Consider the following 60,948-nt stretch of genomic DNA (forward strand, 5'->3'; position numbering starts at 1 on the left):
AAAACCGTAAGTGAGCATTAACATCATTAATCCAAGCAATAAAAACGACGTCAGACATTAACATTTTTACACTCATTTAAGAAAGTATGTAGCTATAATCATATTTACTGGTTGTGGTTAGGAGACGCATGTTGTTCCAAATAAAGTGGGTACTGAACCATCTTTCATTTCCAAACGTCTAGTAAATCCCTCTGTTAAAAATTAATTTTAACCACTGATTCTTCACAGCCAAACGTTTAGTTTATCCCTCCTTGAAAAAGTAATTTTAACCACAGATTCTTCATATATCTTCATCCTTTGGTAGTGAAAACAACACAAACTGAAAAAACAGTGTGATACGATGTTTACACACTAACTAGCTGTGGGCAGGTTATAGTTTTCGTTTCTCCCGCGGGCAAGGCTGTGGGCGGAGATTATTACGCAAAGTGTTGTAAAGTGTGACGTGGATAAAGTCAATCCATATGACGACTCGTATAAGCAATTCAGAGTCGACTCCCTACTTTAAAAGCCAATAACTTTATTAATCGTGCACTTTTTGGTTCAACTACTTTGCACATTGTTTATATTGATGGACGGCTACATGACACACTGTAATACAGGTCAGTTTCTATTTTGGATCTGTGTGACTCTTTAACAAAAGCAAAAGTTGGTATGTATGGTTATGTTCTCAATGAATACAGGTGTTTAATTGATTTAACACTCAAGCATTCAGCTAAGTAGGTTTTGTTAATGCAAATAATAATTAAGTGTAGTTATAACTTATTAGCATATACAAAACAACAGATGTCTGTAGCATAGATATCTTTTCCATGCTTCAAAACGAAAAGCAGCACAATTTCATTTAAACAACTGAAGTTACATGATATAAATCGATATTTAAATTACGCAGATGAGTTAGTTGTGTCAGCAGCCAGCTATACATTTACACAGGCTTGTGAACTGACCTGAAAGTGATGCACACGTTTTATTTCGTACTTTTCCATTTGAAGACAGAATGCTTCCCACGGGTTATGAGACGACCTGCGCGTCACTAGTTTGGATAATTTTCAGCATTGTTTAAGTTTTATCTTTATACTTCGATGTAGCAGCAGTGCAGTAGTTGTTTTGTGTGTATGGTATGGGTCATAAATCACACACTCCTAACTAACCTACCCGACTCTTCAGCCAGGCACAATGCCTCAAAAGGCATAAAACATCAAATATTCCTGTAACGTCAGCCAGAGAAGCACTTAGGATGTGTTTGTCTTCCACAGCTGCATTTCCTTTTAAAGACATCCACCGAATCCAAACACAAGCACTGTCTGTACTTCAGAGACCACTTGACCTCACTCTCAGCTCATGCTAAAGATTTATAGACACTGGCCGTTTGGGATATTCATAAACATTTGCACTCATAATGAGACAAATTCATTTTAAAATTTCAGTTTGTTTCTACCACATATTTGTCGTGATTGTAACCATAAGAAAGTTTCAAAGCAACCGTTTGACAGTAATGGCAGGCTGCGTTTTCTGTTATACCATGCTGACATGCGATTTGTTTCCTCGCAGGTCGCTGGTAATGCTGTGAAGAGAGCGTCAGATAATCTGGTGAAGGCAGCACAGAAGGCTGCGTTTGACGCTCAGGACGATCAGACCGTAATGGTGAAGAGTAAGATGGTGGGCGGCATCGCTCAGGTAAACAAAACACGCATGCAGTATGAATTTCAATGGATCCTGTACGTGTCTTACGTGTGTTCACCTGCATGTGTGTGTCCGCTCAGATCATTGCAGCCCAGGAGGAGATGCTCAGGAAGGAGAAAGAGCTGGAAGAGGCCAGAAAGAAGCTGGCCATGATCCGACAGCAGCAGTACAAATTCATGCCGTCAGAGCTCCGAGAGGACGGACATGAGCAGTGAGACGCAACAGAGACTAAAACATTATTTCTTCTAGCTAGATAGATAACATTATGAGCTTGAGCAAAGTAATCAAAGATATGCAATGAGTATAAAGTGAAATCTTATCAGGATGTCTATTTTAAGTGTTTGTTAATTTTTTTTTGTCACTTAAGAGCATTGCCACCTTTTAAATTAGCTTTATTTTTTGGGTTTTGTTATAATGTGCCACATATGCAAGTCACGTTTAATTGCTTCTAATATATCTGTATTATTTTTGTCTGGACTAGATTAGATTAGATTAGAAGCATTGTGTGTTTCAAAGCGCACTCGCTCACGGCCGGGGCCAAATAGTGTTTGTGATGAATGATAAGCTTTCCAAAAGCGACATGATTTATATTTGTTGAGGATGTATAGGCCATCGATCTGCTCTTCTGATAGACATGGACTTTCTGTGGCAATCTGAGGCAGTTGGTGCAATGATTCATTCTGGCGTTGAAGCAATTCATTGAGAGTAAACATATCATTTTTTTTAAAGAAAAGAATAATAAAGCTATTGTTACAGATGGTATTTCATATTAAATGTGTTATTACAGTGTTTGTCAAATTTTGTGCTAACGTTTTGGTCTACTGGCATTTCTGTCAAAATTTTATATTTTATAAAGCATAAAAGCCATATTTCCATACTGTTTTTTTTTTCTCTTTTTTGTTGCAATTTACTGTAATATAATATAATTCCCATCAAGCTGTAGAAGATATTAGATTTCAGCAAACAAATATCTGTAAGTGCAGAATTGGCTACTTAATAATATAAGAATAATAGATTATTGAGAGACTGTTATTTGTGATTCAAACACATACAGTTTTTGAGGTTTTATTCATAACAGTGCTCTTTCTAAAAATGTCCCATTATATTTTATGATTGTGTATTTAACATTTAACAATTTTTTCACATTAAATATGCAAGCACACTTTGTCATATGTTTAACAAATCTTATAAATTCACTGTTTTCCAAAGATTTTCTGTATCTGTGGTTTATTTATGATAAAACACATATATAACTTGTGTACCCAATGATTCTGTGTATCACTGCACAGCACCCTTAGCAATATAAACATGCGTGACACCTTCTGTTACTGTTCACAGTCGATCAGGGACTATTTTATCTAGTGGAAGGACGTGATTTTACTTTATGAAAGTTCCTTTAAAGTATTTTGTTTTATTTTTATGCACAGTCTTGAGTACCTTATTGCCTATTTTCCTCATAGATTAATATAATTACTATTTTTAGTAATGTAATATTAATAATAATTTGTTACATTTATATAGCGCTTTACATATGAATGGGGGAATCTTCTCAATCACCATCAATGTGCAGCAGCCACCTGGATGATGTGATAATAATAATAATAATTCCTTACATTTATATAGCTCTTTTTTCAGTACTTAAACCGCTTCACATATGAACGGGGGATCTCCTCAACCACCACCAATGTGCAGCATCCACCTGGATGATGCGACGGCAGCCATATTGCGACAGGGTGATATGTCTGCTAGCAATATGGCTGCTAGTGATGTCAGCCATATTGCGCCAACGCCCACCACACACCAGCTTATTAGTGTACTTAGTTATATTAATTTCCGTAATATAACAAAAATCCTTTCATCTGCACTTTCTGTTTTTTTATGTCCAGCCTGTTCTATCTCATGACTTATTTGCTTTCTCCCCATGCTTGCTTATATTTAAATTTTAATTTTATGTTTATTTTAGTAAATGTGTGTGTGTGCTTTGCACTTCTGAGATTGTGGGTTGTTTGTGCCACAGTATTGTTACATTGGTCCATAAGAGGTAAATATTCAGTAAAGTTGATCAATTGTCAGTTTTGTGACCTCTGTGCAGTTGTGAATCTCAGTGAAAGAGGTGCATGAATTTCCTTATTCTCTGTACTGCTTGCAGAGGCAGACACTACTTAAGTATTTTTATTTTTTACATAAAAGTAAATTTTCAAGTATTTGTATTTTATCAGTGTTTTTCTTTGGAAAACATACATTCCAAAGCATATTATCATAATTTTAACTCCACTACATTTCATAATTTCAAGTTTTTGGTTTATATTTAATATTTAAGTACATTAAACATCTAGTACCTTTTTACTTAAGTAAAAAGTACTTTCATACTTTTACTCAAGGAAAGTACACAATTTTTATGTAAGTAGGTATTAAATCAATTTTATTATGCAATAAAAAAGGAATACACAGTGTGATTCTCTAGAATGTAGTGAACATTTTTTTGTCAAGTAAATGTTTTCCAAAGACAAAGCACAGATGCTTGTAAAATGTAACTAAAATACTCAAGTAGTGTTCACCTCTGACTGCTTGTTTACTGTATGGCCTTTTTCCTAAACCCTAAATGTAGTTTTAGTTCATCCATCTATTAAGAACTTTTGACACTCACTGGACTTCTGTTTTTTTTAAACAATGAGTTTGCTTTGTGTCAATTCTTTAACCCATCGTGTATATGAGCTCTTTCTGTGTGACCAGTCCTTGGGGCAGAAGAAATACCTGCTTGAAACAAAAAGTATTGTCCTTAAAATGAAATGCTTGTATTTATTTGTACTGTAAAATTATTTATGCAGCTGTTTGCCAGTAACTTACTGTAGATTGTAATTTATGTTATTTACTGGCAACAGTTTGTTCAAAGTTAAGTGAACAGTAAACAATAACAAGTCTTTGTCTTAACAGAATAAAAGTCTAAAATTATAGATAAATCCCCATTAACTTTTATCTTTATATTTCCGATTTTGTTTCCCAGAATGCTTTGCATGAGGCTGCTATTTTAGTTTTATTTTGTGAAGATAAAGACTTGTAAATGTTTAATGTTCTTTTGACTTTGAACAAACTGTTTCCAGTAAATAACATAAATTTAAATCTACAGTAAGTTACTGGCAAATGAATGCCAGTAATACTGTAAATTCTACAGACATTTTTAACAGTGTAGCACTTTTTTACAATGTTTCATTACTTCAAAGCAACTTTACAGGAAAGGTTAAGTAAAAACCTTTATGATTATATAAGTGCCTCTGGACCACAAGGGTAAATTTTTGAAATTTAGTTTTATTCATCTGAAAGTTCCTCCTAAGACCTGGACATCCAATTTTTTTGATGTTTGCACCATAATACCCTATTCTGTGTAACTGGAACCTGTTGTACACAAACATGGAGAAATACACTGCTTCATAGGAAAAAAATGTGGTTATTATATTTATTGATTCTTCCTAACCCCAAAATAGCTGGTAGAAATCTGAAAAAAAGACAAACCAAAACTCGGGTCTTAGGAGGTTAAATAAGCTTTCCGTTGAGTTATGGTTTGTAAAATTTTAAAATAAAACTATTTAAATATCTGGAATTTGAGGGTTCAAAAAAAAGAAAATACTGAGAAAATCACCTTTAAAATTGTCCAAAAGAAGTCATTAGCAAATGCATCCACTCACAAAAAAACTTTGATTTTTAAAGTAGGAAATTTACAAAATATTTTCATGAAACATGATCTTTAATATCCTAATGATTTTTAGCATAAAATAAAAATCAATAACAATGTATTGTTGGCTTTGACAAATATAGCTAACATAGCAAATTTTACTGTCATTATTAATATATTATAATCTAATGTTCCATTGACTAACAAACATGTAGTCAGTTAAAATGAAAGATGTCATATTAAACACAACATGCCTTTCAATCTTATTAATCCCCTAACAGAAGAAATCAATTATAAGAGCAAGAGTTTGAAATTACATAAATGATTTGCAATGTATAAAAAGCGTAGCGAAATTGTATAAACATCATTAAGTGAACCCAAGCATCACACACCTACAAAACTGATACAGTGATGTAAGATGTAGTCAGGCCATTACTGAATTTACAAAACGCTTAGCTAATATCAATAATATTCCTGCCAATTATAGTCCTCATACCATTTTAATGGTAAAATAACATACCGAACTTGTTCACCTCTTTTCAAATTTCAAGTTACTTATCTTAATATGATATTTAAATTATTATCATTGCTTATAACATCTACATTATTACATCTATTATACGTAAGTGAGTTAGTTGTATCGTATGACTGTATAAGCAGTTGTTTCTCTGTCAGTTATAAAGTCATGTGCTGTAAATCACTCATCCACCATCCCTTCACAGTTTAGATGTCTTCTTCATTCAAGCAGCTCATTGGTAGAGACTGCAGGACTTGAACTGTATGTATTTAAATTACAAAATGTGTGGAGCTGTGGGCTACAGAGGAACAGGGCTGAGACGCAACGCTGTAATATTAAACAGGAGAATGAGGAGGAATCACAGCCTTCCAAACATGGACATAATCTCAGGGTCAAACGCTGAGCCAGTATAGCAGGGCGAATCAGAGCAGGGGGACGTCACTACCCGAGACACTTTAGAGAGGTTTCCAAAAAAGACCATAGCTCTTCTAGAGAGGATACCAAGTCTTGTCTCTCTGTCTGTCTGTCCAGTCAGCCTCGCCGTCTGTGTCTCTTTCTGCTCGACCGTCCACAGAAACCAAAGAAACCAACCATGGAGGCCATCAAGAAGAAAATGCAGATGCTGAAACTGGACAAGGAGAATGCCATTGACCGTGCAGAACAGGCAGAGATCGACAAGAAAGGTGCAGAGGACAAATGCAAACAGGTAAAATTGGGAAAACAAACGATCATAAAAATAAGTATGGCTTTCCCTTTTTAGCTTCATGTTGCTTTAAATGCAAAATAGATAGTCAAGTTTGAAGTCGTTTGCATGGTTGTCTCCGTATGATATTATAACAAATCAAATTTTACACCATATTAGCATATAAAGTACATGTTATACTTGAATTCAGCCTGTTAGAGAGTTGCTAGTCTATCAGGTTGGTGAAGTTCACCTAATATGACCTTGCATGTAAAGGAAACTTGAGCATACAGCTGGTCAGTGGCATCAACTTTTAATAAAAGTGATGATTATTCCCATGCAGTTTCAAGTCCAGCATCTCTCATATGTCTTAAGCAGCGATGCTATTATTAGATCCACTTAATCTTTCTCCTAAAGGTCTGCCAATCACACATAACTGAAGTAACAAATGCCAAATATAGAGGTGTAAATATATTGATATACTTGATTACAGCATCTTTAACATAATGGACAGACAGAGTCAGAATTTACAGTGAGAATTTTTTATGTAGACATTGTGACAGTGTTTGTGTAACCGAACAATCTTAACAATTTCTCTGAAAGCTTGATGGGCGTTGGTTTTGTCTATAATGGACACGCAGCTGTCTCTGCACACCGAACATGCTAAACATTATTGTGAGGGCCTGTAATCTGATCCAGTATTCGGACATCACGTTGATTTGATTGATCAACTGAAACGTGATTATTTTAAAATATCTCAGTTATGTGAAACAGAACGGTTCCTTTCGCTTACTTTGTAAAACTAAAAGCCCTTGTTCTGATTGGACAGCTCAATCTATTCTTATTCCAAAACCTTTGTTTTAATAGCCCTGTTGGTCACCATGCCGCCTGTGATCTTTTTTTGTCGGCTCCACCTTTATGGAATTGTTCCACACAATAGGGTCAAGGCCTTGTATCATCTGGAGCCAGTAAAAGATCCAGGCCAAAACCTTGACGTCTCACATAACTTCTGCAGCCTGCTCCGATCCATCAGATGATGAATAAAAAACAGGCACATTCCTCTCAGGCTGCTCATTCTGTCATTCACTGAAGTCTTATTTACTTTTCTTTATATAAACCATCCTGATAGGCCGGCAGTCCGTATGATGGCGTTCACTTCCATATACAGAAGCTGGCTGTCTCTGTGGTACAACGAACGCAATAAATAGAGGCTGGTTTATGTCGTTTAGTTATGTGTTGTGGTCCATGGTTTGGGATTTATTTTAATGTGTGTTAAAAGAGGAGAGTGACTCCCAACAGCTGCAGGCCCAGTAGAAGAGTTACACTAAAGACCATTGCCGTTTATAATAGTGACCTCAACATCTCTGACATTTAAAATCCGCCATGATCCCCAACACATCATCATACCAGCAGTTCAGGGGGGATAAAAATGAATAATCGTGCAAAATATGGGGAAACAACAAAACTATTTCAACTTACCGTTGAATAAAGGAGCACATTCAAGTGGATTAATTTGCTTTTATCAATGTTTAATATGAGTGTGTATGTGTTGTGTGTGTATGTTGTGTAGCTGGAAGAGGAGCTCCTGGCCCTGCAGAAGAAGCTGAAGGGTGTTGAGGATGAGTTGGACAAATACTCGGAGTCTCTGAAGGACGCTCAGGAAAAACTCGAGCAGGCTGAGAAGAAAGCCACAGATGTGAGTGACACAAAGTTAACAACATATTTCATATTTACCTCCATTATACACTGGCCCTATGTATATTACAATTATATTATATAATAAATAACAAGACATTGAGAATGTAGATAGATAGATAGATAGATAGATAGATAGATAGATAGATAGATAGATAGATAGATAGATCGATAGATCGATAGATCGATAGATAGATAGATAGATAGATAGATAGATAGATAGATAGATAACATACATTAGATACATGCTTATATTATTGTATTCAATAACATAGTATATTTAGTTGCACATGAGAAAAGATTATAAATTGAGCTGTGGGTAGCGTGCGACCTCGTGTTGCTGAAGTATAGTATAGTATAGTATAGTATAGTATAGTATAGTATAGTATAGTATAGTATAGTATAGTATAGTAAAGTATAGTATAGTATAGTATAGTATAGTAAAGTATAGTATAGTATGTAAAGTGACGCATGTGTCAGCTGTAAACTGAACTGATCTGTTGACAGCTGCACCCCCACCCCATCACATTCAGTAAACATTTCATAAATACTGTCAACATCTCATATAGTGAACAGTGTGTGTCTGTGTGTGACTTCATCAATGTCAGTTTGTGCGTTTGGGGTATTTTTAATTCACTTTCTGTCTACAGTGTCTGTATGGGTGAATGAGGTCATCATACATAGAGACACACAGAAAATAAAATCCATTGGATGGTAAAGTGACACTGAGATGAGATCACATCTCTTTTATCTCTCAAGCAGCAGTTACATACTTGTAAACACCTGTCAGTATGATTCTAGGACTTGACCTCAGATCATACACTTTAAAAAGCTTCTTGTTGCACTTAATTTTTTTATTTAATCGACTTGCATTTAAAATGTATTTATTTATTTTTTTTCAAATAAATTTTATTCAGTTATCAAAAAACCTTACAATAATCACATGGTTCAGGATTAATTTTCTAATATGCACAAAAAAGGAGAGAAAAAAATTAAAATATAAATAAAATATATATATATATATATAACACCCCCTCCTCAGCCTGTTAATATACAATACAGTGACATTCAATATAACTTTAAGTTACAATGGATGAAGGAATATAATTACTTTTGAGGTAACAGAAGAAAGGGTCCCAAATCCGTTAAAAGATAAATGCCATAGTTTGATCAAGGGAGGATGAACCTTTTTCCAGAACAATAATAACAATTTCTTGGCTGTTATGAAACAATATGTAAGAAATTTCTGTTGAGCACTGTTCAATGAACATGTATAGTATAAAATTTATTTTAAATGTATTACATTTGAGGAGTTGATATTGATATTTTGATAAAAAAGTTGAAATAGCTTAAGTTTTTTAGAGTTTATTGCAACTCCTCACTTGTCACGATAGTTTAAATTAATTGTAAATTCAAGTTGATTAAACTTAAAAACTGTCCTACTGTGTCATTTGTGACAAAATAATAAAGACCATAATGACTACTGTATGTACACTATCACATCCCTTTATAAGTTTCAGTTGTTTCAAAGCATCTCATTTCACTCCAGAACCTTTTTAATATTGTTCATACTGACACAATATTGTTTCCATGATATACATGACTGACAAAAGTCTCTAGTACTCAATTTACCGAATGACAGCTACAAACATCACACATCTCTGGTGAAAACCCAGCAAAAGTCATTTTTTGTGATTACATAAAATCATCGTACATAATAATGTAATAATTGATTTCAATGTGAAATCAATGAGTGAAATCAAACTCTGATGCTCTCAAACTCATCATTAGATTATGAAACTTATAGAAATATTAGGCATACTAGAACAAAATCACCACAGTGTTAAAAGAAACATGCAAAAGGTACTCTTTAAATGCCATGTAGTATTTGTGCTTTGGTCAGCAGCTACTCAAAATACTTTTTTTGACTTTCAGTTTTATTAACGTTTAAGATTTAGAAAAAACATAAAACCACTTACATTGACAAACATAATAGACACATTTATTTACTGTTTTATGTAAATTAACACTAGTTAAACATTAATAACGTTTACGATCTTTCAAAGAAATCATAAGACATACATTATTAATAATGAACTACTTTCCACCTTACTTTCATCTATGACTTTGTGCATGTGATTATGAGTCAAGAAGAAGATTACAGATTAATTATTAGACATGATGAAAGAAATAATTTCATTCAGACAACTAACGATTTAATTACTATGCATGGAAGAACCACTGTTGCTTTTCAATAGTAAATACCAGCATAGATTTAACTAAAGTATATGAATCAATTAAATGAGAGAAATATGATTTCTGTTCAGTCTGTATGTTTATGATATAAAAGATTTGTTCTGATGGTAGCAACCGTGGGATATAGTTTCCCTTGGGCATTTTTACAGTGATGTGTGGAGGTAGAGACGCTGTGTGTAGACATGGCCAAAGAAGGGAAAACATCAGAAGAATGCAGTCATTTGTTTACAGTGAGGTGAAGTCATGTTTTCCAGTGTTGCTTTTAGTGGACAGTTAGATGATGATCAGTAAATGATTGACTGTATTTATCTTCACTAGAGATTAGTTGTTATAATTTATAAAATATAGTTGAAATATGTCAACTTAATTTTATAAGTTGTAACCACTCTCATCTCATCTCTTGTCATGTCTTGTTTATTTCTTCATTGATGAATGTGATGTTGGTCAGTTACTGCCTTTTAGAAAACCTAATTTAGTGGTAAAGGTCAGGGCAGGGGAAAAGGCGTATGTATGAGTGGGTTGGGTCTTGATATTAGCTGGTTAGTATTGGGTTGGTAGGCTGCAGGTTCGCACTGGTTTATTATGAACCTATAGCGTGGGTTCTAGTAAACTGGAAAGTTTTTTTCCCTTGGGGTGACTGACAAAAAGTTTACCTTCATGTGTAGGCCTAATATTAATAAATTACATGACTAATAAGTGAAATAACATTCTGAAAATTGTATTCTGAAAATAATCTGGCAGGGGTGGGTAATGGGTTTTAAACAACAGACTGCTAGGCCTAACCCTTTTGACCATTAAACATGGTTTTACTACAGTAACCATAGTTATATAGTTAATATAAAAAATACAAAAACTTGTTGTTAAACTGTGTTAGTAGTAACCAATCTGAAAAAAACCTAACCTTTTACTATTATAAAACCATAGTTTATTTTTCTAAGGCAGGTCAAGGGGCGTGTCCTGTTACTTATGGCGTCATTACGGGGCCGAGATAAGAGAAATGGGGCTACATGAGGGGCGTGTTCCGTTACCAATGGCGTCATTACAAGACCGACTGAAGAGGGGCGGAGCTACAAGTACCATAGTTACGGCGAACTTCACTGATAAACGAAGACTTCGGTGTCCTGGAATGTGGATAAAAGTTCATGAACAAGAGAACTGGAGTCGCGCATGCGAATACTGCTAATCGAATGACATTTTTACTGCTGACATTCACTGCGATATATACAAATATCCGTAGATCCCGCGGCGTCGCGTGTCATTAGATTGAGGGATTAAGGAAAAATGTCAGGAATAACATCCATAGAAGCGGTAAAGAGGAAGATCCAAGGTCTGCAGCAGCAGGCTGATGATGCAGAAGATCGAGCAGAAATCATGCAGAGAGAGCTCGACTCAGAGAGTCAGGCCAGAGAGAGAGTGAGTTACACTTAACAAGGGTTTCTGGGAAATATGGTAATGTTGTCGAGAAGAGACGTCTGTAAAACTATCGGTTAAGTCGAAATGAAAGATGTTTTATTGTACTGAAACTAATACACTTCAAAGACAATGGGCGTGTTCGACTTCATGAGGCGCTGCGCAGAGTTTTCGGAGCAACAAACGCAAGTATCGCGAGACAGATGAGAGAACTTATGGAGCATGTATGGGGCAGTTCGGTCTCGCGGTACTTTTATGTCACCGATCGGTCTTCGCAGCACTCTGTAAAGTCAAACACGCCTCTTTACTGCTGTTTTAATGTAGATAAAAAATACAGTGTCTGTTTCACACAGTTGTTTATTAATAAAAAACACTATATTGATTTATATTTTAATGTTCGCCTGGATGTAGACGACACATTTGTTATGTTTTATATGGTGAGGAAGTGGCTTGTGACTTTTTGCCTGAGTCCTTTTTTGTATTTCTTATTTCTGATAAAACTTACATATACTGCAAGTTCACCTCAGTAACATATTTAACAGATAAATATGTCACATAAAAATCAGACTGAAAGTGTAATTAAGATAAGTGAACACAGTTTTACTACAAATATCATGGTTAAGCTGTAGCTACTCTGTTACTATTGTACAATTACAATGGTTAATTTGATGTTACGGTGGTTTGACTACAAACAAAACCGAAACAACATGGTTACTGTAAGTACTGTAAGTAAACCATAGTTTCTACATTTTTGAGCACTAGCAGTTAAATTCAAGTTAATTATTATCTGTAATTCATGAAGATCAGATTAAAGTTGGTGTTCAGGATCTTATAAAGTGAATTATCAGATATTTCTGCAATACTCTTCTCTTCTGACATGTGACTGGATCCTGAATGTTAAGACATGGTCAGGTATATAAAGGGATTAGTCAGGTTTAGTCTATCTGAAGGTGGACCTTTGAGTCAGTCTGGCTCTGAGCCCAGAACAGGTTAAGCATTAACTATCTGTTTGCTGTCCTCACTGTCCACTGTGATTCAAAAGTAAAGTTCAGTTTAATTCATTTTTATGAATCATTTATGTCTGTCTATATATATCGGTTGATCTTTCTGAGCCACCATACATCAAAAATCATAAATAATCCTGAAAGTGGAGTTATGTGAATGAATTCAAAGCTACTCTGATTGTGAACATTAAGCTTGGATTGGTTGGGTTGTGGATCCTTTGGTTTTTCTGGAATGGCTGTCCTTCTCAGCAGGAAATATGTTTTTCCTGTGTTCTCTTAGGGATATAAGGATATACTTACACCTTTGGAAGGTGGGACTCTGGTGGTGCTCTTATGCACATGAAGTATAAGATTTTCTGAATTAGTACTTTACCTATACCAACTAAATGTTGTTTTAGTAGATAAACTTTAGACGAGTTTAACAAGCCCAGCGAACTATATGATGTAAAGGTCTTGGCGCTGTTGCATTTTAATGTGTATTCAGTCCTGGACAAACACGGTTATCTGAGACCCATTCACCAGATTTGACATAAGGGAAGGTTACATTCCTTAGCTCTGATGGCGAGATGTGGACAGCACTGATAGGCTCATGTTCAGTTAGCAGTACAGCCTATTGAAAACCAACTTTATTAGATTTGCATATGCCATAATAATGTAAATAATGTCAATACTCATCAAACTTAGGTTTATGTGATTGAATCTGAATTTTTACAAGATGTAACATATGTCTCAGGTGTGCCTAAAATGTGTCTGTAAAGTGTCAGCTCCAAATACACGACCCAAATCATATAGATCATTTAGTTATATCCAAAATAATCCTATTTGGGTGGAAGTAAAAAAGCGCTGTTTTCATGTGTGTACCTTTATAAGTGTGTCTAATGAGACCGCAGTCCAATTTTCACTGATCTTTAACATATAAGAGGTCAATTAACTGCCTGTCTGGCGGGCCCTGAGATGATGCCAGGGGGCCCCAGTTTAATGACATTTTATAAAATACATTTATTTATCATAAAGACTGTGTAATTGAACCTAAGAAAAATAAGTTTTAAATTTGAAGTTTTGGAATATTTTTTGTAATAAATTTTCCTTGGGGGGCCATGAATGAATGCACCATACACAAAGGGGGACGCACGCCGAAAAAGTTTAAGAACCACTGCCTTAGGGGGCACAGCCATTACTATACCTCCAGAATATAACTTCAGTAATTGTTATTTACCTAACAATAAGACTAAGATGTCTGGATATTCTTGTCTTGGCCCTGCTTGAGCTAACTATTTGTGTTTGTGTGTTATTGTAGGCTGAGGCTGAGGTGGCATCTCTGAACAGACGTATCCAGCTGGTTGAGGAAGAGTTGGATCGCGCACAGGAAAGACTCGCCACTGCTCTACAGAAACTGGAGGAGGCAGAGAAAGCTGCAGATGAGAGCGAGAGGTAAACATTTTTACCACGACTAACATCACTTTTGCATATTACTCTTAACTTATACACCCTTGTGTAGAAGGTATGCAAATAACATACAAAATATGATTTAAAACACAATGCCTTGGCCAAACTGTTATTTTAGACCCCGTTTTTTACTTTTCATGGCATTTAGTGTGATCATGTATTTGTTCTGTACAGAGGAATGAAGGTTATTGAAAACAGAGCAACAAAAGATGAAGAGAAGATGGAGATCCAGGAGATGCAACTGAAGGAGGCCAAACACATCGCTGAGGAGGCGGACCGCAAATATGAGGAGGTGTGTATGTCAATTCTCCTTAAATCACTGGAATTCCTCTGAACCTGGATCATCCAGTTTGTTTTTTGTGGAATTGACTTCAACACATTCGCATGTGAATATGATTTATGTATGACATGTTCCTGGATTAACATCATTTTGGTCCTGGAACAACATTTCTATTGACCAATCAGATTGGATGATTTGGTTTTAAGTCAGTGTTAAGTGTAGGACTGGGTTAAGGGCTTGTATAACATACTTTACGTACTTTTCAACCGTGTACTTCCCTGTAACTTTAGGGATAGGCTATGTTTAGGGTTTAGATGAGGATTATTTTGATTGAGAAATACATTGTTTGTACAGCACTGGATAGTGGAAGGCGTTAGTGACCCTCATAATCTGTAGGATTATACACCGAGATCACTGGATGTTCCTTATCGAACACAACATTACACGACAAAGTAGTTTTATTTTTAAATTGTGACTTGAAACAACCTGCCCTTTTAAACTTTCTATGCCATAAATGTGACGGTCTGCACGCCTTACTCGTGCACCCAAAATCCTGCCCCTTCTGTGGACACGGCGCTTCACATCAGGCGCCGGGCCATTGAAGATAAACATATTTGCATTAAATGCTACACAAAACGCTTCCACTACACAAGAAAAGATAGACCCGCGCTGCCATTTCACAGCATGTCGTGTATCACGTAAAACGCCAATTAGGAGAAAGTGGGGAAGGACACTTAGCATAATTTTTTTTTCCAAAAAGTGTTACCCACCACTGTTTTTGAAGTTAGGGAATGGTCACATTTTCACAAGCTTACAGTTTCAAACTATTGGTATTTGACTAAGTTAACATTTGTATCGGACGTATCTGTGTGTTTGATGGCAGGTGGCACGTAAACTGGTGATTCTTGAGGGTGAACTGGAGCGCTCTGAGGAACGAGCTGAAGTGGCTGAGGCGTAAGTACTAAATAACAAATAACATGGCTGATATTGTGTTGTGTTGTCTTCCATAAATACATCAGTAACCTTCTTTGTAAATTGTTTGTTTTGTATTGACGTAGAATAGTTGTGTTGATCGCATGCTCATAATTGCCCACATTTTAAGAATAAAATTTTTTAAGGTACATGTATGGTTGCATGTATTGACCCAGTATGATGCATGTCTGTGATACCTGAAACCACTTAAAGCAAAGCTTAAAATACCTGTACTATTGCACAGTACATATAACTAGTGATTTTGCTGTTAATGGTCAACAACAAGTAAGGTAATTTATACAAAAGCAAGGTTTCTGGTTGTCCTCTTATCCCTGTTTTCCATTGTACTTACCCTGGAATATGTCATTCCTATGATATCCCCCATTAACCCCTTGAACTGGTGTGGACTAACACAGTCGAGTCAGGCAGGTGGAGGAAGAACTTAAACTCATGGACCAGAATTTGAAATCCATGATGGCTGTAGAGGATGAGGTACTATCGAGTTTTGCTGCCCATGCTACTAATGCCTTGTCTTTTTTCCTCTTTTGCGTTTTCTGACCTCTGCTGCATTTCTTGGCTGTGTCTCTCTCTGTGCACATGAAACTCATTCTGTAAAGCAAAAGGGGCCTCAACTAGAGCTTTGTGGAACACCACAATTTAAATACTGCTCTTGAAAGCAAACACCCTGAAAAAATGACTTTTTCATTGTGTATTTAAGCGCTAATAAAACTTGACCTCAGGTCTTTTATTTACCATTCTGTTTAGCAATAAATCAGTTACTTTTTTACAAAAACTGATTCTGTGGGTATTGACGATAAAAAACAATTACGATTCAGTCAAAAGGAGAATTACCTTCTTTCATTGTTCATGTTGGGGTCTCTTTAGCTACAAATGCTATCCCTCCTGTCTTCCTTAAATGCTATTTCTCTCCTTCCCCTTCTCTCTTTTTTCACCTTTCTTGCTGTGGTTCAGCAAATCGGGCGACCTTGAGGAAGAGTTGAAAAATGTTACCAACAACTTGAAGTCCTTGGAGGCACAGGCAGAGAAGGTAGGATGACTAGTGACAAGTCAGAAAATGTCCTGCTCGTAACAACCAAACCAGACTGCCCTCACTGACTCTCACAGGGTTCATATGTGTATGGGCTTACCATAGACATAAAAAATAATGGTACACCAGTAATAACTGCTTCTGCACTACTGAAGATTTACATATGAAGTGTGGTTTAGCACAGTAAGATTATAAATCGTTTCTAGCTTGGATTTTTTCCTATAATTGGCTAACCATTGTCAACCATGCTGGAGAAATGCCTATCACTTGTTAGTTGCCAGGTCAACTCTGTTAAAATATATTAAAATAACAGGACTTTCGTAGAAAAGTAGAAAAAAGCCTATAGGGATATTTGTTCATATTGATATTTGTGATCCTGGACCATAAAAACCAGTCATAAGCCGCACAGGCATATTTTTAGCAATAGCCAAAAATAATGTTGTGTATGGGTCAAAATTATAGGTTTTTATGTCAAAAATCTTTAGGATATTAAGTAAAGATCATGTTCCATGAAGATATTTTGTCAATTGCCTACCGTAAATATATAAAAATGTATTTATCATTAGTAATATGTGTTGCTAAAGACTACATTTGTACAACTTTAAAGGCAATTTTCTCAATATTTTGATTTTTGCACCCTCAAAATCCAGATTTTCAAATAGTTGGATCTTGGCCAAATATTGTCCTATCCTAGCAAACCATACATCAATGGAAAGCTTATTTATGACCATGGTTTTGTGATCCAGGGTCACGTTTGTCCATATTTAGGAGGAGCTTGATCAGGTACAGGAAAGACCCATCACTGATCTATATTTAAGCTAGCGGTCTAATACTTCATCTAATATCAGTTAGAGATGCAGCCATAATGATAGTGTGCCAGGAACATGATGTTCTTTGGCCTACAAATGATATTATAAAGTTATCCAAAGTTTATACCAGATAAAACAGAAGAGATAGCAATTATTCTGTTATATTGTTGGTGAGCAATTCAGGGCTACCATAGAAGTTGTTTTACTGTAAAGGTAACAAATGAAAGCCAATAAAAAATATATATTTTGGTAGACTTTAAAAGCTCAGTAGAGCTTTCTCATGCTCGCTTTATCTTTCTGTCAGCACAATGCAATATTCTTCTGCTCAATTCACATTTAGCAGTGTATTTTTAGTATTGCATGGTTATTTCAGTGCATCAATCTAATACTTTTTTATATGAATGATTTATTCACCAGTACTCCACAAAAGAAGACAAATATGAGGAGGAGATCAGAGTACTCACAGACAAACTCAAAGAGGTGAGTTTCAGTACAACTCAAGTTGGCTCATGTGTCTGTTTGTCCAAAGCTATTATTCTTGGTACCACTCTTTATAAGTTTCCATTGGTTAATGAAAATATGTATTTTTTTTGTCTAGGCTGAGACTCGTGCTGAGTTTGCTGAGAGGTCTGTGGCCAAGCTTGAGAAGACCATTGATGACTTAGAAGGTACGATCTCAACATGCTGTTTAATTTGATGCTTGTAAATAATCCACTAATGACAGAATAGCCGGGTGTGTTCCTGTAACATCAAGTGTTGCGGTCTCACTTGTGTGTCATTCTAACTTTTCTCCATTCATTTTTGGTACGGCTGAATGAGTAATAGGAACCTGAAAAGCTGTTAAGCATGAACACATACAGTCGGTTGTCCATAACACTAACAGTTCCCTGAAGTGACACATGTGTGTTTAGTTGATGGATCGTTTGGCTTCTGAGATGTGATGGAGTAAAACTGCATGTCATGTTTTGCTGAGGTGACGGATTAGATGTTTAATAATTGTGTAGTTTGGATCTGTATTGATTTGGTTTCATTACAGAGGTGATCTAACCCATTGTCCTTTGCGTGCCACATAGTTTTTCCATAAATTACTTGATGGTTGGTTATGTACAATGTCAGAATTCTCCATCTAATAGAGTATTATTTTGTCTTTTTTTCCTGCTTATTGTTTTGTACCGTCCAATCTCGTCTGTCTGTCTGTCTCTCTGTTGTCTTCTGGGATGATGTTCAGATGAGGTCTATGCCCAGAAATTGAAGGGTAAAGCCCTCAGCGAGGAACTGGACTTGGCTCTGAACGACATGACAACCCTCTAGACGCTCCCTTGGTCTTCTCCTTTATCCTTCCTTTTCTCTCCCTGTATCGTTTCTGATTTGGCACACCTTGGCTTTATTGCCGAAGGTGTCCTGTCTGTGTTTATCTCTCCATTCAGCGTATGAAACCGAGATCAGGCAGGAATGAGCTCAATAAATGTCTGGTGTCTTTCTCTCTTGATCTTTAATGGAGCTGTGTGAATATATTGTCATGTTCTCATGACTGTTTAAAGGCATGAGATCAGCTCAGTGTTTAGCTGTGCGGTTCCCGTGATCTTAACTCTTCTTCTACAGTCTCTGTGTTGAGACCGTGCTGGCATATTTTCCCCTTTGACCTGCTCTCCCTTTTCATTTTTATGTGCTGTAATAAATGTCTCTTGCTTCAGCTTTTATCTGTTCTCACTTCTTTTACGTCATCAACAAACATTTTAGATTTTGGTTTATCCTTTCCAGATTGGAAGAAAGAACTTTTTTTAGTTCAGGGTTAGTCTATTTGTGTGTCTTTGCTTTAAAAGGCACATATTAGGCACTTTTTACTAGATTTACTAGTATGTGTCTGTAAAGATTCAGCCCAAAATATCCCCCAGATCATTTGTTATAGCATGTCTAAAATGCCACTAGTTTTTTGGAGCAAAATAGCACAGTTTTTGTGTATGTACCTTTAAATGCAAATGAGCTTCAGCTCCTCAATTCCTTGCCAACAGACAGTGAGCGCTTTTGGTTAAAAATAGATTTGATTCCTGTGAATACAGTCTGAGACAATAGTATCTTTAGCTGCATTAGAGCTACAATGTGCTAACAAACATTTAGAAAAGATTTATGTTAAACATTTCTGTTTTCATTTAGTCAAAACAAACACTGAAAATATTTATGTTTAACATAAATCACATTAATGATGTCTGCTTGATGTTATTCATTCTTTTTCTAAGATATACTTGTGATGACGATAAATGATGAAATATTAGGTAAATGAGGAGTGAGCAGTATCATTATTGTTTTTTATCTTATGTTTAAATCTTAACAGACTAAATAAAACCTAAAAGCCCTGTAACATCCAGTTATCCAAAGGTGCAAAATATAATAATGCATAATAAAGATATAATATAACCAGAATACCAACTTAAAATGGTCATGTCAGGGAAAGTTGTCAAATTTGTTTTTACATTTTAGAATTTATTAATTACAATATTTATTGGCAAAAACAGTGGTTGGATATTTTTTTAAATATTCGTCTTAACATTTTGTTATTTATGCTTTAAATTGTGCTAAAGATCCTACAATGAGTTATGTAATAACAGGTTTCATTGTGACAGCCATAAATATATGTTCTGCTTTTATTTCTTGGGCAATAACAATATAAAAGTTTAAAGTTGTATGTAACCATAGATTATAGGCTATCTTATAAACTCACTGTTCAGTGAAATGTGCAGTGGTTTGACATTTAGTCCTGTATTAAACTTTTAATTGCAAAAATCCCTACCATCATTTTTAAAACCATAACTTATTTGACAAGTAGTTTAGTCATTTATTTAGTTCTTATAATGCTTAAAAATGTCTCAGACAGTAAAGCACTTTTGGCATTTTTACGTCTCATGTACTGCATTCCAATGATTCCAGGTTTTAAACTTTCAGTATTTTCTTCATTTATCTCTCTGTTTCTTTCTCAGTATGTTTGGATTATCTGTTTGTGTTTACCGATGCAATCAAGGTCAGAGATTTCCATAACATGATCTGAATGAAACAAAAGCTTATTGTCAGTAAAAGTCACAACAGCTTGAATTAATAACCACTCATCTGAATTCAGCGGCTTTATTTAATGTTAAATTCTACCAAACTGCTAAGAAATGTGGATAATCCTACAAACAAAGCTGCTTCTTTCGTAGCAAAACCTGGAGTTTACTTTATACTGTGAACTGGAAAGATATGTTTCCCCTGGGATATTTGTTTGTTATCCATTATTTAGCTCAAACAAACTCCAGGAAATTTCTATATTAAATGATTATTGATGTAGATTAGTAAAGTATTACTAAGGTGAAGTCCACAGAAATGAAGTCCAAAACGTTTGAAACCATAAATAAGGGATTTTTTTCAAAACTTTCATCAGTAATCGTTTCGTTGGAAAGTATTGGACTGGAATAGCGAGATATCTGTGGCCAGTTGCATACATTTCTAAGAGTAGTCTTAAAAATTGAAAAACTGATCATAACTGTTTTAAGCATGTTATATAAAAGGTAGATTGGTCTAATTTAAATCCAAATAGTAAGACTGAGCATCCACAGTCAGACCTCTACTGATGATCCAGAATGCATTCTGATGCCCTGATGCGGCGGAGCAGAATGTTTAAATAACACATGAGCTGGTGGCCAAAAACAGACAACCCGGTGTTGAAATTCTAAATACTTAAATTAGTCTGTGATCTGAATTGCTAAAACAGTCATAAATGAAGAGTTTGGTTCCAAATATACCCTAATTTGGGTAAAAATGTGTTTTCTATACTAAGAAAGTGACAAGATGAAAATCACTATTTTCTGTTACAAACTTTCACATAGCATCTTTAGGTTGTAATAACATTAAAAATAATTTTATTTTTAAAGATTTTTTACAAAAACTGATTTTTTTTGCTGCTTTTTTAAATGCTATAAATCTATTAAATCAATATATAATTGTGCATTCATCTTTGCCATGTAATATTCCTTTAGTTGACTAGTGGTGTACACTGTGTGATTAAAAAAATAAACATTAATGGCATTAATCAAAACACTTACTTTGTCATATTAAGAACATTGCCATTGCTGCTGTCATACTTGGGACGTGGTCGCTGAACTTTTTTGACAGCAACCAATCAGCAGTAAAATTTTTGGTCCTGTTTGATTTTCATTGACTGTGAGTAAAATAATGGAAAGTTTTTCATAAGATCCCCTGGAGTCAATGTGTTAGCATGACAGAAGCTTGATGCTGTCGTGTGAGAACAATCAACAGCGGGCTATTTTCCTTCGCCCGAGTGCCTCTTAAGTAAATTATTTGATTTTGATGGCTTACGTTTCTACCCCTCCACAAAAAAAACACCACAGGTTTATCAATACAATCAAAAGTATTATTTTGTTTATGTTTGTTTTTTGATCATGAAGTACAAAGCAGATGAGGAAATCTAGGATTCTGTGTGTATTTAAAGCTCCACCATTATTGTTTACAATGCGTGGAATGGTGTGCTGTGATTTGTTTAGCAGACTTATTGCATTCTGTAGAGAAGGAGGACTGGCGTTTTGGCAGTTTGTAAAAAAGGTAGAAAAGATGACAGGACAACACAGCAGATATCGGATTTCGCATAAAATGAAGAATTGACTTTTTAATACTGACCTGATACAATACTGATTTTGGCGGTGATTTTTTTTTTTTAATCACGTTTTGGAATCAAATACTTCAAATACTGAGTTTGGGCAACTCTTACAATTTCCATGATTTTCATTTATAAGTATTTGGGTGCTAAGATCAGCATTTCATTTTGATCTATCAAATAACTAAAGAAACCGTAATGTCTCAGTAGTAAAATTGGGTTTTTTGAATTAACAGAAAATGTGCAATATGCATCTAAATGAAATTTTTTGAATACCTGTAACTACTTAGCAATGATTCATTGGAACACACAAATGCCGTTTTTCTCAATGTCAAGAAAGGATCCTCGGAAGCCAGAATTTCGAAGATGCAACGTCATCAACATCCGTCGAAGGAGTGTTCCAATGTTGAGAATCCTCGGAATTTCAACCAAGGACTGAGTCCTTTGTTCGAAAAATATCCCATATACAGGAAAGGATGCATATGTGTAGCCTTCGTGCTCTTTGTGCTCTGAAATCACACCCACAATCCTATGCGTGCAGCGCCGAAAGCACAACTTTTCACTGCCTGTTCCATTCTATAAAAGTATTTAAGGGCTCGTTATAGTCGTGCGTAGGTCCTACGGCGTAGCCGCGACAGCGTAGGTTCCGCGTCGGTTTTCATTTATACTTTTGCGTCGTTGTCCGCGTCAATGTGCAAACACAGGTGCAGACCGTTGGTAGGCAGTAACCATGTGTGTAACCTCAAAGAAGAAGAAGCTTAGCAAGTTAACCCACAAACGAAGAAGAAACAGCAACTTGTTGTGTATAATTTGAGAAGACCAGCAATGATGGAAGTAAATAAACAGCGACTTTTGATGCAGTTTGAGTTAAATCAATCTTCAACTTGGCTCCTCTTTGTTTTCACCGTCACAAGCGGAAATACCTATGATGCAGTTTTTTTTACCTGACGGGGGGGGGGGGGGTTCTGGTGGACCAAACACAGCGCTTGCGGTCCGCGTAGATCTGACGCGCTGTTAAAATTTTTGTGAGGGGCGCGTCAGGCTACGCAGAGCTACGCAGAGGCTATGGCATAGAACCTAAATTTAAATATGTCTAGTCCGTTTCTGGTTACCTGTTAGTGTTTTATGGAGCGCTGCATTTAAAAATCTGTCATTCCAAAGCGAGATCTCAGTGTGTATTATTGATGTTATAAAGTTAAGCCCCCTCAACAATTTCACATGCCCCCTCAGTCATTTCATCCTGCAGCCGGGCCTGATGAATTTCCTCCTTCAGAAATACGTAACAAGTTCTGATTGTGTAGTATGTTTAGTTTGTTGTGATTCGACAGCAGCTTAGCTTAGCCTAGCCGTTTGAGCTTAGCTGGCGACTGACGTATTCCTGTGGGCGGAGTTTATGGTGCGTTCCAGGCAGGTTTTTAAACCCGTGAGTTACGACTTCAAAACCACGACTCACGACCCTCTGCGTTCCAGGCAGCCTGTAACTTGTGTTTTTACAACCTTCTACCAGTGAAAGTGCACTGGAACGGCAGTCAAACCCGTGACTTCCCACCCGTGAACTCGTACTAGATCGATGTACTCCCAGTTCAGAGTCGTGAATCGTGGTTTTGAAGTCGTGAGTTACGGGTTACAGGTTGCCTGGAACGCAGCATTAGTCAAACACTCTTGCTTTGACGTCATTCATTCGGGAAGTAGAGGGCTGTTGTCCAAACCAGCCGCTCGCTGTATGCTTTGAAAGGGGACTTCTGTTAAAAATATATATTGCCTGGCTGTGAATTTTGAGCTTTATCATTTTGCGCGGATTATTTGTGCTCTAACAGCAACATTACACAATAAAGTTTGAAAAATATTCAAATTATTATTGAAGATTAAATATTCGACCATTCGTGCACATCCCTACCGGCCATTGTTGAGATGTCCATGTGAATCAGCCCTTAATGAGCTAATGTACCTAATTCTTTAAACAAGAATGGATTAAGAGTTAATAGAATCTACTCTGCTGTTTGTAATATATATCTGTTTTCTGAAAGAATTGTTTACCATCTTTTCATTCCTATCATTTTTATGGTTTGCGTTATAATGGTCAAGATTAAATCATGTCTGTTTTAAATTTTAAGAGTTCAATTCAACTTAATACTGAGGCTTTGTTTTAGACTCTCACGTTGTTTCTTTTTGTTCTCAAACCACCAGAGCAATTATCTCAGGCTAAAGAGGAGAACCTAAACATGCACCAGGTGCTCGACCAAACCCTCCTGGAGCTCAACAATTTATAAAGGTGGATCTGTGCAACACAAACAAGAGTCTTACACCACACCGAGCTTTCCAGCGGGTCTCAATGCACCTGCTACTCAGCTGTAGACACACAGGGCATCACACAATTAATTCACTTTAATTGATGATTGACCAACAGTCACACACTTGCCATTTTAAGTCCATACTACCTAATGCAAACAGTGTCTTTATTATTATCAAATCAAAATATCTTTATTAGTAATAAATCAAAATATTAGGATCTATAATTATTCTTGTATATCTATTGTAAGAGTGTGATTTTATTTTGTGTATTTAAAACATTTTAGGGCGGTTTTCAGGAACAGGGTTTAGATTAATCCAGGACTAAGCCTTAGATATATAAGGACATTTTAGTAGTTTTTACAATCTTGAGACAAAACAATGGCACTGTAGACTGTTAAGATATGTCAGTGCAGATGTTTTTTTTAATTAAGGCACCTTAAACATGCATTTTAGTCTGGGACTAGGATAAACCCTGTCCAGGTAAACGCCCCTTTGTGTTTTGTCGTTTCAAATTTATTTTCTTCAAAAGTGATCTAGTATCATTTGGACCAGAATTGAAAACTACGCTAGTTTAATACATTTTATACCATTTTGGATTTTAAACATACCAGTAATTTACTGTAAAGTTTTTGCATTGTCATCACAATTCATTTCTACATAAATATGTTTGTAATTGTCCCATAACACTACTAAAGTTGCTTTCTCAAATACAAATCATTGTTTATTAAAATCTTAAAACTGAAACCTTATTCAGTTGTTCTTTGGTATATTAAAGGGGTGTAATAAAACATCACTTTATTCTGGCATATAAACGTTTTTTAATGTCATTTTTAATGCATCACCCAAATGTATCCTATGCAGTTTTGTAAGCTCTTTGTTTTGTTAAAAATTAAAAATTGAACTATTGAAACAATTTCAGCATTGTCCTTTTGATTATATGTATTATTTTATATTTTTAAAGGGGTCATTTTATGAAGTCTTGATTTTGTTTTGAGGGGTCTGCTAGAAGCAGCTCAACAAGGCCTCATCTTTCTTTTTGTGCATGCCTACACTGTAAAAAAAATAGCAACATGAAGTTAAAACAACGTCAATTCAACATACTGTTTTAAGTTTTGACTAACTTATTTACTCATTAAATTTTTTTAGGTTAAAGTAGCATAAAATATATGTTGATTATTTAAAAAAGTAAAATTCGGATGTCAGTATCAGTGTTGTATTCGAGACCAGCTCATTCGAGTCCGAGTCAAGACCGAGTCCAGAGAGGGTTGAGTCCGAGTCAAGACCAAGTCCAGAGAGGGTTGAGTCCGAGTCAAGACCGAGACAAGAGAAGGTCGAGTCCGAGTCAAGACAGAGTCCACATAAAGTTGGGTCTGAGAACAGACCTAAGGTCATAGTCTGTGCTATGGCATTTCTGATCTCACTCAATTCATGTTTTGATAAAAATGTCAACAAAATATACAGGTCCACTGTAACACAAACCACAGCATACCAATTTACAAAATAAATGTATTATTTACGAAACAAAATAATAATTTAGTTAAATAAAGATAATTGCTAATAGCTTAAGCTACAGTACTGTGCAAAAATATATGCCGCCACCACCAGACTTGTTGTTTTAGAAGTTTTAATGTCCATCTATATTTATTTTTCAATCTATTTTAAGATACAAACAGAAAATACAGGAAATATGTACAAAAAAATCAGACTAAATGTCTTCTTTAGGCATCGTCTGTGTTAAGTGTGACCTCTCTTGGCACCAAACACATCTTGAGCGTTTTTGAATTCGTTCTTTAAGATTAGAAATTAGGATTTAATTTTATTTAGGTTTAAGAGATCCTGCAGTTTCCTGCTATTGCTCAAGTGGAAGGGGACCCTAAAAACTTAACACTTCAGTTTTTTATTTTTATACAGTTTTTAATACTATATACATTTCCTGTATTTTCTGGATGTATTCTATTTAAGAGACGAGAGACAATTATATATGATCACTATAACATTGCAAAAACAACAAATATAATTCTGGCATGGTGGCCTAAGACTTTTGCACATTTCTGTATATTTGAAAATGTAAAATAAATAAATGTTATATATGGTATGGTATTATCACCAACCACATAATCATTTCTCTTTTAAGATATAAATCTAGAATAAAATATAAATAATATAGAAATATATGTAGACTAAATTTCCAATATTGTGCTGACCCGTTTACTGCTGGAATTATGTGTAGTCCCACTCTGTGTTTTAGCGCCACTGTCTTATTATTTTGGGTAACAGTGGCTTATCTATTGCTTAAATCTCACTGGACGGGTGTGTTTTATTAAACTGCCATAAGGTAAGTCATGGCAGTGCAAAAACGTCCTCAGGTCTGACCGTCTGACCTCACACCAGTCTGATGCCCGCAAAAAATCACCAATCACTGTTCATGTCAATCTTACATCAGTTTAATGAAACAGCAATATATACCTAAACGGGACTCGGGTGGACTCGGGAATAAGTCCGATTCCAAATGTATTCGAGTACGAGTCGAGACTGAGTCATAATGCTCACGAGTCCATGACAAGACCAAGACCATTAAAATATGGTCTCGAGACCGATGCTTTTCCGAGTCTCGAGTATTACAACACTCGTCAGTATACAGAAAAGTATGATGTAGCAAATATATTGGACATAACAAGATTAAGCACTGCTATTACTGTACTATGAATAAGGGTACAATGCAATGCTCAATATTGCTGCATTGGCGATGTGAAGTCCCGCCTTTTGGGACTGCACAAAGCTGAAACTACTTCAAATTAAGATTGTTTTTAGCTTAAGAAATAAAAGTTATGGTACAGTTGATGTCAGGTTTTATTGTTGGTCAGACATGTGGTTTAAGTGTGATTTATCTGTCTTTTTTCATTCTAGGAGATAGGTTGCAAACATCTCTCGAATATATCTTTTGGAGATTGAACTTTGTAATTTTCTCATCTTTTTATGCTCAAACAGCAATTTTACACACTTACATTCAAAAAGTGAAAAAACTGATTTAACCGATTTAGGGCCAGATTTACTAAATGGGGCAAATGAGCATGAGAGCGCAATTCAAAAAAACGGTGATGGGAGTGGTAATATCTACAGGTTATTTACAAAAAAAGACAAATGAAATAACACAGGCACAACAGCTGATTTCCATAATGAAATCAAGCCCAAATAAGTTCAGGATTGCAAATTAGCAATGAAGGAATCTCATAGGGTAAATGTTGGGATTTTCACATGGGTCGTCTTCAGGGAGCAGTCTTATAATGTGTGGCCCACAGTTAAGCACTTTAGCCGAGGGGACTTATTGTAGGATTAATCACGAATCGCTGGCATTAAAGAAACTTTGGAATCAGTTTTCAAGCTGGCTAAGTGAATGATCACTTACAGTAAGCACAGGCTACATGAATGTTGTCGTTGCTGTTTCAGGATATCTGAGCCGAGAAGCAGCAGCATCAAGGAAACCTGAGCAGCTCCTATTTCATATTGAAGTGTGTTGGCTCTCCAGAGTTCGGCTTTTATATCACTTTATGAATTTCATTCAGAGGCGAAGACAATTTCTTATTGATGTGATGTCCCGGACAATCGTCTGGGTTCATTACAGATTTTAGTAAGTAGTTAGGATACATATACATGAAAATGATTGTATTAAAAACTGAAAAGTTTTTCTTTGTGTTTTTGTAAACACATAAGCATACAACAACATTGTCAAAATAAGCCCAGTTTACATGGAAATGCAAAAATGATTAAAAACTGCAGTCAACAGAAAAGCAAAACTAAGTGAGCAAAGAATGAAAAATAGTTGGATATTCCAGAAGATGGAAAGAAGGAGGTTTTGTGTATACACAATCTGTGTATCAAGATGAAAAAACAAACAACAAGAACAAGCAGAGACAAACAGAAGACATATTAATAGTGTTTACAGCTACAGTAACATGATTATAAATACCGCTCTGAAATTTAAAAAGCTACAATATAAATAATATTGAATGATTTGATATTTTATACATAGCTATTCCAGTACATCTTTACTATGTAGGCTACACAGTAACTGCAGTTCACTTCCTGGAGTCACAGTAGTGATGATCCAGGCTGCGTGTAGTTTCTCTTCCAGCAGATATTTTATTTCTTCTCTTAAGTTCACTCCTGGAACGGTCAACTGAAGAGGTGCTATCATGATCAACCTCACACACGTGTGGGCCTTCTGGAGTTCATGGACATGTATTGATCCAAGCTGAAGACAGCACAGATGGATTGTGTTTCATTTTATTTAATGACTTTGTGAATGCCGATGCTGCTTCTCGCAACTCTATATGAGCGAGCACCATAACAGACAACTGTTGCCACATGGCATTCAGCTCAACTCACTAAATTCAACGCATGAAAAAAATACATTTCCATTAATACCATAGTATAGGATAATTTTTTAGTAAGGATTTTATAACTTTAATGCATCAATCAAATTATCTTTTTCAATTAAGCTTCTTTTAATTCTTCCTCTTTGACATTATCACTTGTACCCATACGGCGAAAAAATTTAATTTTACTTATATAATATTTTAAATGTATGCTAAATATATTTTGTGGTAATGCTCAATTGAATATAATTTTGGAAATATATTTAGTTTTAACCTTCATTTATCAACATATATTTCAAAATGTATTTCAAGGGCAAGGAAATAGATTTCTAATTTTACAATATGACAAAAAAGTATTCTTTGCCAAAATATATTTTAGATATACTGTATGCCAATGTTAATTTTATAAAGTATATTTTTGAAGTTGAAAATATATTTAATTTTAATCTTTTTAAAATTGTTATGTTTACAGGTTCGCAACATAAACAAAGTAGATATAGTAGGCTAGATATATATTTTTAATGCTTTAAAATGCTTTTTTTGCCGTATGACGTGGTCTCTTCTTTATGTGTTTCTGGACATTTATTGTGATAAGAATGTATAGGAAACACTTTGTTATAGACACAAAACTCAGGAATAATTTGCACATAAGGAATAATTCTTAATGTGAACGTAAACAACAGATTTCTTTACTCATACATTGCTTTCCACATTTCATCCAATTAAGTAAATTTCTCATTAAATTTAAAAGAATTAGCCTAACATGATCACTTACAATGAGTTATTCACAAATGTTACTGACAAGACTTTTAACCTCTCTGACTGCGACAAGGCTTTAGGTTGCAAGTTCAGCTCCTATTGATATAAAGAACTTTTTACAGTTTAGTTAAATTAGGAAATAATCAACAAAATTATCTAAACACATTTTCTAATTTTCTCCCTTTTCTGTAAAGAAATATTATTTTTTTTAAATCTGATCACAGACATCTAGAATGGATTACAGGTGGATAAAGAATTTTCTTAAAAATAACAAGTCATGAATCTGTTTCTGACATTGATTCCCAAACTTCGAACCTTCATGAATCTTAAAATTTGAAACAATGCTTTGGAGTACACAAATATTCCTAACAATTTTTGGTTCCTAAAAACATTAGCTATTATCTGGATCTCAAAAAGTAACAGGAACCACAGACTGATGTTAGGATAACATGCTGTGTTTGTTGGGATGTAAGCATATGAGCACCACTATCATGAAACACAACAATGGATCAAAATAATTTGAATAAATAGATTAATCAAATTGTATATACCTTCTCTTCGATTAAAAAAAAAAGTCATTTAAAATTATAGACAGGCGTCATATTAAGCTAGATATGCCTTTCCATCTTACATAAAATGTCCATTAAAAGAAGGTAAACGTAGTCTAGTTTAATAAAGCTCATATCTGGGTGTTCAGAATGTTATACCTTGCTTTTGTATCCCTGCTAAAAAACAGTAGAAACCATCACAGAAAATATTTTTTCATTAAAATACCAATAGCTTTTTACCATTAAAAAAATAATTACAAAATTCCTTTTTGGAGTGTGTTTTGAGATATATTCCTCGGTTGTGACAAGAAGGGATACATCTACGGCCAAAATCACGTGAAATATCGCCGGATGAGCGCTGGTTTCACAGGTGGAAGGTTATAAAAAAACACGGGTTACAGGCTGCCTGGAACGCATACTCCCAGTTCAGAGTCGTAAGTCGTGGTTTTTAGGTCGTAATTCACGTGCAGCATCCGTTCATGGCCATTCGCGCTTTTGGAGTAATACCGCCACCTGCTGAGGAGATTACGCTCTGTGCAAATCTCTGGAAAAAAACTACTATTTGGTACAAAAAAAAAATTAAGTACGTGAACAATGTAGCGGATCTGCTATTATTATACATGTGTATTGTAACATCTTTATTTACATCAATTAAAAACAGCCTCTTGATGTTTTTGCCAGTGAAGTGTTGTGTTACGCCTTGTTTTGCAACTTTGATAGGACTCATGCTGCGTAAAACAACACACACAGCCTCGAACTTTTAAAGTGTTAGAACTATAAAAGTACTCAAGATTTTTAAAATTACGCAAAATACTCAGTCAATTTATATTTTTTTTTGTCGACTACTGCGTCAAACGGCAGGAGGGCGTGGCGTAATGTGCGAAAACCCGGAAGCGCAAGTAATATGAACGAAATAAAAGTCCCCGGAAATGCTGCGTGTGTTTTCTTTGGGAAGAGAAACTAAAGACGAAGTTTGAAAAACAAAGTGCAAACTGACGACCGTAAACTGCGCCAGTATAATTTGTTTGTTTCATGTTAAGTCTTTGACGAATCGATTCGTTGTCTCTATAGGAGGACTCGGCGATTTGTTTGTAAATTTACGGCGTGATATACTGCAATAACCCGTTTAAATGGTCTCTAGGTAATAGGACATTATGAAGTTAATTTGTATATGTTTTAACTAGTATTGTTTTTGTTGCCTGTAGCAACAGTGTTGTGTTTGTACTATAGCCTGACCGTGCTTATTATCGATTATTTGTATCGAGTATAAATTTGCATATCCAAAATGACTGTGGCGGTGTTTTTTGGCTGTGCTTTCATCGCGTTTGGTCCTGCATTCTCCCTGTTTGTTTTCACTATCGCTAAAGATCCACTAAGAGTGATCATACTGATCGCAGGGTGAGTGCTTCAATTCATATCTAACTACATTTATTATTAAATATTATAATCAGAACTTAATGTAATTTTAACATGATCTACTTGTCACGGCATTATAAGATTTGAATGTGGGGTCTTTTTTATATATTGTATGAAATGTTTATATTATGATGTTTCACAAAAAAAGTGTTGATGGAGGTGATGATGATGATAATGTTTCAGGGCATTCTTCTGGTTGTTGTCACTGCTGTTGTCCTCTCTGGTGTGGTTCATCGCTATGAAGGCCAGTAATGCTGAGGATGGGACACTTAAGAGAGGACTCCTGATTTTTGGAGTTTTCTTTTCAGTCTTTCTGCAGGAAGTGTTTCGTTTCGCCTACTACAGACTGCTCAGGTACTGCTCAGTGACTCATGATGATATAGTAATAAACAGATTTAGCCTGATATATATTTGAATATGACATTCACAATGCCTTATAACATGGTCAAAGATAAGAACAGTTTTAAATTTTGCAGTACAGTGATCTTGTTCATGTATAAATATTTAATTTCCCTAATGAAAAATCCAGCTAAGACCAGCATAAGATGGTTTAAGATGGCAGTAGCTGGTTTAAGCTGGTCCCCCCAGCCTGACCAGCTTAAAAAGTGACCAAAACAAAGCTAGACCATGCTACACCAGCTAAAATCTGGATTTTTTTTTAGTAGGGTCTGTTGTGATTTATTTGTAATTTATTTGTTGATCATTAGAAAAGCCAACGAGGGTCTGGCAGCCATTACTGATGATGCGAGTGCAACTATTTCAGTCCGTCAGATGGCTTACGGTGAGCTGGGTTTTTATCATCTTACAGTGCTTTCAGTATATAGTCTATCTGTATTATTATGATGTGTTTTTTTGTATGCAGTGGCAGGATTGGGATTCGGGATCATGAGCGGTGCTTTCTCAATGATTAACATCTTGTCTGACTCTCTGGGTCCTGGGACCATTGGCATTTTTGGAGATTCACAGTATTACTTCATAACATCAGGTGAGCTGTAGATCACAAAGACTAAATCTAATTGTAAACAGGAGTTTCTGACTCCTTCACGTGTTAATGCGTGTTTGTCAGTTGATCTACAGGTTTTTTTTTTTTTTTTTTACTAGTGTTGTGTTTATATATCAACATATCACAAAACTGCGCATGCTGTTAAGGTTATGGTATACTGTTTAAAGAACCTTTTTTTCTGACTATTTTGAGTCAGTCCCTTGCAAACATGCTTTCTGGATTTTTTTCTGTTTTAAATATCTGTTATCATACTACTTTAAAACATTGTTTTTTAATTTTTTGCTCTTGTCATCGGCTACTGTGGCTCTTTCTGTTAAAGAGTCTTGAACTGATTGACTTTAGAGGGATTAGATGAATATATGCATGCACACATCATTGTTTTGTTTAGCAACAGTTTTTATTTTCTACTCCAGTTTTAATTTCCCCAAATCCCCGAAAGTTAAACTTTCATCTACAAAGTGATATTGTGAACGGGATATTGGTTACTGTCGGATGCGCCCTTTGCTTAAGTTTTACAATTTGATTTCCAAAAAATTAGTGTAAAATTCTGTCATTCTTTTAAAGTCAATGTTTAATTCTATAATTGTGTAGTTTAAAATTGTTTAAAAGTCATTCTATACAAAATAAACCATGGTTTGCTACAGCTTAAAACAAAAACCATGGAGGTAACTATAGATAAACCACAAAATTAACATTGTTAGACCTATGTACTGTAATAAAACTATGGTTTTGCCAATGGTAATCAATACACCATAAAAAAATGGTTAACTTCAGTAAAGACCGTTAATTAATCTCATTGAGTTCAGTTATGATTTATTAAAGCTGATAAAGTTTATTTGGTGTTTGTGTAGCTCTGATGACTCTGGCATTGACTCTTCTGCATACTTTCTGGGGTGTGGTGTTTTTCGACGGTTGTGAGAAGAGCAGGTGGTGGGTCATCATTGTGGTTGTTTGTCTTCATCTGCTGGTCTCTGGTCTGGTGAGTGTTAGATACACAACATAGCACAAACATTGAAATCTCATAACTACACGTAACTGAGCTAAATAAATGTTTTCTTTTGTATGCAGTTTGTCAAATGTTTGACATTACAGAATACTGAAAATGTAAATGTTTTGAGTTGGAGCTTTTTTATCTTTAGTAGCAATAAAACAAGAATGAAATGGTTGACATGCAGTAAGAATGCAGTGATACAAATCGATTGTGGAAAGCATAGGTTATAGGTATCTTTTTTATTTTAGTTTTTTATTTCAGGCATTAGTATTTTAACTGTACCTTGTTGTTCAGGAAGGATAACTAAAGTAATAGGTTTCAGTTTGTGTTAAAGTTAGAAACGGGAAGCATACGTTTATTTTTGAAACATTTTGTTCTCTTTTCCTCACGTCACATGACTCAATGCAAAATAAAGTACAGTTATAGATAGTTATGAAATAAAATTTACAATCTCATGTAAAGTTACAGTAATTCTGTTTCATTAGTTAATCATTAAAAAAATGTTATATTTTTCTCACTTTCTGTGTGTTAGTCGCTCTTACACCCAATGTATGAGGGCAGTTTACCTCCTGTGTATGTTATAACACTGCTGATGGGCATTTGGGCGTTCTTCTCATCTGGAGGGTCACTACAAAACCTCACTGCGCTCTTCACACGTAAGACAATCTTTGTTCATCAATCTTATATTAACAGAATTTTGTTCATAACGTATGAAAACAAACCCTGTAATGACACACATTTATTAATAAATCAAATCCAAACCTGACTCTTTTTGCAGGTGGAAAAGAAGAAAGGGAAACTTCATAAGACAAAATTTGTTGTAATCTCTCAGATTGAGATGCAGGACAGCAGATCTGCGGGGTTTGCTGCTCGACTGATGGGCAGCAGTTTGGGAAAGGTCACATTCACCTGCTCAAGCTCGAGGTGACCAGACGTGTCCTCTTCAACACACATGATCTTATAAAGGTCAGACGGGCTGCGGGACTTTCAAAGAAGCACTGTAAATAGCTTGATCCAAATCCACGCCAACGAGATTTTCTGATTTCCGTCAGACATTTCAAATTATTTTGTTTTAAAAACAGCATTCTCTGGCTTTTGTTTCATGGTTTTGATTTTATTTGTTAAATGTCATAAAATGAAGCCTTGTCAATAATAAGGCTGTTTTTAAGGGTCAATGATCAACCCTTAGGATGTCCACCAATTTCACACATTATTATATACAAGTATTAATATACACAAGCGTGTACTTATGCACATACTTCATTGTAACATATGAACACACAGTGAGAAAATTCAGATTTGAATCTCTTCTTAAATCCAGTCTTAATGTGCAGTTATACATTGTTTTAAGCAGTTATATTTAATCATTGTGGTTAATTTTGTCAGTAAAAACACGCCAGCAGCTACACATACTGGAAACAACATCCTTCAAACTGAACAAAATCACACTGTTGATGGCTCAATTTTTGTGTTTTAAGAGTACCATGGAACCTTTATGCAAAATCTGGATATTTCAGATCCTTCTGGTGCTGGCCTGTGGTCCTGTCAGGTTGTGTAAAACAAATCATTTCACATTTGCATGATGCTGTTCAGTATTGTGTATAATGCTTCTCGCTTATTTATATTATTAATCTGATCAAACTATAAGTTGCGTTACACTAACATAGTTTAATTCCTGCACCAGCACACTAACATCTGTTTGCCTTAAGAAAGCATTCAGCAGTCACTTGTGGTTGGGGTAGCCGATTGTTGTGTGGGCCTATGTTGATGCAGATTTCATGTAGCTGGACCACATTAAATTTGGTGCTCTGTTATGTTTCAGTTCACTAAATCGTGTTGCAGATTTGTATTATTTGGTGAATGTTTTTTTCTTTACTCATGTCCTGTGAAAGCCATTTCTAGTCCACATTTCAGTGTATTTGATCAAGTGTTAGTATGTTGGTGTTTGCTATGGATCTTATGTTTGAGTTCATATACTTTAAATAATAATAATTTGGTGCTTTTCAGAATTTCAATTACAGAATGTCTTTTTGTATGTGATATTTTGATGCTGCTTTATAAACTTTCTAAAACTATTATGTGCAAGTAATTTTATTTTAGTTTATATAAATAACAGATAAAAATGACCTGGTAATTATTTTATAGCATCAAAATTTGATTTTATCTGTAACAGAGGTGAACATTTATATGCACTCTGTAAATATTTAACTAATGTGTGGGAAGTGACCCTGCGATCTGATCCTCAGTGCATTAAATGACATCATTCATAGTCACTCTTTAACAGAACTTAAAATAAACACAACCTCTATAGACATCTTTACTGTATCTGTCATTGATGCAGACAGCATACATTTAGGGGTGGTTTCCCAGACAGGGATTATCTTAAACAGGACTAGGCCTTAGTTTAATTAGGAAATATAACTAGTTTTAACAAACATGCCTTACTACAAACATTACTGGCGTGCATTTTGAGGATAAAAAAAGGGCACTGATGTATTTTAAGATATGTCAATGCAAGTTGTTTTCAGTTTGGACAGCTTTTACATTTATTTTAGTCTAGGACTAGTCTAATCCCTGTCCGGGAAACCGCCCCATATAATATATAACTCTGGAACTTCGAATGGAAAACAGCCTGCGGTCTTTTACTTTTCAGTTTATTCATTTGCTTCAAACATCAGTTATTGGAACCTGAAGCTTCATATGCACTCTTAAAGGTAAAGGTGCAATTGAGTTTTTCCTGGAAAAATAACTGCAAATGATTAACGTAACCTAAAGATGCACTGCTGCCAACTACTTTAAAGTTGCTACCATCTGCTCAAAAAAGTCTATCAATCAATGATAGCATATGTGTAATTTGCATATTGAAGTCAATGTGTCATATTATTCTGTCTAGTGCCATGTCATGTGTGCTTACCCACTGCATTTTAATTAAGTGTCTAGTAAAGCTGTTCTCGCGTGACTTGTCCGACAACAGAAAACATGCACTAACTGTCCACTATATTACCTATACATTTGGCCAAAAATATGTTTAAATTTATGCAACATATGTTTTGAAAACTTACATATATTTTTGAATTTAAAAATATTTTAGTTTTAACCTTCAAATATTAACACATATTTCACGAGTTCGCATTAACGTTTAATCAATAGGGAAGAGATAATGCATATTTGGTTTGCTGTCCGAGGGGAGGGCTCAGAGCTCAGAATTTAAGCCCGAACCCAGAGTACTCCCCCCTCTTTAACTGGGATAGATGTCTGAGTGAGGTGATGGGATGGAGGAGGGACGCTGCAATTTAACACGGGACCATGGCTATTAAAAAATTTATAAAATTGCACTTTATTTGTTGGATTACATGACCATGCTCCTACCGAACCTATATAGCAAAAAATATATATTTTCCTCGCCTAAAATATAAAAGTTTGTACAACATTTACATTTAAAATGTATACGTATGTATAAAATATACAATTTTTGTTACGTGGATATAAATGCTTTAAAGGGGACATTTCCCAAGACTTTTTTAAGATGTCAAATAAATCTTTGGTGTCCCCAGAGTGTGTATGTGAAGTTTAAGCTCAAAGTACCATGTAGATAATTTATTATAGCATGATAAAATTGCCACTTTGTAGGTGTGAACAAAAATGTGATGTTTTGTGTGTGTCCTTTAAATGCAAATGAGTTGGTCTCTGCACTAAATGGCAGTGCCATGGTTGGATAGTGCAGATTAAGGGGGGGAATTATATCATTCTGACATCACAAGGGGAGCCAAATTTTAATGAATGTGGTCAGTACCCGATCCGTGCGGCCTGCACGATCCTTTCTGCGCATGCGCAGAAGCTCAATGTGTTTTACGATCCTACCCTACCTGATCTGTTCTACGCATGCGCGACAACCGGAGTTTATATTCACAAAAATAATGAGGGTACGGTCTACAAATCTGAGAGCACAGATTTTTTACTTGTTCGTACGGTTTATTAATCCATGTGCATGATTTGTAAAACTGAGGGAACTCTTTAATAATCGGTGAGTACGGATTGTAAACTGAGGGGACGAATTACTGACAAATGCTTTGTCTTTTAGAGATATGTCTTTAGTTTAGAATTAAAGTGATCGACTGTTTCTGATTCTCAAACATTATTTGGTAAATCATTCCAGAGCTTAGGGGAAAATGATCTACCACCTTTAGACACTTTTGATATTCTAGGGATAATTAAATGACCAGAATTTTGTGACCGCAGTGTACGTGATGGATTGTATTCCGATAGTAGTTTTCTAAGATACAAAGGTGCTAGGCCATTTAAGGCTTTATAGACGTTGGAGATATGACTATCAAAAGATAGACTGCTTTCAAACATCACACCAAGGTTCTAGACTGTGGAAGATGGCACAACAGTGCAGCCGTCTATGGGCAACTTGTAATCTGACATATTTGGGCTGGAGCGATTCGGTTCAATAATAAGTATCTCTGTCTTAGAGTTTAGAAAAAGGCAGTTATTTGCAATCCAGTCACCAATATTTCTAATACAGTCTGTTAAGCGTAGAAAACTGGTGGGTTTCGCTAGGATGTGAAGAGATTTAAAAATGTGTATTATATTTTAAATAAAAGGTATCGTATTTATTTTTAATTTGTTTATTTTTTAAAAAAGTAGAAAATAACCAACAACAAGAATTAACAAAAGTGTATAAACGTAAATGTGTAGTTTGTTTACTGTCAGTATCCTTGATTCCAGTTAAACATTCGTCTCACGTTGTATCATGGGAAATAGTCAGAGAGCAAGAGTACATCAATTGTACACTCAAAGACAGAGTGCATTGTGAGTATTGAACGAATGTAGGAAATAAAGTTGTTCACTCAGGTTTCGGACACCACTACAAAATGTAAATTAAATGTAAAGTAGATGGAAGTGTTTGAATATCTTTTCATCCTTCTCTTTGACAGCACCCATTTTAGGTCTGGGTTTGTCTATAAAAAAGTAACTGTGATCACGTCACTGCTAATTGCTAGAATGTGAATGAATCTTAATATCTTTAATATCTCTAATATCGTGTCTACTAAAGTTTTCCTAAGATCAGTATATTTTTTCAATTGCTTGCAATGGACTTTAAAAAGTGCAACTTACATGTTAAATCAACAACTACAGGAACACTGCAACAAATTATGGTGAACATACAAGAAACAAGTGAATTTTTAACAGCAAATAAACAGAAAACAACCATTAAAGATGCATATAATAATAACAACTGACAGTGTCTGTTTGTGTTACGTTACTCTTACAACTGTGACTAGGTGGTTGTGGTTTTAGACAAACATTATTTTTGGGTGAACATATTGTTATGTAATATTGTTAATACATTTTTTTCTCATTAACAAAGTATAACTTGATCATTTAAACTTACAATATAATTTTAACATCAAACACCTGTTTTTCTAAAAACGAGAAATCATTGATCAATGATTTGATCAATATGCTATTAAATAGTTTTTTTGTTTTTTGTTTTTAATTTCAGTTCAAAACCTCACACAAGAGCACAGCACTGCAGGTCTTTCTCTGTGAAAAAAACTTCAGGTCATGCTGTCCTCACACATAATAAATTTGTTATGCCTCTTCTTTAACAGCTGGTTTATAAATAACGTTTTGCTTTGAGTCTCTTTTAAACCTGTAGAGAAAGAGAAATGTCAGTCTGATCTCGCACACACGTACAGAGGTTAAACATCAACTACAATCTGTGCCCGAGAGAAAACTATAAAAACTGTATGAACATACTTTGTGTATTTTTTTCGTTGTTGATATGTGTACACGGAGAAGGCCAGCAGTGTGACTGCGAACAGAACACCAAAGACAATAGCCAAAATATCACCTGCAAAATAATACCATCCACATTTACAAACAGATCTACATACCATTATAATGACATGGTTACTTATTGAAAACCTTACAATACCTTTTGAGAGTGCATCTGTAGAGGAGAAAATAATACACATTTGGGACACACTTTAAATTGGAAATGTTATACAAATAATCAATAAATAATTTTTTTAATTACAAAGCTGGTTTATGGCCGTTTCATGCGGCTTTCACATAGGATGCGGTGTGCGCTGCGCTCGCCGCTGGGTTCGGCGCAGCCAAGCGATTTGTGCTCTGATGGCCAGACCAAAGTAGGCGGGGTTTTCAATAAATTACTACAGTGTTTATATTTGCGTTAAAAAGTCGACGAGGAATACAGAGACTGATGTTGCTCGTCTCCATTTCACGTTACTTTCAGCATACCTACAACAAGCTGCTTGACTTAAAACACACCTGACATGCCAACTTGAATTGCTACGTGTTTCCATGACAAGGCTTTCCTTCCGATGTCTCTGTAGGAGCATAAACTTGTATTATAAAGCTCTGAGAATCCCGAGTATAAGCTTTCGTCCATTTTGCTTGTTTGGATGCCCCGTTTCTATTGGCCGCGCGGGTAATCGTCACAGAGCGCAGCGCAAAAGTTAAACTATTTTGAACTTTGACCGCGGCGTGAGCGCAAGCTGCGCTCCGCTGCGCTCGCGCTTTGCTCGGCGCAACAAAAAACCGCCCTCGCGCGGCGCAAGCCATTGAAATGAATGGGTTTCATAGCGCAGCGCACACCGCATCCTATGTGAAAGCCGCATCATACGGTACGCGGTAAGCGGCAAAATCGGCGCGCGTCTTCAGCTTTTCTCTTGTATTGGAAGCGTTTTGTGCAGCATTTAGTGCAAATATGTTTATCTTCAACGGCGCCTGTCATGAAGTACCATGTCCGGAGAAGGAATAGGATTTTGGGTGCACGAGCAAGGCGTGTGGACCAACTCCGCTTCACCTCTGTAACCGCCCCCGTTTTGCCGCTTTCCGCACGTCTGCTATTGAAAAAGAACTAAACACTCGCGGTTGCCGCGTACCATGTGAAACGGCCTTTAGCCGTCTATAGGTCAAATGTTGCCCACTTACATTTTACCTACATTGCACAACTACAGTGCAGTTACTATTTGTGTTATGTACTATTCTACATATAATTATCTTACTTATATCACTCTAGTGTGTACAGCAAAGAGAGAGAGAAATTCATTGTGCAGTGAACATCTCTTGTGTCTTGTGCATATGAAAATGCTTTGAACATCTTAACAAATTAATACATTTTTTAACATCTTAAAACCTCATCTTTTTTAAGTTATGTTTTTGGGGCTTTTTTTGCATTTATTTGGACAAGACAGTGGACCTGTTATATACTTAATCTGTTATGACCAGCTTTAATGTAACACCAGGGGCCTCATTTATAAAACGTGCGCATGCACAGATTTGATCGTAAAGTGTGCGTACGCAAAAATTCACAGCAAAGTCTATATTTATAAAAACTCTCTTTGACGTGGAAAAGTGCTTAGCGCCACGTCAGGGTCTGGGCAGACGTACACCCTTTTGCTTGTCCGAATATAAGCCATTCTTGCTGCTTCTTGGGTTTAAACACTGGTAACCGCTCTTTTATATGTCTATGACATTAATTAGGCGTCGTTTAAAGGCGGAGATCTGAAACGGCTCAGCTGCGCGCAAGTTCAAGATAATTTTCGATTTTTACATTTCACATCTGAAAGAAAGGGGTAAGCGTGTTTTCTGTGCCTACGTTCGTTTTATGAATCACACCTACACATTTTTGATAAATGATCGTAATGTAGGATGGTTTCTACGCAGCATTTTATACATGAGGCCCCAGATGGGTTATTTAAACTAGAAATGGCAGATCCTAAATGTGTAGCATAAGAAAACATCTTCACACACAAGTAAGTTTTCTTTCATTATTTCCATGCTTTCTGATGCCCATTTACTTATGTATAAAATGAATTCGTTTTTACCTTGAGTTTCACTAGATTCCTTTGTATTAAGGTCTTGTGTTTCAGACAGCGGGACTCCTCTGGCATCTGCAACACAATAAAAATCTACTTAAGCTGTATGGTAACAATGCACTGTATGTGTTACTTATCAGAATCCGTTGCTGTGCTCCAGACAAAGTCAAGGTCCATTGCATTTTGTAAAAAAAACTGACTGATATATAGTATATTTCTCTTACTCCCTGCAGAGGGTACTGTGTGGAAAGACGTCAGGACTTTTCGGCCGTGCAGAAGTTGTGGTGCTCTGAAGTTTTTGGATAAGAGTTTGCTGTGCTCTGTTTTCAGTGTGTCCTCCAAAGCCGCTAGCTGGTAAAAGAAATGCCAGAAATACATTTTACATTACACACATCTTTATCATTATGCCTTTAAAGTTGTAAGACCTCTGTGTGACCTGTCTTCTTGACACTCTGACAGTATCATTGAACAGAGTCCAGCTGACTGTCTGAAAGCACGGAGGGGTCGTGAGGGATCCCTTGTATCTATAAAACCTCTCCAAACTGTTTGGCAGAAGATGCCGGACGTTAAAACCAGGAATCTCGGTGTATGACTCTAAAACAGAAACATTCGATCGGTTTAGACTTCAGTCCGTTCAAACTGTTTTACATTTTGAGTTTTAGTTATGAAAGTAAATGCTCACCTTCACTGCTGATGTTTGTTAAAGCAGACAAGATCTTCTCATAGTTTTCATTTTCATGAAGACCAATCTGTTGAGAAAGAGCCAATAGAAAATGTACTACTAGCATCAAACTATTTGGTTATCTTGAAAATGTTTTACTGTAGCCAGAAGTTTGTGGTTAACATGACTTACACCTATAAATCCTCCTAACACAGCCAGTCCATCTGCTTTAGTAGCGGCCTCAGAAAGATTTGAGTATTTGGAGTTATAATGAACCACATGGATCTGAAAAAAAGAGAGAACTGCAACGCACACACTTCAAGTCATGATCACACACACACACCATAAGGTGGTTCGTTGTGCATTGCTCAAGGGCACCTTCAGTAACAGTAACGACTCTTAAACTCTCAATGACCCTCTTTCAAACATTAAATCGTTCATCAGAGTATAATTTGGTTCAGCAGCTTATATTTAAAGATGATGCTGCAGGTCACCAGTTGCCCATTCCTGTCTAAGTCTATGATTAAAGTGTAAGATGGTAAGATGGTCTATATTGAACTGAACTGATGTGTTTAGCAGATATTTTAAACTGTATACAGAACTCTTATTCATGTTAAAGTATAGCAATAGTTTTGTCAGATCTGTTATTTGGCAGACTTTTATAAACAGTAAGCAGTGTTTGATTTTTTTCCCCACCGGCCACTCACCTCAGCCGGGAAATGAATGTTATCTATAGTGTGCTCTGATCCCGGGATCTCTACAGTTCCCCAGTGAAAATGAAGCTGGGCTGCGACATAAATATGATCAAATCCTCTCACAATACGCATGCTGTTCGGCAGAGACAGCTGCACTAACAAAACACACAAAACACAAGATTAGTGGGCCAGGGGGTGTAGATTATGTATGTTTTAAAATTACATTTTAAATATACATTATAGTTTATTAAATCTAATAAAATGCATGAATCCTAAGAACTTAATGTGGTTAAAATGATGCAAAAATGTATATGGAGTTGAATAAACAATAATTTAAGTTAACATGTGCATTATTACAAAAAGATAATCCCATTCATATTTTAAAGGAATTATCGTCTCAGGTAAACTAGGTTTGGTCACCTGCATGTGAATTTCTTATGGCCTTAATCAAAATTAACATAGTAATGAAAAAGTGTATTGGAGGCCTGACTTACGTGTATGCCCATTGTTAAGGAGTGAAAGAGGAGATTTGTCTGTCAGATCATAACCCTCCAGTTTAATAAGAGAGAGTCTGGGATCGTACTTCACCTCACCAGTGTTTATGTTAATGGGAGACTGGGATTTTCCACCACAGTCTTCAAATGAAGATAACCACCCATCCTGATCTGATTGAGACAATCAGAATTATAATTAGTTAATTATAAATTACTTTTAATGAAAATGTCACAATGCTGGTAGCATTGTTTTATCAATACAAATGTCATGGTTTGGTTTCCAGTGAACACACATACTGATGATGAAATGCGTCTGTTGAATGGATAAAATATAATTTTTTAGTCAGCTTATGTCACCTTCTGCCTAGTCGCTAATCTGTAAAATCTGAAAACATTGTTCAGGTATTATAAAATATGTTAATAATTGTCTAAACCATATCATATTTATTCAGAAGTGTCTGTCTTCTATGTTTTTACTAACAGGTGTCTGTGGTTACAAACCTAAGAGTTTCAAAAGTATTTGCATTATTTTTAGTTCAGTAATAGAGCATAACAGACTAGGACAGCACTATTTAAATGAGTCATTATGTTTACCATGGTAACCCCAGTGGTGCTGATGAGAGGAACCTGTAAAACACAGAAAAAGTGATTCTGTCAGCAAAGGACAGAACAAAATCTAAAAACATTTATAATGGTTAGCCTTTTTTCTATCATATTTGGTGGTATGACAATAAGAACCAACTAGATATTAAAGTTTGAGGACAAACTTTATGTTGTCTTGACAAAGCGTAGCCTGAACGTTTAAAATGGTTTGACAGAAGATTAGTTTAGTAGGCTATCTGGCTGTAAGTATGTTTGAGCATGAAGCTAGCATGATTTAACATGAAACTAGCATGATTTAACATGATGCTAACATGAAGCTAACATGATTAGCATGAAGCTAGCATGATGCTAGCATGATTAGCATGAAGTTAGCATGATTAGCATGAAGCTAGCATGAAGCTAGCATGATTAGCATTAAGCTAGCATGAAGCTAACATTTATTCCGTTGCTAGGGTACCAAGTTTGGTTGCTAGGCAGAAAATTGGCATCCCATAATGATTACACTTCAAGTCACAAGTAAAACGATCCAACCCCCGTGTCTCTACGACGTTCTGATGCGGAGATATAAGGCTTTGTGTATTCCATTGCTAGGGTACCAAGTTTGGTTGCTAGGCAGAAAATTGGCATCCTATAATGATCACACTCCAAGCCACAAGTAAAACGGTCCAACCCCCGTGTCTCTACATGTTCTGATGCGGAGATATAAGGCTTTGTTTATTCCGTTGCTATGGTACTACGTTTGGTTGCTAGGCAGAAAATTGGCATGCCACAATGATTACACTCCAAGCCAGAAGTAAAACGGTCCAACCCCCGTGTCTCTACGATGTTCTGATGCGGAGATATAAGGCTTTGTTTGTTGTGTTGCTAGGGTGCTCATATTTGTTTGCTAGGGGCATGGCTTAATAACTCTGTAAGGATCCTAAGAGACTGATTGGATGCCTGAGTAAAATGAGCCCACCCCCATGTCTCTATGACAGTGTGATGCAAAGATATGCATCTGGGCATTGTATAATGGCAGTCTATGGGAGATGTTGCTAGGGTACCCAAAATTACTTTGTCAAGCCAACATAATAATTTCTAGTACCACTTTATAATATTACAAACATTTCAAAAGCAGGTGTACATAAAACATTTTTATAAACAAATAGATAAACGTTTTTGACTCTATACTACCATTTTCCTGAAAAGTTTTCTTTAAAGTTGCTCTGCAGCAATACCAGTTTAAAGTTTTGCTATAGAAATAAAACTGAATGCTAATATGAGAAATATGCCACACATAAATGGGGGATTTGAGATCAATCTAGCTGTAGTATGATAGAAACAGCAACAAACAAAACAAACAAATACCTAACCCCGCCCCAAAAAGGGAAAACTCAGCCCAGACAGCAAGGAAAATAGTAAAGATGCCACTAGAGCAGGGGTGGGGAACCCTGGTCCTGGAGGGCCACTGTCCTGCAGAGTTTAGTTCCAACCCTAATTAAAAACACACCTGAAAAATAAAATTAAAGTCTTCTGGATTACTTGGAAATGAAATTCAGGTGTGTTTGATTAGGGCTGGAACTAAACTCTGCAGGACAGTGGCCCTTCAGGACCCAGGGTTCCCCACTCCTGCACCAGAGCATCAGGAACTGACAGAGCATAATCCACACTGAAAAACAAAACCCAAGCAACAGGACAGAGAACACAGAGAGTTAACAGGGAAAGAAATAAGGTGGAAAACCAGGGAAGTCAAATTAACGTACAATATGACATATAAAAGGAAAGGTTTAAAATATAAAATAACAGAATCAACACAATAAGTTCGGGAGGAGCATAATCATGTGATCCAACCCATCAATGGGGAGAGGTGCCTTTAACTACCAGTCCCTCACCTCTGTCCCATGATAGTTTTTTTTGCAAGAATTTGGCCCCGTCCAGGTTTTGTCAAGTCCGGTTGCGGGCACTTTCTGATGACAATCCATTCTCAAGCCTACCACTACTTGCCCAAGGAGCAATTTCCTCTCTACGTGAGACCTTGTTATCTTTTCGGGGACATCGGCCCACGCTTTCAACTTCACGCATGCCAGGACGCTGAATCCTACTCCCCCCCACGGGCGAGACATCTGCCATTTTCCACCTTGGTTGTCCACTCCTGCCTATCGAGCCGAATCTTTGAAGAAGGATTGATAAAAGAGCTAAAACGAACACTATTAAACTAAAACTTTATTTTCACGCAGTTTTAACACTCAGTCATATGACTAAAATGTCTTTCCTTTGTCTACTAACCCTTTCCCATTGCGCCTCTTTTGTCTGCTCGAGCAAGCAAGGGCACCCTGCAGCTTCCACCCTACACCGCAGAGTACCGGGTTTTCCTTTGCGTCTCATCATCGGTGACAGGTGCTTGGTAGAGCTGGGCCACACCGGCCTCAATCAGTTCCCTTGCCCGCATAAACAGTGGTTCCTGCTTCATTTCCACCAAATATTTTTATATCCACAAATGCGCGATCCGTCATTAACTCTTTCTTACGTCTAACCTATTTTTTTATTTTCAGCCATAACAGTTTATTTTTCAATTACTAAACGACAGTGAGCACAACTGGAGCTACATGTGCAAAACTCTAACTACAGTCTGCACTACCAACAGTCACCTGAGCTAAACAGTTCACATCACCTGCAAAACTCACTTCAAACAACACAACTCTTAACACATGGCTCAAAACAGCTCAGGTCAGCCAAACACTATGCACAACCCTCGCTGAGATAACACACCCTAGGGCTTTTCACACCTGAAATTGTTAACCCTGGGTTATTCTAAAACCAGGGTTAACGGAATCCTGGGTTATTTTTTTCATGTTTCACACTGTTCAAACTTAACCAGGGGTTAAGAGATAACCCTGGGTATTCATAATTTGACGTTTCACACTGTGCATTCCTAAACCCTGGGTCAGGAGTCTCCAACCCAGTTTCAATACACCTGTCTGTAATTATCAAGCCTTGATTAGCTACTTCAGCTGTGTTTAATTAGGGTCATAACATTCTAACCCTGCTTCGTTTCACACTGCATGCGTTTGGCACCACAATGCGGGGTTAACACCACAAATGCGGTGCTAACCCTGCTCCAGAGCAGGGTTTCATAACCCTGGGTAAAAAGCGGTGCTAACACCGCTTTCAAATTACAGGTGTGAAACGCTCCTTAACCCAGGGTTAAAAGCAGGGTTTAGAATGAAGATAACCCAGGGTTAAGCGCAGTGTGAAAACCCCTAATGTCACTCAGAACACACTGAGAGGAAAAAACTAGCAACAAACACCAATACAGAAAATACAAACATTTCATCTTTACAGTTTACACAATTTCAGTGACTTCATACAAAGTAATATTTTCTTCAAAGAAAAGAGTGACGTTCTTTCACATGATTTTTTTCAGTTTTTCTTGATTGCTTTGACGCAGCTGTCAACTCAAACTCTTATTATAAACATTAAAAATATGCAACAAAAGCAAAATTTGCCTTCAAACAACACAACTTGCACACAAGTATATTAGCTCTTTCAGTCAATCATTACACAGTGGACAACAAAATACAAAATACTCAGTGCGAATCAGTGCACCATTGCATGTCCATGAAGCCTATTGCTAGTGCCATTTGTTGTCTTTTTATAGGCTGTGTCAAATTTGCCTTTTTGCAAAAAATAGATCCAGATGCTTAGCAATGCTTAAAAAAAATCTTCTTGAATGCCTTATCCAACCTTGACATTCCTCTGCACTTATTTCTTGAGCAGCAGCAGTCATTCCAAGGGCTTTGCTGATAGGGATGGTGATCATAAACCTTCCACCACCAAGCACTGAAGAACTCCTCCATGGTATTCAAAAATGAAGAATATGCTGTGAGGAACAGCATCATCATACGAGGGTGTACCCCAAACCACCTACAGTTTTTTACGATTGCTTAAGCACAATTTTGAAAACAGGGCCTGGTTTGTCAAAACACTACACACAATTAACACAACCCTACACCAAAGTAGCACAACATTTCAGATCATTTGCAAAATGGAACACTTTTGTCAAAACTATACACGACTTTATAAAAACAATATTTTGTTACCATAAGAAACACACACATCTCATAAGACTTCAATCTTTTTGAACCAGTTACACACTGCTGCTGCTAACCTAAAACACTGTTAGCAAGTCTAATTCTTATTGATTATAGTACTGCAAATGAAGTACAAAGAAAAAGTGCAACTATACAATAGTTTACCAAACAATACACAAGACCAGTATTGCAGACTGAGAAAAATATCATAGATTTCTCTCCATATACCCAAATCAGTCAACATGGAAAACATATCCCAGTTGTCATGCTACGCAGTACATAAAATACTGTATCCCGTACAGGTTACAATTACAGTAAATAACAACAACAACCATAAAAAATAATCAGAAAAAATTACAATATTGTAACAATGTCCATCCCTGCTGGAAAAACCAGCATACCAGCAAGACCAGAATATGTTGTGTTTTGGTGCTGGTGACACCAGCTAAACCAGCACCAAAACACAACATATTCTGGTCTTGCTGGTATGCTGGTTTTTCCAGCAGGGATGACTGGTACTCCCCGCTCGACTGCAGGCGAAGCTAAAATTCCGAGCTCGGAGCCCTCCACTCGGACAGCACGCCAAATATCCTTTTTCTCATTCCCTATCAATTACATGTTAATCCGAACTCGTGAATCAAGAATCAATATACCTAATGTTTTATATAATTGTGTATTTATAAAAGCATTTGTTGGAATCCAACAGAAGTATGTGTGAGATCAGAATATTTTAGTCTGTTTGATTTACAGTTTTTACCAATTGCTTACACACGTTTTCAAAACTAAGTCTCCTTTTTTCAAAACTCTACACAAAATTCTCAAAACTGCACACGCAAAATAGCACATATCTCCTTCAAAATGCAACACTGCATTCAAAATGCCACAAACACGTGTCAAAATGAAGCATTTGCATCAAATGGCAAACACTTCTTTCAAAATAATACATTTTTGGATATACCATGTAAACACTGCTGTTCTAAATCTAAAGCTCTTTGGTCTTTCATGGGCTTATATCTACATTTCAATACAATGTTCTACAGTGAAAGTAATCTGCCGAGAGGGGTAAAAAGTACACCGGAGACGCCAATGCAATGTAGAAACAGAAAATATTTATTAGTCCAAATATTACTGTTGTATACATTAGCATACAACAAAACTATAAACATGTAAACCAAAAGTATATTCTTTACAGTAGAATACAGTAAATTGTGTGTGGGGTCCTGTTCCAGGAATTGGCAGGGGGGGTGCAGATTGACAAAACAGTGACCTTTGACCTATTTATAGGCATATCTATACTACTGTAAAGTAAAGCAGTGATTGGTTAGTGATCAGTAAAGCATTTAGTGTTTGCACATGTGAGGAGTGTGTCTGTGTGACCTGGTGAATGAGTGTAGCATTTTGATTGGTTGTGTTTGGAAAAGGAAAGCAAGTGACTTCCCCATAGATGTTTGTGTTTTAGGTAGAGAATTGTGTGTAGTGTTTTGAAAAAAGTGTTTTATGAAATTGAAAACTGAGTCAAAGGCTGAGAAATAGCTTATGGTTTTGAAGATTTGGCATGTAGTTTTGCACTTTGAGTGAGAGGTTTTGAAAATCGTGTGACATGAAAAGATTTTGTATGTAACCAATCGTAAAAAACTGTAAGTCTCTGCTCACCTCACACACAATCCCTTCATTGACTGACTATACTGAATGTGAGTATTATGTGTCACCAACAGCAAACTTCAGGACAAGAGTCATTTGCATTCTGCAGGTGCATGTCTTACAGTAGCTGCTCTAGAAAGTAAATGACTCCATTGTGTGTCAGGATCATAGTTTTTTAGATCGCTGACAGGAGGGATAACAGTCCAAGATCTGGCTGGGTCAAATATCTTGAGTCACTCTACAGTACCAGAAAGGGACAAACTATGGGTGACCAAAATAATTATACTAAATAAATTTTTATTTGTCAGTATGTTTAAAGCCTGGATTTGATTAAGTGAGTACCTGGGCTTTTAAGCAAAAGCTATTTTTGACTGCTTATAGACAATATTACATAAAAGATTGTAAAAAATACTGTTTGTGACATATTGTTGTAGATAAATTGAGTAGACAAACACACTCTAATGAATAAAGGTGCTACACAATACCATAGAAGAAGCATTTTTTGCTAAATTGTTCCACAAAATCCTTTAAAGCAACACTATGTAGTTTCCATGTAAAAATGACTTACAGCTCCCCCATGTGGTTGAAAAGCGCAACAGTGCCTGGTATCAGACACTCTTCTGCAGGCAGGGGGAGGGGCGGGCCTGTGTTTCCTACCTTCCACCGTCACTTTCAGAGTGTGCTTGTAGCAGCTAAGTGGCTGCTCAGGTTGCAGCAACAGTACAGTTTGTCCAGTTAAAAGTTGTTCTATCAATGAAATAATTTTAGAGACATTATTTAAAGGTAAAAAAACTACATAGTGTTGCTTTAACATCCAAAAAGCATTTGTACTGAAAAAAGTTTTTCAGATTATAAAAAGCTAATAAAAAAGAATGAAAGAAATTGTAGGGGATTTACAGTTAAGACCTGTAGATCAGTGATGATAAATGAAGACCAGAAGTCAGAGATGAAATTAATAGAAATTTTAATGAAGAGAATTTTTGGCAGTTCACTCAGCAGAAGTCAGCTTCATTAAATGAAAAAATCATAGTATGACTATATAATGAATATAAAGTTTATAAAATATGTTGTAGTTTGAATGTCTTCAATTGAGAGTTCATGTTGTTCATGTTGAGTTCACTCTAACAAAAGTTGGTGCTAAATAGCACTAAAAGCTCATAATCGTCAAGGCTGAGTGCGTCTGCTTAAAGATGTCATTTCATCCATGCAGTTCTGGATATGGCAAGTACATGGGTCCTAAGGATGGTCATGATCGTTGTCTCTTGTGCTTAGGCACCATGTCCCATGCGCATCTGAGAAGACGGGTTACGTTCCTCCAGAGTGTCAACCCCCCTTCTGTTGCCGCGCACCATCAAGATGGCGGTTGCAAAGTCCTGGAAGGACTAACCTCAACGTCACCATGCTGACTAGGCCGGCTGGTTCCCCCTCTGGCTCTCAGCACTCAGATCCATGACCAGTAGAGGTAAGGTATGCTGGTGACGGCAGGGCTGTGTTCTATCTGTTAGTCGTGCGATGTCCACCCTGGTGGTCCAGAAACGCCATCTCTGGCTGTGTCTGGTGGACATGAAGAACATTAGACTCCTGAATGCTTCGATCTCCCAGACCGGCCTCTTTGGTGATGTGGTCAAGAACTTCGCCCAACAGTTCTTGACTGCCCATCGACGTCGGTTGGAAAGGAAACTGTCCCCCTCCGCAATTAAAGTAGACATTGCTGCTATATCCACTCACCATGCCCTGATATACGGCAGGTCAGTAGGACAACACCACCTGGTCATTAGGTTTCTGAGAGGAGTGCGGAAACTAAATCCCCGCGCCCTCCCTCTATTCATCCTTGGGACCTGTCCATGGTGCTGAAAGCCCTTCAGGACACTCCCTTTAAGCATTTACAGTCAGTGAGTATCAAGTCTCTCTCTATAAAAAAAAATCAATATTGAAGACAATATTATATTGCAATATTGCATTGACCTCAATTTTTTGTTTGTGGTTGTACGTCGACAAAACTCAAAGCTTCAGGACCTCAGACCAGCTCTTTGTCTGTTGCAGTGGACAGCAGAAAGGGAAAGCTGTCACTATATATATGATAACAGTAGCCTATTAATAAAAAAAGGGGCAAACAAGCAAGGACTGTTGGTTGGTGGGACATGGAGCTGGTGAACAGGTTAAGGGAGGCTGCAGGCCCGTCCATGGTAGGCACTAGTGACTCATGGCACCGGGACTGTGTAGATTTGCCGGTTGGGTGACACCTAACATGTTTACTAGATTCTATAGTTTTCATGTCGAGGCAGTTTCCTCTCGTGTTCTCTCCTCAAACCAGTGAAACACTGAGAAATCATCTCGTGTGTTGGCTATAAAGCTAAATTTTGTGCCATAAATTCTTTACCAAAAGTTGGTACTCCTCCACCGCCCTTGACAGTCGATGTTGCGGAGCATCGGCTGTCAGCCTTTCATCGGCTTTCAGCCTTTCATCAGCTGTATTGATTGTAACCTGTGTTAAGGCCTTACGCGGGGTTCCCATTTGTGTATTTTCCATGGGGATAATACTACTAGCCCACGTTTTCCCTTAGTAGAGTCCGCTCTGTGTCTCTGTCAAGTATGTGTTACTACTCAAAGACTTATATATGTGAGAACCCCTGTGGTTTTTTCAAATTATATTATGCCACCCATTAAAACCTTAGTAGGAGGTGGTTTCCGCAGCGTTCCTAATTCCGTCCAGATGGGTTCACTTCCCAGTTTGCCTAGTTCACTATCGTGGGTTAAGGAACAAGTAGTGACCGGCCTTCTGCAGTAAGCCCAAGTTCCGCCTCTTCAGATCTAGAGACGGAAGGTTTACGCAGGCACTGAAAGGGGCAGCTCCCATAGTGCTTTGGTAGGGATTCCCAATACGTTGGTCATGACATGACGTCTCCATTCCCTTCCTTCGGGGAAAATCTCGGTTACATATGTAACCTTCGTTCCCTGAAGGAAGGGAATGGAGACGTCATGTCCTGTTGCAACAGCACTGCTGTACCATTGTTGATGTTGGCCGGGCACTAGATTGCTTGCCTTTCTCAGCGAAAATAGCTGATTTGGTATTGCACCTGCCACTTGTATTATACTTGTGTGGCGGTGCAGCAACAGCCAAGTTCATTGGCGTTTTACAAGTTTCTCGAAGTTAATTGGTCCGCAAAGTACGTTTCCAATACATCAGTCATGACCTGATGTCTTCGTTCCCTTCCTTCAAACCAAGACATTTTTAATTCTCTCTAGTAACTGGTTGGTTGTTAGCAAATCACAATCCCACCCTCCATTCAAATCACCAAAATAACGAACATAAAAAACTGTTTTAAATCGGAATTAGTTAAAGCACATTGCACGGTACTGTTGACGTAGTAATATATTGTTACACAAATTTGTAAAGGAACACAAACTTCATAAGCAACATAATGTTTCATCAAAGTAGAATATCTGAATCCATTTAATTACAATCATATCGCTTACCTACCATACCAAAATAAACAGTGCAACGACCCTTTCAGACCATTTGCCTCCTGCAACTGTTTGAATTTCGTGGTAAAGCAGTAATGTTACCAATGTTAATTTGGGTTTTTGCTCCTTGCTGTTGTTTTTTTTTTAATCTGTCGTTCTGTGGCTCCTGTGCAGGTTGTCAATTCAGCAGTAAAGTTTGCCTTTCTACCTCTGTTTACAGACAGGAGGTGAGCGCACGTCTTTACCCTGATGATGTATGGTGTCTGCATATGCAAAACACGTTCACAGATGAGGGGCAAAAATTGCATGCATCCAATTATTGCGTTTGGTCCAAGATCAATGATATGTTGAACATTTTTTGGTCCTATGGTTTTCGTAGATGACATATATTTATAAAAATACATTTAAAAAACTTAACATCAGAGGTGGGTAGTAACGAATTACATTTACTTCGTTACATGTACTTGAGTACATTTTTTGTGTAACTAGTACTTTTAGAGTAAATTTAAGGATAGGTACTTTTTACTCTTACTCAAGTACATTTCTAGTGAAAAAACTGTACTTTTACTTCGCTACATTCGGCGGCGATACTGCGCTACTTTCAAATGGTAATAATTTAAAATAATAAGACAGGCTGCGTAACCCTTTAGCGCGCACGACCGCACGGTCACCCTTTAACGCGCGCAACCGCGCGTAGATGATAGGAGAAGCAGATGAGGGCGCGTGTGCGTTGTGCGAGATATTGGAGGCAGATCATGCATGGCGGCTTCAAGTTCGGTCTATGTTTTCACTCCAAGAGGTCAAAAAGAATAGTTGCATGCGATGCATGCTTTGTTCAATGAACGAGCTGACATCTCAGCTTACAGGAATTCAAGATCCAACCTGAAGTAAGTGTCACAGTATTGTCTATCTGAACAATGGTCATTTCACACACTGTCCGAGTTTTTTTGCCATATGCACTCTTGTGCAAGCGATGACAAACCCTAGTGTAAGTTAAACCATACAAACAGCACGTTCATCTGGACATTTCCGTATAATTTCCCCACAACTAAACAAACTGAACAGCAAAATGTAAGGACGTCTTGCATTTATACACAAATCCGGACACCTCACTAATGTGTAGAAAATACATTCAAATAAAAACGGGATTGTATTTTATTTAAATCCTTCCTAAAGAATGAATGAATAAAAATAAAAGAATAAAGTTTGATTTTAAAGAAACATGTATTATATATTATACTAAATGTAGAGTTGATTTGCACAAACAGATAAGTTCCATATGAAATTCTAAAATGATCATTTTTATTAAGCTCGTGTTTGTCACGACTGGGTTGGAGAGACAGGACGCAAACGCAAGGTTCCAAAATAAATAACATTTAATGATCAAACTAGAGGGATAACACAGTGCACACAGGAACATCCAATACAGGGAACAGACGGGGTAGCAATGACAATAATCCGGCAATGAGTGTGACACAAACACTGGTATAAATACACAAAGACTAATGACACACAGGTGGAATGAATGATGTGATAATTAACAAGTGTCCAGGTGATGACAATATAGAACAGACACAAAACATGACACGGATCACCGTGACATAACCCCTCCCTCTACGAGTGGCTACCAGACACTCACATAAACACAAAACAAAAACAAAGTCTGGTAGCGAGAGTCCAAGGGAGGGGTGGAGGGCTTGGGGACCCTGGCGAAGCCGGCAGCCGCCGGGACGAGACCAACAGGAACGGTTGGCCGGACTGCGCCAGGGGAACCGGAGCGATCTCTCCGAGAACCGAGGCAGACGAATTACCCCCCTCCTGGGAATCGTCGACGATCAGATGCCCCCGGAAATCATCTCCCATCCCCTCGCGGAAACGGAGACCCTCGCTCGGTAGCCACCCCGGGGAAATGATCGGGCGTGGTCCGTTCCGGATCCCCTGCGAGCAGGATGGTGGTCCTCCGAGGGACCGTCGACGACGAATCAACCGTTGGGGGACCGCCTGGGCCGATCCTCCTCCCGCATGCTCGCAGGAGCGAGCGATCGCTCGCGGTGGTCCCCAAGAGACATCGGGGCTGATGGGGAATGAACCCCGATGTCACTACTCCCCCTCGACGAAACTCCTGGGGGAGCCACCCTCCGTGAACCTGCTGCATCCAGTTTGGCTGGATCATTCTGTCACGACTGGGTTGGAGAGACAGGACGCAAACGCAAGGTTCCAAAATAAATAACATTTAATGATCAAACACGAGGGATAACACAGTGCACACAGGAACATCCAATACAGGGAACAGACGGGGTAGCAATGACAATAATCCGGCAATGAGTGTGACACAAACACTGGTATAAATACACAAAGACTAATGACACACAGGTGGAATGAATGATGTGATAATTAACAAGTGTCCAGGTGATGACAATATAGAACAGACACAAAACATGACACGGATCACCGTGACCGTGTTCAGTAATTGCACTTTAATGGCAATGAAAATAACCTATTCATATAAAAACATGATAACAAACAGACACACACGTTCTTTTTTGTTTACTGTTTGCATGTTTAAAGGCAGATGCTGACAAGTTTGTGTTGTGAACATGAAATTAAATACAGAGTGTTTTTTTTTTTTTCATAATACAGAGTTAACCGACAGAAAATATCTGTGTGTGTTTGAGATTTTTTCTCAAATGACATGTTATGTGATAATTAGGGGTGGCACGGTTCACAAAGCCCTCGGTTCGGTTCGTATCACGGTTCTATGGTCACGGTTCTCGGTTCAGTACGGTTCTTGTTGTTATTTTTTCTTTACATTTTTAACACTCCAGAAATGTATTATCTTATGAATGTATTAATTATCCATAATTTAGGATACAGTATTAAAAAAAAGTTATATCATGTAATCATGCACAAACTGAATTTGACTTTAAGCACATTATTGGGACCATCTCTGAGGAAAGCCAGATGAGATTTTGATAGAGCAAGAGGGAAGACATTGATGATTTCAACATGCTTTTCATTTATTTGGCAAAAAAGAGAATGTGTATTGCCATCTACATGAACTTTATGTGCATTTTTAGCACACAAAGATAACTTGCATTTATTAAAATGCCAACTTCAGTGTATCTCTTAGGTTTATCACTGAGATGCTGCTTAAATACTGCAGAGAGTATATGTGGACGAGAGAGAAACACAACGTTTACAATTGTAATATTTAAATCCGTCTCTTTTGTCCACTTTTGACCACTTCTGTCCTGATTACTTTGAGGGGCAATTTCTGAATTAAGATCGCGCAACTTTCACACGCTAGCAAAATGAAACTACGCGGAAATCAGCCGCTTTAATTTTATCAATGAAAGGCTAAAAATAGCGCTAAAGACGTAAAAACAGTGTTCAGTACCTCAGATTAAATAAATGGTAGCTGTAGCTGTTCGAGCACATTCAACCCATAGATTGCAGTTCTATCTATTGTTTTATTTCCGTTGTCATCATAAGTAACATGAAATAAAAATGTTTCCACACACCAAACGTATACGACGCTGGCGCATCCTCCAACTGCGGGCAGACTTTCTTTTCTCTCCCACTTGCCATTTCTACACGTAACATAACCTGCAGTACTTAATACTCCAAAACAGTCTTCTTTCGCGCGAAAGGGAAACACGCTATCTGAGGTCACATACAGGGCATGGGACTACATTGCGCATGCCTTGAACCGTTGAACGGTGCGGCACACACTCGCTCCGAACCGAGACAAGCGAACCGAACGGTTCGGATTTTTTTCATGGACCGTGCCACCCCTAGTGATAATGTACCCATTGCAGGACTGAGATAGGCTGCTTTACTAGTATATAAGCAGAACAGTGAGACTTTTAAGGAGAGGTTTTTGAAAACCCTCCAAGTAGTCTGAAATTCAGTGCTTTTGTGCTACTTCTCTATCAGATCGGAAGTAACGAGTAACTAACTACTTGAGTAGTTTTTTCATCTAATACTTTTTTACTCTTACTCAAGTAAATAATTAGATTGATACTTTTACTTGAGTACATTTTTGTATAAGTACTTGTACTTTTACTTGAGTACAGATTTTGGGTACTCTACCCACCTCTGCTTAACCTAATGATTGCTATCAGGATGTGAGGAGACTTTTAACCAATATAACTAAAAATGTTTCTCGATCAAATCACATACCCTGCATTTAAATGGCAAATATGAATGCATGATTCTGCAAACTCTTATTCTCCATTCTTCACACTCTCAATTTCTACCGATACTTAAAATGAACAATCACTTTACTAAGTATGAATAAACAGTAGTTGGAGTATATTGAAGCAAAAGTAATAATTGTTGGACCAGAATAATTTTTGTACTTTTATATAATTTATGCGAGTCATTTCTTTGTACCATTTACCATTTAGGATATAAAGTAATTAGTAATAAGTAATAATAATTAAATACTTTTTGTAGAGAATAATTTGTACAGTAATCTAATTACATGATTGAAGATGTATTTAGTAACTAGTAACTTTTTTGAGGAACTTAACCCTTAAACACTTGTGCTTAATCATAGGTGCTATAGCACTAAAAATGGTTCCCCTATTATTATGAGCTTTTAGTGCTATTTATTTAGCGCCAATTTTTCGTAGTGTACCATTTAGTGTACTATTTAAATACTTAAATATTGTAATGCAATACTTATGTAATTTACATGTCTATACTTCTGCTAAATAACTTCTGTTTACTTAAAGACTTGTTGTTTACTAAAGTTTTCACAATAGACTTTTATGTATTATGTTATAAAGATTTTTACAGGATTAAGTGCCTTCAAGTTGTTATTCTCATTCTTGGCTCATTTCAGACTAAGAACTGATCCAGAGAAATACTGTAAGACATTATTATTTATGTGATTTACAGACATTCTTTCTCAGAATCATATTTATGTATACATACACATTCAGAGATAATCCAATCAAACTCACAGACACCACACACACAATTTTACTGTTTTTAATACTGTTGATGGATATGTGTGGTAGGCACAAATAAATCCCCCCACTCAGTTTCTGTCTTTTATGGTCCTAACTGTCAGGATGAAAAACTTTAGTTTTATGTTAAATACTAAACCATGAGGACATGTAAACCTTATCATACGAAAATGAGCAACATAAAGAACATCCAGTTATATTTGAAGATTGGGTTACAGTGAACTGTAGAGTAACATTTCTTTCAATGTTTTCAAGTTTTAACTACCCATATTATTTCTGATTGTATGCTAATAAATTTATTTAGTTATAATAATATAATTGCATTCACATATTGATATTTATACTATGTTGTATTATAAAAAATATCTTGTTTAATATTTTCCCTTTCAAAAAAGATGAAGTTGAAGTTCATTTTATTAAATATACCTATGTTATTTTAAATATACTTGATGTAGTATCAATGTTCAATACTTGGGACTAAACAAGCCCACATGCTAGTAATCAAAGTGTACTCATGTATAGCTCAGTGGTAAAGCATTGCATTAGCAGCACAAAGGCCATGGGTTTGAACCTATAACACACATACTGATAAAAATATATACCTTGTAATGCACTGGTAAGTGGCTTTGGATATATCTGCCAAATTAGTAAATTTACTTTTAAGAATACTTTCAGTGTAACACTAGTATACTTTTAGTACACAACTACTTTTTAGCTGTTTTTACTGCAAATATACTACACGACAGTTTAATAGTTCACTACTTTTTTAGTTTATAAAAGTACTAAAAAAGTTGTGATGTTTCCTTAGAGTAAGCTAGTTTGTAAGGCTGCTTCAAGTATCGTTTCGTTTAGGGTTCATTTAACTTAAAATCATAATTGTGGTTTGCACCTAAATTGAACTAAATTCCTATTATTACTGTGTTACAATGTAAGGATTAGCTTAAAGGGATACTTCACCGATTTAGCATTCAGCTTTGTATCTGTAGAAACCCGGCAGTATTACTGAATGACCATGTTTCCCTCCCTCATTTCCCCCTGAGAGGAGAGATATCTGCATTTTGGTTCTGCAAAAAAGTCCTCCGATGATGTAATATGACGATTTTTGCATCATCGGAGGACTTTTTTGCAGAACCAAAATGCAGATATCTCTCCTCTCAGGGGGAAATGATGGAGGGAAACATGGTCATTCAGTAATACTGCCGGGTTTCTACAGATACAAAGCTGAATGCTAAATCGGTGAAGTATCCCTTTAAGTTTCACACATTTGCTTTATTCTTAGCTATTTCACCTTAAAGCTGCATTATTCAAGTGAAAGTTCAGTGACTTTCAAGTATGGTAACCAGAAAAATGTAACCACTGTATTTGACCCAGTGAATACAAGTTTAAGACGGTATGTAAAACTATGTGAAAAAAATCAAGAATATGGGCTATTCAATCAAAAGAAAACACAACTACAACCCAAGTATACTAAGAATACTTAATAGAAAGAAAGTATATTTTCTTATTTTCTAAATATAAAAGAAGTAATAGCACACTAGAATGAATGTCTTTTATGTAAGAATGTGTAAACTATATCAAACATTAACTACAACAACATACAAAAGTTAATATTCACCTGTGATCATCAGTGTGTTAACAAAGCAGAAAGAATATTCAAATACAAACGACAGATGTCAGATGTGATATGGGTATGCTCATGTTAAATAAATATTTTAACTCTTTTAGAGCCACATGCTTGGACCACAGATTGAACAGAAGTAAACTCTCACATAGTCAATGGTCATACAAGAATAACTTGAAATGTCACTTTCCATTCAAAATTCATATTTTTTGCATATTATGTGTACATAAAAGTGTTTTAATATTGTCTTTAATATAACCTGCAGTCATTATTTTATTCCATTATAGGGTTTCAGTAGGGTATATTTTTGTGCTTTTTATGACATATCTTACTTAACAGAGTAACCTTTTAAAAAGTAATTTTCACCAGGAGCTTAAACAATCACACTTGGCCCTCGAGAGGGCATAAGCATCAATATGTAAGGAATAATTGACGACAGGCCATTGAATAAAAAAAAATAATGCACACCTGCTGTGTAATGGCATTACCACCTTGGGTGTGCATAATTATTTTTATACAATTCAAAGGACCGGAGTCAATTATTCCGCTTATACCATGGTTACCACAAACATTCCTCTGGTGCCTATATTTAAGACATTAAATAAGTTAGGTGTGCGGTTATAAAAAATAATACATCTAACCACCAGAATACAACATTCAACAGACAATAACAAATGTTGATTGAGGCAGAAGTGATTTTACACACCTTTGCTGTGTTGTTCATCCCTTTGACTGCTTTCGTGTGTCTCAGAAGAAGAGGAGGAAGAGCCAGAGGTCAGCACCTGACTCTGAAGAAGATAAAGGATGAAGAAAACTTCCAGCAGCATATTAAACTGTTTCTCGGCTTCCTCTGTCCTCCCCGCACAAAATCTCAGCCCTGTTTCGGTGCCACCTGAAGTTTCACAGAATAAACCAATCACGATCCAGAAACTGCTGAAGGTGTGCAGGACATTCTTCCTTCCATCCTTTATTTCCTTCTTTCCCTAAAGAGTTAGAAAGTAACCTAATCTAATCTCTCTCTCTCTCTCTCTCTCTCTCTCTCTCTTGCTCTCTCTCTCTCTCTTGCTCTCTCTCTCTCTTTCGAACTAGATGCTTTTGCCCTCCTACTTTGAGCAAAGTCCAGTGTGAATAAGCTTCGTAACTAATGCTACTGGATCAAAATGCATTTCTGTCTAATCACACGTTACATATTTCTTCTGTTAATTTATATATTTTAAGCTTTTTACTTGTAATATAGTATTTGGTGTACAATACAATACAAAAAGTCCAGCTTTGAATGGCATGCTACAGAAAATCTGATATATGTTTACCACAGAATTTTTTTATGTTCATTTGTAAATACAAACAGTACAGCGGTTTCCTGGACAGAGATT

The 60,948-nt window shown here is 36.6% G+C and overlaps 4 protein-coding genes across 4 annotated transcripts in view; 3 read left to right on the plus strand and 1 right to left on the minus strand.

The window, feature by feature from the left end:
• The window catches only part of tln1 (talin 1), a 76,505-nt gene extending 73,615 nt beyond the window's left edge, over nucleotides 1-2,890 (plus strand). Inside the window, exons 55-56 of the mRNA XM_065240548.1 lie at nucleotides 1,549-1,674; nucleotides 1,761-2,890. Coding sequence (XP_065096620.1) covers nucleotides 1,549-1,674; nucleotides 1,761-1,895 — 261 coding nt within the window. The 3' untranslated portion in view covers nucleotides 1,896-2,890. The remainder of the gene's footprint in view (nucleotides 1-1,548; nucleotides 1,675-1,760) is intronic.
• A 3,446-nt stretch (nucleotides 2,891-6,336) lies between these two features.
• tpm2 (tropomyosin 2 (beta)) lies at nucleotides 6,337-19,162 on the plus strand. The gene is made up of 9 exons (XM_065271541.2): nucleotides 6,337-6,573; nucleotides 8,120-8,245; nucleotides 14,212-14,345; nucleotides 14,535-14,652; nucleotides 15,524-15,594; nucleotides 16,585-16,660; nucleotides 17,887-17,949; nucleotides 18,068-18,137; nucleotides 18,698-19,162. The coding sequence occupies exons 1-9, from the start codon at nucleotides 6,460-6,462 to the stop codon at nucleotides 18,778-18,780; spliced, it is 855 nt and encodes a 284-aa protein (XP_065127613.1). The 5' UTR covers nucleotides 6,337-6,459; the 3' UTR covers nucleotides 18,781-19,162.
• An 11,833-nt stretch (nucleotides 19,163-30,995) lies between these two features.
• On the plus strand, nucleotides 30,996-35,571 carry LOC135718248 (gamma-secretase subunit Aph-1b). The gene is made up of 7 exons (XM_065240544.1): nucleotides 30,996-31,484; nucleotides 31,686-31,856; nucleotides 32,210-32,283; nucleotides 32,365-32,487; nucleotides 33,357-33,484; nucleotides 34,029-34,152; nucleotides 34,275-35,571. The coding sequence occupies exons 1-7, from the start codon at nucleotides 31,372-31,374 to the stop codon at nucleotides 34,301-34,303; spliced, it is 762 nt and encodes a 253-aa protein (XP_065096616.1). The 5' UTR covers nucleotides 30,996-31,371; the 3' UTR covers nucleotides 34,304-35,571.
• A 2,939-nt stretch (nucleotides 35,572-38,510) lies between these two features.
• On the minus strand, nucleotides 38,511-60,636 carry ca9 (carbonic anhydrase IX). Its single transcript, XM_065240540.2, has 12 exons — nucleotides 60,282-60,636; nucleotides 43,794-43,826; nucleotides 43,200-43,370; nucleotides 42,718-42,860; nucleotides 42,203-42,295; nucleotides 42,032-42,098; nucleotides 41,786-41,943; nucleotides 41,574-41,700; nucleotides 41,359-41,424; nucleotides 39,441-39,455; nucleotides 39,263-39,356; nucleotides 38,511-39,155 (listed from the first exon to the last, which is right to left on the minus strand). Exons 1-12 carry the CDS (start codon nucleotides 60,400-60,402, stop codon nucleotides 39,095-39,097), a joined length of 1,149 nt encoding a protein of 382 aa, XP_065096612.1. The 5' UTR covers nucleotides 60,403-60,636; the 3' UTR covers nucleotides 38,511-39,094.
• Between the last annotated feature and the right edge of the window lie 312 nt (nucleotides 60,637-60,948).

The sequence above is a fragment of the Paramisgurnus dabryanus genome, chromosome 10, assembly GCF_030506205.2.
Source record: "Paramisgurnus dabryanus chromosome 10, PD_genome_1.1, whole genome shotgun sequence".
In the NCBI taxonomy this organism is placed as follows: Eukaryota; Metazoa; Chordata; class Actinopteri; order Cypriniformes; family Cobitidae; genus Paramisgurnus; species Paramisgurnus dabryanus.

What these genes read in the sequence shown, in the direction of transcription:
- LOC135718248 (XM_065240544.1), top strand. Translation starts at nt 31,372, where the DNA reads ATGACTGTGGCGGTGTTTTTTGGCTGTGCTTTCATCGCGTTTGGTCCT. An exon ending in GCCTACTACAGACTGCTCAG is followed by an intron (nt 31,857 to 32,209) that starts GTACTGCTCAGT and finishes GTTGATCATTAG; the next exon opens with AAAAGCCAACGAGGGTCTGG. An exon ending in GTATTACTTCATAACATCAG is followed by an intron (nt 32,488 to 33,356) that starts GTGAGCTGTAGA and finishes GTGTTTGTGTAG; the next exon opens with CTCTGATGACTCTGGCATTG.
- tpm2 (XM_065271541.2), top strand. Translation starts at nt 6,460, where the DNA reads ATGGAGGCCATCAAGAAGAAAATGCAGATGCTGAAACTGGACAAGGAG. An exon ending in CAGAGGACAAATGCAAACAG is followed by an intron (nt 6,574 to 8,119) that starts GTAAAATTGGGA and finishes TATGTTGTGTAG; the next exon opens with CTGGAAGAGGAGCTCCTGGC. An exon ending in TGGAGGCACAGGCAGAGAAG is followed by an intron (nt 16,661 to 17,886) that starts GTAGGATGACTA and finishes TTTATTCACCAG; the next exon opens with TACTCCACAAAAGAAGACAA.
- ca9 (XM_065240540.2), bottom strand. Translation starts at nt 60,402, where the DNA reads ATGCTGCTGGAAGTTTTCTTCATCCTTTATCTTCTTCAGAGTCAGGTG. An exon ending in GCACCACTGGGGTTACCATG is followed by an intron (nt 43,371 to 43,793) that starts GTAAACATAATG and finishes TGTCTCAATCAG; the next exon opens with ATCAGGATGGGTGGTTATCT. An exon ending in TGTTAGGAGGATTTATAGGT is followed by an intron (nt 42,099 to 42,202) that starts GTAAGTCATGTT and finishes CTTTCTCAACAG; the next exon opens with ATTGGTCTTCATGAAAATGA.